Raw genomic sequence first — 70156 nt, forward strand, 5'->3', positions numbered from 1 at the left:
GCCTATTCCTCCCGGAGAGTGCAAAAAAAGGAGCCTTAAACGAGCCGATTATCCGTACGCTGACGAGGACTGGAGCTACCTCAGCGCTACTGCCGAAGAGCTCAGACAAACCGTCATTCAGCAGAACGACCAGATCCTCACGGACCAGCGGACCATCAAAGAGCTCACCGGAAAGCTCTCTGAGTGTGAGAGCGGCCTGGAGGAGCGGAGTCTATCCGAGCGCAGCCTCGGAGTGTGGGCCGGTAACCGCCGACCCATGGCCGGGGACGACGTGAGCATGTCGGTCGCGATGCAGCTGCAAACAGCGCGCGCCGTGGAAGAGCTGGAGAAGGCGATACTTCAGCTGAAAGACCGCATAGAGAAGTTAGAAGTGAGTGCGCGTAACACTACAATGCTCTACGGTGTGCGAGTTTGCATAGCGGCCGGTAGTACCCCGATCTGTCCACTAAAAAAAACAAAACAAAAACAAAAACAAAAAAACCCAAAACAAAACAGCGTAGCTGGCGCTGATTTGCAATGAGTGCTATATTATTCTATGCAATTGTAATGCTAAATTAAGTTACGGTTTTAAAAGCTGAATTGGCTTTATAGAAACAAGAATAGATACATAACTTTAAGCAGCTATTGAAACCAGAACTGTAACTATAGTTAGTCTCTCTCTCTCTCTCTCTCTCTCTCTCTCTCTCTCTCTCTATCTATCTATCTATCTATCTATCTATCTATCTATCTATCTATCTATGGCTTGCTGTTTACTAGTTCCTTTTGTGTTCTGTTAGCTTGGGGTAAAACATATGCATGAAATATGAGAGAGAGTTTTGAATTCAATAGTTTAACATTGCTTAGTGTTGTATAAATCAGCCAAGCAATTGAAGTACAGCCCTGTGAAACATAAACTGGAGTAATAAAATTAAGCAGTTAGCAAGAGTTTGCAATTATATTGCAGAACAATCTACAATTATCTAATACCTTGGCAGTAGTTGGTTGTTTTTCATCATTTCTTTGTCTTTCTCTCACCCTCGCCTCTGTCTGATTCTCTCACTTGTCTGTCTGTCTTGCTCTCTTTCTTTCTCTCCTCTGTCTCTGTGTGACTCTCTCGCTCCCTCTCTTCTATTTGTCTTTCTCTTGTCTGTCTCTTTCTTTCTCTTCTGTCTGCCTGATTTGCTCTCTCTTTGTCTCTCTGTCCTACCTGTCTGTTTCTTCTCTTTCCATCCTCCAGCTGGAGATGGTTCCTGTAGTCCTAAACCACTCGGAAACTGTGCTAGGGGCTCCCGGCCTGGGTCAGCCTGGCGGGCAGGTGGAAGACATGGGCAATGCACTGGAGCAGAAGGTGACGCTTCTGGCACAGGAGAGGAAGAACTTGCGAGAGGAGACACAAGGTCACCACCGGCACATTGACCAGGGTATCAACGCCCTGCAGGATCGCATCACCGAGCTGGAGCAGAGTGAGGAAGCGGGCCCTAGGTGCAGGGTGCAGGGAGCAGAGAGGAGGATGGGGGAGGGGGATATAGCACAAGAGATGGGGATTTGTGGAGTCTTGGAGTGGTGGAGAAACTCTTACTTATTGGCAAGATATCCCACCATGGGAAAAATCATATGCACTAGAAACTGTATTAGAGAACCCCCTTGAGTGAATACTGAAAAAACAATAGTATTGCTGATTAATGACTTAGCCATCCTCACTCATTTCAAGCTGCCATGTTCCTTGACACCCTCTTTCTCTTTTCTTCTTCTCCTCTCTCACCTGTTCTGCTCCCAGGCCTTAACAGTTACCCAATGGGCTACAAGCTCTCCTTCCCCATGCGTACTGACTACATGTATGGGCTGGTGAGACAGAACATTCCGGAGATGTATGCGTTTACGGCATGTTTGTGGCTCAAGGCGGCCGGCAACGGGATTGGCACACCGTTCTCCTACGCTGTGACAGAGCAGCCCAACGAGCTTGTCCTGCTACAGGGCGTGCACAGCCCGGCCGAGCTGCTCCTTAACGACAAGGCGAGGCACACGACCTTACTGTTAACCAATCAGATTTAACTTAACGAGTTATCCAGTTTTCCACAAGTGAAATTAGAGCATTGATAAATTACTGTATATGTGCAATCTTAAGGGTATGTGTTGCATGTCATTCTTGAGGCAACAATTCAAAGAATAGTTTAATATATGCTTCCCCTTTTTTATTCACTACGTACCTAATTATGGCTACTTGACAGGGACAACACAATCAAGCAAGCAATGCTGCACATATGCCAAATTTAACCAAAAGATTAGATCTTACCTGTTTATATTAGAAAACATTAGCATGCTAAATTAGTGTATTAGAAGAATTTGCATACTGGAACTGGTTATTGATATATGCAAATTATCTGTTGCCTGTATCATTCCCTGTAGGTGGCACAGTTGCCCCTGTCTTTCCCCCAGGGCATCTGGCAGCATGTGTGTGTGAGCTGGACTCTGCGTGATGGCATATGGAAGGCCTACCAGGGAGGCAAACTGAAGGGGCGGGGTGAGGGGCTGTCGCCATGGCATCCAATTAGAGGAGGTGGGGTCATGGTGCTGGGTCAAGAACAGGTGAGTTAAGAATAGGGGAGGGAGGGACACAGAAATGAATAATGAATCAATTAATACATACTCATTGATACTTCATCTGTTAGGACAGGCAATTAACTGCTGTGTTACTCTCTGACTCCTCTTCCCGGGGCACAGGACACCCTGGGTGGGCGCTTTGATGCCTCCCAGGCCCTGGTGGGGGAGTTGTCACTGTTCAATCTGTGGGATCGAGTGCTACCGTCAACAGAGGTAGCTGCCCTGGCGTCGTGTGGGAAGCCCACCCTGCAGGGCAGCGTGGTGCCCTGGACCGAACGGGACGTGGACATGTTCGGTGGTGCCACCAAGGAGCCAGAAGACCCCTGCTCCCGTGACGCAGGGCCCCAAGAGTGAGGCCAGCTGAGTGGGTGGAGTGTAGGTGGGTGGGGTGAGGGGTGGGATGATGGTGATCTTGCAGGGGTTGGAAGTGAAGTTGTTGAGGGAAGCTTAGAAGTGGGCTTATAAAGGACATCTACTGTGGAACTACATTCATATTCACACTGTCCATCATGTACATGTTTGTGCGTTTCTGCAGGGCAGAGATCTGTGCGTGCATGTCCACAGGAAGCGTGTGTGTGTGTGTGTGTGTGTGTGTGTGTGTGTGTGTGTGTGTTGGCCTGTGTGTACACAACTCTCTGTTCGGATTTGCCAAGCCCTATGCTGAAATTGCCTAAGTGCTTTGAAGCCGTTGTCTGTCTTGTCCATGTCCTGTGCTCTGTGTCAGTATTGTCGTCTTGTTCTTATGTTCAGTGGATAACCTCACCCCCACCAGCCTGTGCTGTGGCCCCTATCCACAGAAGAGCTCTCCTCCATCTCCACACCACTGGTCTTCTCCCTCCAACATTACTCTTCTCCCACCTCAGCACCTGTTTCCACACCTCCCTTAATAAGTTCGCCACAGGTTTTGTCGTTGTAACTGTGACTGTAGGACACTGGATGGACTTAAAGCTCTCTGTTTATTACTCACTGAACTGTTACTGAAATAAACTGAGTTTCTTATGTTCTTTCTTTTATTTAATTTATTAAAGACATATTTGTTTGACAAAATTATTTGCTTATATCATTGGTTTGTGTTAAATGGTGATGAATGTGAAGGTAAATATAAAGTAATTACTTTTTTTCAGAAAGTAAGTTGTCAGGTTTCAGTATAACCTTCCAGTTTGCAAATCCTAGATCAATATGGTATCACATACAGTACTTAGCGGTATTAGATATGCTTATTTAATATGTGGAGGGATGTCTTTATCTTTCAAAAACTCATTCATCATTTACATGTATTGCACGGAGAGAAAGCATGAGCAAGTGCCTGTCTGGGTGGACACACCCACTTTTCCTTTTCCCCTTTTTCTGTTGGTTGATGGCGATTGGTTGTTATATCATGTAATGTTGTGCTTGTTCATACACCTATGATGGACTTATGATGATGTTGTGACGTGGTTAATAACATAAAATAGGTGAAATCAACAACATTGTGCAATATTATGGCTTTTTATTTATACTTTGTGGGTGCTCTGAATGTGTCTTGAGAAGCTGCCTGCTAATGACAATCACACAAGGGGATTATACAGATTAAATGGTGTGGCCTGCAGATTGACTGACACTTTGGCTCCGCAAAGAACCTGTAGCAAAAAAACATACACACACACACACACACACACACACACACACACACACACACACACACACACACACACACACACACACACACACACACACACACACTTATCCACTCTTAGCTAGAAGATGACATCAGTCAGAGTACAGACACATTACCCACCTACCAGAAATAACATTGTAGATGCCTGGTATGCCTGATTCTCTCCACCACCTCCCCCAACCCCCACCTGCTATCTTGTTCTTTTGGGCACACTTTCTTCCAATCTCTTGGCTCCTGCCATGACCTAGATGCAGTACAGATGTACAGATGCCGATTGCTGAGGATCCCCCTTCCAGCAGAGCTCAGCTGGAAGCCTCAGCACCCCTGACCCTGCTAATGAAGGAAATACTAGAGGCAGGCATATTAAACCAAGGTATGACTGAAATGAACAGTAGCCCTGATGTCCATAAGCATGCTGGGATACCTTTAATGTTGTCAGAACAACAACTGTTCCGCCAAAATTCACAACAACATGCAGCAACATTTTTTTCTCTGCTAGCGTGATGAAGACCGTCTCTACTCTTCCTTCCTTTTGCTTGTGCCCTTTCTGTCTGCTGCAGCTGCTGAATTATAGATGTGTGTTAATCACCTCATTCAAAGCTCCTGCGAAGACCCACCACCGTTCTGTTCTCTCTCCGTCTCTCTGATTATTTCTTTCACTCATTCTCTCTCTGACTCCCTCCATCTCACTCTAATCAGGAAATGAAGTCATATGATGTATTATTTATTTGCCTTCCAGCATCTCTCACCTTCTTGCGTGTGTGTTTTCACACACACACACACACACACACACACACACACACACACACACACACACACACACACACACACACACACACACACACACTTCCACACAAGCCAGACTCCTCTCACTCTTCAGTTTGTCCTTATCTAGTTAATCTCTCCTCCTTTCCTTTTCAATTTTCTCACCTACTGCTATTTAGAGGATTTCAAATATGCATAGCATCAGCATTCAACCAACACACAACCACACATACAAGCCACACCAGTTTTCCCTTATTATGTCATGCTAGTGGTTACCAGTAATTTATAATGAATGAATTCATTATAATATTATAAAAGATTTTATTAAAGGTCTTGTTAGTTTTGTTCCTCACTGTCTTATGCACATTGTTGTTAGATATGTTGAATTATGTTCAATTATGTTTTATCATACTGCTGTAATAGTTAACAAATAATATCAACTTATTATTTAATTTAGATTCATTTATTTAGGACTGAGATCAGCCTTCAACCCCATACACATGCATACAAATACATCAAGACCCAGATTCTGCCGGTCTTTGCTGCAAATGGCTCACACTGGTGTCTTACCTGAGAGGCTTTTGTCTCCATTTTAAGTGAACTGAATGCTAAATGTTCTGAATGCTAAATGCTGAATGCTTATACGGCTTCTATAAGCTCTGTGTTAAGTAGGACAAAAGCAACCATTTCTCTCATCAGATTATTTAACTGAACAATGTACTACAAACATATATTCAAAATAAACAACAAGCATATATTCAAAAACATGTGGCTAAACAACACACATATATATATTTTAAAAACCTGGATGTACCAGTTAATTATGCAGCTCCCCCAGATTTGCCAGTCTGTGTTACTGTGACAGAGATAAACAAATTCATACCCACATCACAGAAACCCACAGTTAATACTGGAAACAAACAGCCCACAAACGGATTATGTATTTTAGCAGTGGTGTACATTTCAAGAGCTACTTGTATACATCTGTCTGCCTATTTGTCTATCTGTCTGTCAGGGATTTGGGGTTTTGTTAGGTCTCACATTTGCCATCATATCTGTGTGTGAGTTGCTTTGTGTTGCCAGACTGAGCCAGGGATATGTGGGGGGGATCAATGAGAACACCCTGCAGCAGACACATGTAGCATTGGCTCAAAATATGTAGGTCAGACAAGCCACATTTTTGAGTGTGTGTGTGTGTGTGTGTGAGAGAGAGAGAGAGAGAGAGAGAAAGAATAACTTTTAATGAAAGGTATGTACTCTAAGCAGTAGGTGAGACATTGTGAAGACGTGATGTCATGAAGCAGTTACAGAGGATCACAAAACAGCCCACAAGCTTCACAAAATAATATTGAAAAAGATCTTTGCAGTTCTAATATGAACCAATCTACACTAATTAAATCAGGAGGTTGTAGTCACAGGCAATGTGTAAATGTGTGAGTGTTGTCTTGGAATGAGGGAAATGTAGTGATTTAATAAGAACAAATGCTAAACATACAAAGAAATGTGTCAGTATCTGTGTCTCTTTAATAGGGTCCCAATGGTTAGACAGTTTTGGGTTGGGGGGGGGGGAGGGAGTGTTCTCTCAGATCACCCATCTGCAGGGAAACAAAACAAAAGAAAACAAACAAAAATACCACCAATTTATCATGTAGTAACCTAACTACAAAACAATAAGATTTTTAATATTTAAGATAGGTTTATTTCACTATTATTTTATTGGTAAATATTGGCAGCTACTTTTATTGTAGCTGTTGTTGCTTTTCCTCTTGATCAAGAAATGCTAATGGTGGGCGGGTCAATTGTCGCGGAAGTGCCGGTTGCCATGGTCAAGATGTCTCCTTAACAACATAACGTTAGCTGGTTGTGAGAGCATCAGATTTCTATTTGCTTTGCTTTGCTGACACGTAAAGTATTTCATTCTTTGTTATAAAAATCGTATGTTGTCGGACGATATACTATTCATTAAATTTGCTCCTTAAGCGTGTTTGCCACCTATTACGCTATCTATCTATCTATCTAGCTATCTATCTATCTATCTAGCTACTTGACTAGATGGCTAGCTACCTAGCTAGCTAAGTAATTAAAATTGTATTGAGTTAGCTAGATAGCTACCTAGTTAGTTCGCTAGGTTAGATAGCTAGATATGTGTTCGGAACCTGTTACAAGTAAAAGGTAAAGTAACAGTGCCTTTATTCACTGAGTAATTCAGGACTGGTTAATATTGAATTTTAGGTAGCTAGTTAGCGTTAGTGAACACTAGCTAGCTAAGCTAAGTAGCTAGATAATATTTATAGTCAGCTAGCTAGCTATTCCTTGTTATACAGTAGCTTAACTAAGCTAATTTAGCCAGCTAGCAAATTATCCAAAGTTAAGTGCTGAAATAATACAACCGGAAATGTATTCACATAATTTACATGATTAGGTAATTAACGCTAACCTAGATAACTCTAGCTAGTATTTTCAAAATACCTGTCAAAGACAATTTCGAGTTTGTGATGTTATAAAATCATTTTGCTTTTATAAACTGAGGATGACTTAGCTAGCTATCATCTGACTAATTACGTTATCTCCTGACTAGCCAGCTACATGTCTGCCGGTGCTATAGAACCAGCTACCTAAAATATGGCAGAAACGGGCGACAACAAGAAGGAGGAGGCGGACTATAAGAGATTGCACAGCTTCCCTCTGATCAGGGTAAGATTCTACAGGTTTCTTTCTTATTCGGCATTTAACGAGCAGGTTTTCTAGATAGCTGGATAGATTTTGCGTAAGGTAAAAGCATCTTGATATTGGTTTAAGGGTCATCTAGGTCTAGTTTATATTTTGGAGTTCGTCGGAGAGCTAATATTTTACTTCTTTGCACATTAAAACTTTCAAGTAGCTAAGAGTACAAACTGGGTCAGTGGAGTATTTATTGGCTATTGAAGAATGGGCTAACATGTATAACTAAGTTTGTGCTACATTGTGTGTGTGTGTGTGTGTGTGTGTGTGTGTGTGTGTGTGCGTGCGCGCGCGCGCGCGCATGCTGTTGTTCTAAGGGTTCCGTATGTATGGAGGAGTTTTGAAATATGCGTCCGTTCCCTGCTATTTAAAATAGAAATAAAAATATTTTTTGACCCGCTGAGGTAATTAATGTGGTGTGTTGATTAGGCAGCAATTTGCAATTGAATAAACGCTTTGTGTTTTCATTCAATGTGAACACAGTATCCATACAATTGCCACACACAGCTGATTGACGCACACCTGAAAATAGAGGGACGGAGTCCATCTCACTACTGGTGACTGATGTTGTGATGCAAACATGTCACAGTGTTACACGACAGCTGTCCCTCTTTTTGAAATGTCTCTATCTGTGTATTTTTCTCTGCCTCTCGGCACCCTCATTCTCTCTTCTGTCTTGCTCTGCTGTGTCTGTCAGTTTAGCTCACTCTTAGCTGTCTCACTTTAATGAGCCTGTCGCAAAGATTTTCACTCTTAGCACCTTATTCTTTAGTCTCTTTTGCTTTCTCTCCCTCATGTTTTCAGCCACACAGTGCCTGCTGTCTCTCACTTCCACAATTCTCACTCAGCATTGTTACCCTTTCAGTGGACCCTCTCAGCTGTCTGACAGTCTCAGCAGTCTTTCTTTCTCCTACAGCATACAGACATGCCAGAGGAGATGAGGGTGGAGACAATGGAGCTGTGTGTTACTGCGTGTGAAAAGTTTGCTTCCAATAATGAGGTGTGTGTTTGACATGTTTGTCCCAGGTACCATTGATGAAGGGCCAATACAAATTGTGCATGGCAACAAATTAAGTTGATGAAGTGTATACCTACAGTATGTTTAAAGTAAAGCACTTGGTGAGTAAAGCACTTGGTGAGCACTTGGTGAGTGATAAGAACAAGGGTTCTCAAACCTTTTGTTGGCGACCTCTTACAGGGGAGAAAATATCCCAAGGGCCCCTCATATTCGTTCAGCGTAATTGTTTTCTGACTGGTATATTCCTAACTCTTTCGCCTGAAAAATTTAGTTTTGCCCTTATATTCTGTGTACTTTATAATCAGATGTTGAGTTAGCTTGGCTGGCATCAGGGCTAGCACCCGAAGGCACATGATGCGTTTTGGTCTCCTGTCACTGTTCTCAATAATACCAAATTTGATATAACTGTTGTCATATTTTATTTCGTAGTTTGAACATAGTGTCACTAGATGATGTGGACTGACTAATATATTTCTCCATGATCTCCATGATTTGATAAACACTGGACTGGAATGTCTTTAGATTCAGCTAACTGCATGTGTTAAATATCCTTTATAAATAAATTTAAAAAACTTTCATATATTACCTTAATAAATAAAGGATTGTTTGATTAATTAGTCAGTTAGTGAATTATATGATAAGATTGATAGTCATTCATTCAGCTGCAGGTGTGTAATGTGCTTGTTTGTGGGTCTCTCTGTGTGTCTGTGCTTCCAGAGTGCAGCCAAGATGATAAAAGAGTCGATGGACAAGAAGTTTGGCAGCTCATGGCATGTGGTGATCGGAGAGGGCTTTGGCTTCGAGATCACACATGAGGTGAAGAACCTCCTGTACATGTTCTTTGGGGGCAGTCTGGCAGTATGTGTGTGGAAGTGCTCTTAACACTTGCACACACAAACACACCCACAGCACACACCCTTAGTGAAGCACAAACAGCTGACAAATCCGAAGATCTGAACCGCGGCACATGCTCACTCCTGCACTAGTCCTGGAGACCCCACCCCGCCCTCCTGCACAGCTCCACATTTCCCCATTTGACCACACCTTACTCACATCATGAATCCTTATCACGCCCTTCGTGAAATCAGTTGGACTTGTTACAGAGTCATGGTAGATACAGGAAAGCATGAACCTATGCAAGTGGTCCCCCCAGCTGTGTGTGTGTGTATGTATGTGCATTAGCATAGCTGTGTTTGTGGAGACCCAACATAGAAAAATGCAGTCATTTGTCTCACCCCCCACCCCCCCTTAAATTTATCAGGAGAAACACGACATTTCACGTTTTTAGTTTTTCTATCCAACAATACTGGATCTCAGTACTCAAAACCAACAATGCTGGATCTCTGTTCTGCCAGACCATCTGGGTGTTGAGTTCCATCTCTACTCTTTCTCTCATCTCTGTCGCTTTCTTACTTGTTCCTTCCCTCTTTCATCTCTCTCACTCTCCCTTTCTCTCTCCTCCCTTCTTTTCATCCTCACCCCTCACCAACTGTCTATCTCTGTTTTTCACTTTAATATCTGTTGCCTGGGAAGTACTTTTTCATAAGAAATATATATTTTTCCAGTCTCAGTATGTGAATATCTCATGTATATATTTTATAGAATATAATTGTAAATTTTGTACATTTGTGAAATTGTTAATTGTTGTATAATAAAACATCACTGATACAATCAGCTTCTTAAAATGCTTGCATCAGCCTGTTCTTTATTGTGATGTGATGTCATTTTGCATGTCTGCATCTCACATAATGTTGCTTGTAATAGTTCAACAGATAGTTCTTTTTTTTTTTTTTGTTGTTGTTGTTGGTGGTGGTACACAAAGACCACAGTTTTGATTTCCAGGGAGCACGTCCTGTAATGCCAATAAATCTTATATAAACATATACAGTTATTTGATAAATACTTATGTTGCTCTGTATAAGAGCTTCTGTCAAATGCTGTTAATGTAACTACAAATATACAAGCTGTCAGCCTTCACATGTGTGGAGGCAAGAGGCTCCCTGCTGGTCCTCTGGTGCAGATGCAGTGTGTCTGCTTCTATGCTTTTGTGACTCAGTATCATGTCTGAAGTGCGTTAGTCGCTGAGGTCCAAGCGAGACTATCACCGCCTACAGAGCAGTTTTGGAATGGTGTTTGTTTGATCAGATTTCTCAATTCCAAAAAAACGGGAACATTGTTATTGTGATTATTTTGTGCTGCCAAACCTAGAAAAAACTTAATTGACAAGAATGTTTATTCCCCCCACCCCCCACGCTCTCTCTCTCGCTGTCACTCAGAGATTTGAGAACCATAATAATGGCATTGCAGAAAGATTGTAACCTGTTGCTTGGGTGTATTTATTCTGAGTACTCTGACAGGGTTCTATCTTAATAGTATCTTTAAGCTCTGGCCTATTGTACAGGTATAAGGATTTCTACCATGGAAAGAAGAAAGCAGTGTTGTTGCTCTGGATAAGAGCATTTGCTAAATGAAAATGTAAATGATAAGAATGAGGGCTCCAAAGCCCTTTCTTTCAGTAACAGCCCTGGTCAGGATGAGTGTGTTTGTGTGTGTGTGTGTGTGTGTGTGTGTGTGTGTGTGTGTGTGTGTGTGTGTGTGTGTGTGTGTGTGTGTGTGTGTGTGTGTGTGTGTGTGTGTGTGTGTGTGTGTGTGTTTCACAGAAAGAGTATGTATTTGCGTATATGCAATGTATTTAGTGTGGAGTTCAGAGTTATAGTTGACAGATTATTGCGCAAGGAAGTGTAGCAATTGGACTGTGTGCATCTGTTTATTGAGAAGGTCAATGTCAAGTCATAGTGCCCCTTGGCACACACACACATGCACACACACATCATGTGTGCATTTTATAGATTGTATTTATTAGGAATATGTAATTAAACATTAATTCTGCTATTTAACCTTCTTGACTGGTTGTTGTGTATCACACATAACACAAACATAAACGCACACATGAACAGAAGAACTCTGACAGAGCCTGTGCTAAACTCTTCTCAAGCTCTACAAGGTTGTTGTGGTGATGCTGTCTTGTTCAGACCTATAGACACAGAAAGTCTGTGATGCACAAGCCAGCCCCTATCATTTCCTGTCCCATGTTATGTCTGGATGTCTCACTGCTTGTTCACCCAGGGAAATAGCTGTTCTTCTGTGTCACTAGTGGGCGACTTGTCTCTCTGCATACAAGGCTTCTGATCTTTCTAGAGAGGAGCTGGTCTTACTGTAGACTGTAATAATGACTGCTGATCTTTCAGCAGAATAGATGAATGATTGGTGCATCTCTAGGTTACAAGGACTGCTGGCACATGGGACTGCTGGTCTCTGTGTAGGCTTACAGGACTGCTGGTCTCTCTGTAGGCTTACAGGACAGCGGGTCTTTTCAAGCTTATGGGATGGCTAGTATCTGTAGCTTATGGAATAGTTGCATTCTTTGTGGCATGAGACCTCTGTAGGCATTCTGCAAGGGCAAAGACAATCTTCTGAGTGTGCCCTTAACACACACACAAATGCGCACACACAGAGGGTGACCAGGGGAAGAGTAAACATACATCAGATCAGCCTAACCTGGCAGTGTTCCTTTTTGTTTGACGGAAAGAGAGATAGAAGGAGAGCAAGCAGATGAATAAAGCAGTGCAGTATAGTGAAATTCTCTCTCTCCCATTCCTGTGGGGATGACAGTGAAGATCAGAGGAGCCACAGAGACAGGCAAGTACTGCCATACTGGACTACACTGCTCTGTATATTTCGGTTTTAGTTTAGCTGTAGCTCTGAGAACAGACTGGAAGCTCACGTGAGTCTGCATTACTGTATATTACTCTGCCTTGTGCTCTTCCACCAATAGATTAGTCATGGGACTCTGTGTTTTCCATCTTTCTGTGTCAGTATGAGAGTGTGTCGGCATCGCTGTTTACTGGGCGCATTTGCCATGCTGCTGTGTGCCTCGGTGGCCCTGCACCTGCTGGTGGCTCTGTTCCTCTTGTCAGCACATCACACGACCTGCGAGCTCTCTCAGTGTTTATTCACCCAGCCGCACGATGACCTCACCTCAGCCAACCGTTCACACCCGGCCCCTTCCCACATGGCTGCCGTCACCGGACGGTGGAAGCAGGAAGTGCGTGCTGGAGAGGTGAACATTACCAAACTGGAGGCTCTGTTCTCCCACGCACTGTACAACCTGCATGCCCCACCCTCTCATGACGATGACTGGCTGCTGAAAGTCCGCTCCAAAGGAAGTGAGGGGCACAATGAGGAGCAGTGGTGAGACACACACACACACACACACACACACACACACATGCACGCAAGCACAGGGCTGAGTTGTGACATGCAGAGTTGTGACATTTCTCTACATACCCCGTCACAGTGTTAAGTTGTTTTTCCCTGCAGAATTGTTACTCTGCAAGTATTGTTACCCTGCAGATATATATGCTTCTGCATTGAGTGTGAAGGTTGGCATAAAACAAGCCAAAAACCTCGCCTCACTTACCTTTGTCCTGCCCATTCAGGTTGAGTGACAGCAAGGAAGGCTATGATCCTATCCAGTGGAACACCAGTACTGAAACCCACCCACCTTGGCTGCGCTTCCACCTGGGCATCTCTCGCTGGCAGCTCTACCAGCACAGGGACGCCAACGTGGCTGTTCTCCTCCAGCAGCTGGCAATCAACCGCATCGTCAGCGCAGGTGGCCACCGCCCCCTTTACCCTGACTGCCTGAACACCCAGTAGAGCTGCAGTCCTGCAGACAGAGATTAGGGAGACATCTAGAGGTTAAAAATGACTCTTGCAGAAAGGACTCTACACACAAAAAAGACTTTTATATGTTGATCTTTTCCACAAAGAGCAAGTATATAAAGCTTTAGAAAGAGTTATATATAAAATATGAGGCTTTAAGAATAGTTTTTTCTGTTCCTTATGGGCATAGGTTAAGTCACATTTGGACAGACATATTGGCATGCTGGATATAAACAATTAGACTGAAAGCTTTGTTTCAGTTAAATTCAGTTCTGTTCATTTTAGCTCAGGCATGCTTTATTGATACAGTTATGAGAATAGCTTTTCTAAACCAGTGTTGCCAAAGCATATTTTCTATTGACAATATAAGGGCTTAACTTTGTTTACTGTGGTCTCCTTTATCACACATTCCAGTTCAGAAGACGGGGGGAACTCAGCTGAAGTTGCTGTTGACGTTCCCCAATTACGGTCAGGCTCTCTTTAAGCCAATGAAGTGAGTCTAAAATGTGACCACACAGTATACAACACATGATCACACAGCAAATGGCACATAACCACACAATGTACAATGTGAGACCTCACAGCTTACCTCAGCAACAGCTATAGCACATAAAGTGCCTTATGACTGCAAACACAGCCCCACCCACCCTATGCTCTGTTATTCAGATGTATCAGCCTGTATTTAGTGATTTGGGTTTTACTTGCTATGTACAAATATAGTAAATGTTAGTTATCTGATTTCAGTTTCCCATAAGTAGTAGCTCCTATAATTGCCACATCTACTGCCAATTTTTCATAAATCTTAATGGATTCTGATAGGCTACAAAGAATTTGAATACCTATACCCTTAGGAATTAGGAATCTCTGTGTAGGGTTATGATTAGAACTATGATAGGGGTTAATGGTGTCTCTGAGAGTTAGAGAGTTAGAGAGGGCTATCTGTTAACCCATCTGAGTTTCCACATAGTCACAAGATTGAATTATGTTTCATGATCAGTTGTGGCGAAATTGGAGACATTTGGGTGATGCTACCGAACATGGTGCTGTCCATTGGTGGTGGTGTCACTGTGCTTCAGTGGTACTGGGAGCTGTGGAAGCTTCAGGCTGCTCCGTCAGGCCTGTCCTTTTGTTTTATTGCAGGCAGGAGAGGTATGAGGAGACCAACGTGAACCTCTTCTACTTCTCGGACTTCGAGAGGCACAATGCTGAGATTGCAGCCTTCCATCTGGACAGGTGCCAGGGAGGGGTGGTGTAACCGTTCCGAGTGTTGCATAGCATTTTTGAAACTGACCATCAAAACTAAGATTGCGTGCTCTCTGTTCCTCATTCTGTCTCTCTTTTGTTCTGTTTCACCCCCTTTCCTCATCCCTTCCTTTTCTCTCTCTCTCTCTCTCTCTGCTTCCCTCTTGCACACTCTCTCTCTTGCTCTGTCTCTCTCTCCTGCTCTCTGTTGATCAACACCCTCATTACTCTTTCTTCTTCTGTTTCTATAAGGATCTTGGGTTTTAGACGCGTGCCTCCAGTTGTGGGTAGGCTGATTGACGTCATTAAGGAGATTAAAGATGTCACTACAGACCACAAACTAGCCAGAACCTTCTTCACCTCTCCAGGTTGGTTCTCTCCAGCCAGGGCAGGCAGGCTCATGATCCTCTTCAAAGAGACTTAAACATTTTTGGTGTTTTATTATTATTTTTGCTTATTTGTTTAGCAACAGTTAGGATTTCATTAGGTGACTTTTGTTAACTCAAATTCATGATGTCCTCACTATCTTGAAAAGAAAAAAATCTCTCACTGTAATGCTAATATCAGAGGTGTTTACTTTATAATTTAGAGGTTTTTTGTACAAAATAATTTTAATTATAATAATTTTATTATAATAATCTTCCTTTAGTGTTATCACTTTACCGTTATGAAATCTCTGTGTGTTTTAAGAGGTGTTGCGTCAAGTCTTTTGGTTCCTGTGTGTTTTTCACTCCCTGCTGTTGCATGTGTCAGTGGGCAACACGTGTTTCTATGGCCAATGCTCGTATTACTGCTCCACGGAGCACGCCGTATGCGGCCGTCCCCGGACCCTGGAGGGCTCCCTCGCTGCCATGCTGCCTGACCTGTCACTGTCCCCGCGCCGTACCTGGAGGAACCCGTGGAGACGCTCATACAGCCGCAGCAAGCTAGCGCTGTGTGTAGACTGTGTGTGTGTGTGTGTGTGTGTGTGTGAGTGTGTGCATCTAGAAGAGGAACAGGGGCGGCCAACTAAAGAACACTGTCTAGTGCAATCCTTTGACTTCCCTGTCCTGGCAATGAACCAATCGGATTTAAGATTACTGTCATTATCATATGAAATAATATAGCCAAGATATGAAAGAGCAATAAAAGCTTGTGCTGTGGATGTTCTCTGTGGCAGTGAGAGTTGAAGCAGGTGTGTTTGACAAGAGCAATTCACAACATGTGCTGGGCTCTCACTCTGCAGGACAGGAGGTCAACACCCATTGTATTTGATTATTGCTGACAAAAAGTACATTCAAGCATTAAGCACAATGATTGTTTACAGAGCAGTGATTGGATTATTATTTAATATATGGTGAAAATATGTAAATGGATACTGGCATATGATTACAGATGGGAGACAACTCCAACTTACTGCAATTCAGTAAAGAAGACTCCACCCTATGACCAAGGCACTCGATTGGTGGATCTCATAGATATGACCATCCTGGACTTCCTTCAGAGTAAGAGCTGGTCATCAGATCACTGAATTAAATGATATAAAAGGAGATATTCTCCTTTCACAATTAAAATGAGTTTTGCAATACTTTGATTGAACTCTCCCTTCTGTTGCGCCCTACTTCTCTGCTGTGTAATTGGCCAGGTAATATGGACAGACACCACTACGAGACATTCGAGATCTTTGGCAACAACACGTTCCTCATCCACCTGGATAATGGGAGGGCGTAAGTGTTTATGTCCGGAGCTGCAATACATGTGGTCAGGATCGCATACATTTGTCTGAACATGTTTTGTGTATGTGTTTATGTGTGTATGTGTGTGTGTGTGTGTGTGCATGCCACAGGTTTGGTCGCTACTCTAAGGACGAGCCCTCTATTCTCACGCCGCTGGTGCAGTGCTGCAGGTAAGTCTGATTGTCAGTTGGTACATTAGAGTTGCATGTTGTGTCTGTCTTAAAACAGACATGTCCTGGAAGTGCACAGTGGCTAGTGGCTGGTGGACCAATTGCTAGCCACTTGTCCATCATTCCTGAGCAAGTGGGAATGTCACAACCTCCTTTTGTCTGCCGGCTGTGGGTGTTGACATCACTACCAGTCTCCATTCTGTGATCTATGTGCAAATTTGTGTGCTAGAAATGTTTGAGGAAGTCTTCTCACATGAGCCTTTTGTTGTTGTCTACTGTTTCTTTCTTTTGTTTTTCACGTCATCTCTTTTTCTCTATCTGTCTGTTCTCCATCATTATTGTATGTCTCTGCTGTGTCCCTCAAACACACATCTCCATCTCCCTCCCACCCTCTCTGTCTCGCTCAACATCTTTTTCTCTCCTTCTTTTAATCTCCCTCTCTTTCCCTCTCCCTCTCCCCATCTCCCAGGATCCGCCGTTCGACATTATCGCGTCTGCGCCTGCTCTCTCTGCCCGAGTACCGTCTCAGTGATGTCATGCGGGCGTCGCTGTCACATGACCCGCTGGCCACCGTGGCCCCCATGCTCGCTGAGCCACACCTCTCTGCGCTGGACCGCCGACTGGACACTGTGCTCCAGGCCATCCAGCGCTGTCTGCTCCAGTACGGTGATGTCATATACAACGACATCCCCAACTATCCGGGCTAGCAGTGCGCACTGACTGCCTTAACACTATGATGACATATGGTGGTCTTGTAGACTGACTTACCCATTAACTGACTGGTTTACTGTAATGATTGTCATTACTGTAATAATGCTCAGTCATTGAGAATTGTTGACGGATTTAACACAGTTCCTGCCGGAAAATGTAACTGACACCACACAGACACCGGGAGTGTTTTTGATTGAACATAGTCAAATGTGAGTTTTCTAGTAAATGTGAATGCAATAAAGTCTGAGCAGAGCAATGTAATATTCAGCAATGAGTTTAAAGTGCACAATGATAAACTCCAGTTTATTTCCATTAATGGTGTAAACCATTGAAAACAAACACTAAATCAAATAAAAGAAAGACCAGCAGAAGAGTTGGCATGGGGAAAACAAGCTTAGGTGACTTGGCATGACAGATGGCACTTTTTATGTACAACAGTTTCACATCAACACCAATTGAGACATGGGTGGATATCCTGCCTTTTACACCCTGGTCCCTTTTTTCCATATTCTGCTAAAAGCACACAACAGCTTCTGTAACAATGCAATTATTTGTAAGGAAGATTTACATTTTGCATTGCTTAGATTGGACTGGCATCTTAATTTTTGTTTCAGAGCTGGACACAATAGTGGACACAATAGTTTACAACTAGTTGCTAATTGTTTTTGTTTGGGGGTCAGAGGTCCAAAGTTATGATTTGCAACTATCAGGTAGTATTAATAAATATATGTAAATATGAAGGACTAATTGTCCAAAATGCTAATAGGCCTACTGTTTATTTTTCATAACAAACAAGCTCGACTACGTAGTAAAATGTCAACTGTAATGACAGTGGTTTTGTTTTCCTTAAACATATGGCAGTGTAGAAAGGGAAGGAAATGTGAGGTGTTTCCATAGTCTGAAGTAACCACCCCATCTAACCATTCATGCCCACACACCGCTAGCTCACTCTGTAGTTAGCCCATGGTGAAAAGATCCAGGAGGATGTACGTAAGAGAATTTTGCTATAATAGTTTTATAATACCTTTCTATTTTCTATACTTATACCACATTTCTAAATATACCATAACTTTTATACCATTAACGGTTTATGCCATTTTTTTTCTTGTTTTTTTGAAAGCATGGGCTTCAGTGTCAAACTATTGATCATCCTGCTGGATATTTCAGGTGGGATAACTATTTTAGTCTTGGTACTACAGCAAATCTTGATATTATATTTAATACTAATGGGATGAACTCTAATAGACTGGTGTGTCATAATAGGAAATACAGAAAAATAGAGAAGGACCATAGAACAAAAGAGAGCAGTGAGATCTTTAGCTCTTCTCTCTCTGTCTCTCTGTCTCTGTCTCTGTCTCTGTCTCTGTCTGTCTCTCTCTCTCTCTCTCTCTCTCTCTCTCTCTCTCTTGCTCTCTCTAATGGTACATAGAGCATGTAGATGGCTCAGTGGTTCCCTTCTGTTTTTAGGCTTAATAAATGTACTTGTGGAATTAAAAGAAGTCCTTGACATAGAGTGGTGTGAATAAGTGTTTGGCCCTTCCTGATATCTTATTTTTTTTGCATGTTTGTCACACTTAAATGTTTCATATCATCAAACAAATTTAAATATTAGACAAAGATAACACAAATAAACACAAAATGCAGTTTTTAAATGAAGGTTTTTATTATTAAGGGGGAAAAAAATCCATACTTACATGGCTCTGTGTGAAAAGGTGATTTCCCCCTAAACCTAATAATTGGTTGGGCCACCCTTAGCAGCAACAACTGCAATCAAGCGTTTGCGATAACTGCAGTGCTGTGAATTTTGGCTCACTCATCTTTGCAGAATTGTTGTAAAACATTTAAGTGTGACAAACATGCAAAAAAAAAAGATATCAGGAAAGGGGCAAACACTTTTTCACACCACTGTACATGGTACTTTACATGTAAAACATACTTACAGTCATAATCATAATTGAAAAGAACATTTACATATTGGTGATCTCAGTAATGCTAAGACGCTGATGAATTTCCCACTTTTGGACAGATCTGAGAACATTGCTTCAGCTCTTGTAATGGTTAAGACGAGGGCACAGTTCAAGAAAGCTACTTTTAGATCAGCACAGTTTAAAGACTATTGAATCATAAAAACAAGCTGGATGAATGACGAGTGAACAGAGGAAACTCCTTGGCACTGAAAGGGACCCTGATGTTTGTCTTATATAGATTAAGATTTTAAGATTAACAGTGTACAAATCTGATGTAATATTGTCAGAAGCAACATTGTTTTATGAGGCTGGCAAAGTCTTTGGAGCCATGGAGGTGTAACTGACTGTAAATAACTGAAATTTAGGGGTGCATTTGTATCATATATGAAACTGTGGACTATTCTAAGATTACAAATGGTTTTATTTGGTTTTATGTTTATATATATATATATATATATATATATATATATATATATATATATATATATATATATATATATTAATATGCATCAGTAAGTTGTTTTTTGCTGTTTTTTTTAGTTTCAGCTTCTGTGGTTCAGAGTGTAAATGTAACATGCACTCCTCAGACCATCTGTGCTCTGCGGGAGTCAAAGGTGGAGCTGATGTGCTCTTACTCACACATCAACACCACAACAGTCTTCTGGTTCAGCCCCAAACAGAAAGCTAAATGGAGGAATGAAGAACATCCAGAGGATTTAGCATTAGACTCAGACTACGCAGGACGTGTGAGTTACACTGAGACCACGAGGTCCAGCTCAACTCTTACAATAACAGACCTGAGAGAGAGAGACTCAGGGGAATATCACCTCATGCTCTTTACAAATACAGGAGAGAAATATCACAGCTCCACAGCAGTCAATCTAACAGTTACAGGTAATAAAGGGGCTATTGTAGCAACCTGTTAAGTTACTGTTTAGTTATTTTTGTCTAATCTTTTAAGTTATAACTATTTAGATCTGCAGGTGAGAGTGGCCCCTGCCTATGGATTGCAAAAGGGTCTCACCTGCAGCACTTCCTGTACCCTCACCAGTATCCCGGAGCGTTACTACTGGTACAAGAACGGACAATATACAAACAAATTCACAGAGGGCAACAGAGTCCATTATTTATTCAGCAGTGATGAAGGCAGTTACTCCTGCTCAGTCTATGGCTTTAATGATATACTCTCCCCTCCAATGTGTGAGTGTGAATTTTTCCTCAGTATTTAGTTAATGGACACTGTGATTTTACAATTACAAACTGGTAGTCGGATGACTTAATTTGCTAAAAATCGATTTATAGGGTTAAAGTGTTGCTCCCTTCATAATCACAGACAGAAGGGGAAGAGGTTAAAGGTCAAGAAGCTGATGAAGCCTGGGAGGTCAAAGGGGGGGGGGAAATCTCACACTGACTCATGATGGTCTTAATGGAGATGTTGAGGCTTTGAAAGGGACTTTCTTCAAGAATAAAATACAGATGAAACCAAGACTACTTTCAGAATGACAGAGTGCTGCTTTAAATTATATCATTTAATGGCTTGTTATCATTTCAGGTGTTTTTAGTAAGACATGTTGGAGTGTGACATACACAGACAGAAGAGTGTGTTTTGTGGAGGGATCATCAGTGGAGCTTCCCTGCACTTACTCATATCCCAGTAATGAGAAAGTTGAACACACATTCTGGTATTATGTTCGTCCAAATGAGGATCCACAGGACCTGAGTCAGGAAGAGCAGTTTACTGGTCGAGTGGAGTATGTTGGAGATGAAGAGAAAAACTGCACTCTGAGAATCAGAGAACTGAGGAAGAGTGATTCTGGAGAATATCGCTTTAGATTCAGCGGTAAAACTAGAAGAGCAGTATTCAGTGGTAAACCAGGAGTCATTGTGAATATTACAGGTACCTGCCCATACCAGTCTAATAATAAATTATCATCATCATCAAAAACAACAACAACATTATTATTATTATTGATAATAAATGTTATTTTTGTTGTTGCTGCATACAGATCTGCAGGTGAGAGTGAGTCTCACCCCAGTATCAGAGGGACAGACAGTAACACTGAGCTGCAGCTCCACCTGCACTCTGCCCTACAACCCCACCTACATCTGGTACAAGAACGGACAGCCTGTAACCAACAAACCCACCAAACACAACAAGCTGTACCTGCAGTGCAGTGAAAATTCAGATAACTACTCCTGTGCTGTGAGAGGACATGAGGAACATCGCTCTCCTGCTGAAACCATTCATGCCAAATGTAAGTCTTACTAGAAGCAAATTCCAGTAATCCTGGCAGTAATCTACATCTAGATGAATTTGCTTTTGTGCTTTCTGGTGTTTTGGCTTTAAACATGTGCTAATGTGTCTACATTTGGATGTTCTGCTCACAATGTAAAATTGAGAGTCAGAAAAATCATAAATATATTCAGGTTTTTTTTGTCTGTTTCAATCTGATGTTGCATATGACTCCTATTATTATTATTTACATTTATATAGCACTTTTGTCATACTCAAGAACACTTTACAGACACACACACACACACACACACACACACACACACACATATATATATATATAAATAAGCTTTTACAATCACTCACATACCAATGAGAAGTGGCAGCCAATTTGCACACAGTGTACTCTCCATCAGAAACCAGGTGCAGAGGAAGGGGAGGAGGTTAAGACCAGGACAGAGCACCAACCATCACTGGACACACACACACACACACACACACACAGGTCGCATTCATACAGGACAATTTATAGTGTCCAATCAACCCAACCTCTGTGTTTTTGGACTGTGGTACATGGAAGAACAGGGAGAACATAGAAACTCCACCCAGATAGGGACTTGCCCGAGACCGCTGAGAGGCAAACGTGTTAACCAATAAGCCACTGTGCTTCTCCTGGTTTATCTCTGTAGGTCCAGAGGGGAGAACAGTGTTAAAGCATGTCACAGTGGGAGTGGCAATCTGTCTGGCTCTAATACTCCTCACAGGAGCTCTGTGGATGTGGTATGTGATCTGTTAAAAATATGTGTGATGATCTCAAAATGACTTTCACAGATATGCTTGAAAGAAGGATGTTTGTTTGTCAGGAGGAGAAACTCCAGGTCAGCTGAAGACCACAAAAGGTTTGAGAAGAAAGCAGAGGTGAGTATGTTCAAGAGCAGAGATTATGAAATCATGTCACATGATCAAAAATGACACAATTCCTGTGTCTGTTTTCTTTCTCCCTCAGTGCGACTTTGCTCCTGTGTATGATAATGTCTCAGCCTTGCCCAAGACCTCTGATCCCTCACAGAACACTTCAGATGTTCATGATGGCATTCACTACTCCAGTGTACATTTCAAACACTTCCACACACAAGCATCTCAGTTGCCTCCTTCCTGGCCTGACTTTAACGCCTCCGAAGAGCACAGTGTTCATTATGCTGCAGTGAACTTCAGCAGACATGCTGCTGCCACCCAGTGAGGATAATAGTGCATTATGCCATTCTCATAACATCTGCTGGTGGCTGTATCTTATTAGAGGTCTTTGGTAGCTCAGTCAGCTTAGTCTGAGACCTGCAGATAGATTCAAAAACACAAACCCTGCCTGTAAGGGAGAGAAAGGACACAGGACTGTGGAGAGGACAGAGCTGTAGACGCAGATATGGAACCTGGAGAGATGTTGGGATTTTCCATTCTAGATCTGTTTTGCAGCAATCAACCAATGACTTGAAAAAACAGAAAGCTATTGGTGAATTTGAGCTTATGGGCCAGAGTCATGAAGCTCGAAGGTAACTGTTGTACGCCTTACAAAATGCGGGACACGGTATATACACCTATTCATGAAGTTACCATGGAGATAATAAACACACAGCTGTCAGCTTTTCGCTGCGCTAGAGTCACCTGTACAAAAGATGAAAGCCAACACGTATATTAGTCCATTCATAAAGACCCACGCCCATATACAGACTAACCCCAGTCGTGAGGCCAAGTGTTATTTTTGCAGCTCGCTTTTCGATTATGAATCGCTAATGTCATGTGCAAATCAAGACAAAATGCAGTAGCACCATAAATAACGCAATGGTAAAACACGCTGGCAGACCACATTTATAAATAAGGAAACATGTTACCGCGGCACTATTTGATGTTAACGTCACGTTAAATAAGGCGATATGTTTTATAAATTTGGCCCAGTATGTCTCAGAGCACTAGGCACAACAGTAGTGTGTTAATGATGTGTCGATAAATTGTGAACATGTTTTAGTCGTGTGGTTGTTTTCTTCTCCCTCGTCCACGCCGTGAGGATCGCCGTGAGGAAAACTCTGATCTTGCTCATATCCTTAAGGTGATAAAATGCCAGTTTAGTAACTGAGTTGATGTGACTGCTAAAACTGAGATCAGAGTTGATTAGTTTGCCAAGATTACGAGCTAGCGCTTTAAATTTGATATTTTAAATAGCGATTTCAATTTTTAAATAGATAGGCAGCTAGTCTGTGCCTCTCATTGCTCATCCCAAATAGAATAATCTCTGTTTTATCTCTATTTTAGTGCAGATTTGGCCCATCCAGTTAATAATGTGCTCACAGTTAAGATCCACTTAGTGTAATAGTGAGTTTAAGGGAAACATAGTTGATAGGGAAGAGGGTCAAGTCAATCTAAGTATTGTCTACATAGCTTTATTGAACTTTACTATACAACTGTAATAGGACAGCCCAAAGTTTTGTAAGAAAACATCAGATCCAGTAAGGAAAAGTACAGTGATTTAGAATTGGACTGAACACACTCCTCTGTTGAGTCCCTCATTTCAACTCACGTTTGCGCTGGTCTCCTCACTCCTGCTGCTGACAGCTGTAGCTCGCCTCCTGGTGGAGAACCACAGTAATAACATCACCAGTTTCACACTGCAGTTACTACCCTCTGGAGAAAGTGAATTTAACCCTGTTGATGGCACTGTGTGACCCTATACTGTAAACATCAAAGCAAAGACTCTCTGGACTGAGCAGTAAACAGCCTACGCATTGGCAGGGTGTGCAATATCAATGTGGCTTCAGCTTTTTACCTCATCCATAGACAGACAGCAATGAGAGTCAGAAACAAACCCACAGTGACTCCAGAAGCTGCGTATGTCCCAGCTGGGTTCCCTGCATCAGGAAGGAGAGGGCAGCATGTTACACAGACGTGTGAACAGTCACAGAAGTCTTGCTGTATGATCTCATCAAACTGACATTGGAAATGGAAGTGCAGGATAGTTGTCTTAAAATCTCTTTTTTTCCTGGCTGTTCATATTCATGCTTGAAAGCGGCCCATATGTGTCAGGTATATGAAGATTTAACTATGCACTGGTGCGTGACATTTCAGTTAGTGTGGAGACGTTTGTGCACATGTATGGTGGGACTGGACTGTGGATGTAGGACCACCTGTTCTGTGTGTGTACACTTAAGAAAACATTCTTAACACATCTCACAATAGTGCATAACACATCCAGAAGGGTGGTGGCGGAGTTGTGCTGTCCCAGCTGGTTGTGAGCGGTGCAGTAGTAGTTTCAAGTTTCAAGTTTGGATTATTTGTCACGTACATAGTCATACACGGTATAAATCACAGTGAAATGGTTTTGTGAGTGCTCTGTCCAAATGTTTTCTGGCTTAGCTCGCTGGTCATTGTTATCCAAGCATCTGTCATGTTTGCTTTACATAGTTGCTTGTGCAAACCTCTGCTGGTGTAAGTCATGTGATTTTTTTTGTAGCCTGCTTCCTTTTTGTCATCATGTATTCCTATACTCTCCGTATTGGCTCTAGGACCCTGGACCGTGATTATGACTGATTTTGGATTTGCTCCTAATAAAACTCACTCTTCTTACCATGTGTGTCCACCTCGTAATTGATCCATATTACAACATGTAAAAAAAACCGAAACAAAACCCAACAATTTATTCCCCAAATACTGGCAACTATTAAATATGTCTAAAAATGCTGTAGTTGTCTTATGTCTTAGCCATATGTGACTCAGCATGAGTTGACTGTAATCTAGTAGAAGTTGCCAGTGACACAGAGTGAGTGCAGTTTAAAGTGAGGACAAGAGCAAGAGACAATGAGAACACAAACAAAACACACAGATGTAGTACTGCTGAACCAGCTAGCCAGTGCCCACAAATGTATAGAGCCCTCAACAGTGAAAGGTGCTTCCCAGCTACTTATAAACATGTAGGCAGAACCAGCAGCAAAAAACAGCAAAAACAAACAACAATCAAACAAACTTTTTATCTCATAGAAGCTGCCAGTGAGATGCTGACAGAGTGATGAGAGTTTAAAGTGAGGATCTTACAGACAGCAGGAGAGCGGAACTCCTCATATCCTCTTACAGCACAGGAGTAGCTGCCTGCATCCTCACTACTGTCATACATATACAGTCCATTAGTGTTCTGGTTAAATATAGGCTGTCCATTCCTGTACCAGATGTAGGTGGGGTTGTTGGGCAGCGTGCAGGTGGAGCTGCAGCTCAGTATGATGCTCCCTCTATATGTGTTTGACATCATAACCTTCAGATCTGCAAATAATTTTAATAAAGAAGCTTTGGTGTTAATTTTATAAATAGCATATTTTTATAGTTAACTAGTCTTATGTGATTACCTGTGACAGACAGAGATACTCCAGGATCACCAGTGTATGGACCCCAAGGACCATCAGTGTGGAATCTGAACCTGTATGTGTGAGCGTCACTCTCTCTCAGGTGAGTGATTGTCATACTACAGTCATTCTGGGAGCTCTGTCTATACTGCACTCTCCCCTCATACTCCTCTTCCTCTCTCACATCCACAGCTTCAACACCAACCTGCTGCACTTTAATAAACCAGAATGATTCTGTCACCGTTTGTCCTCCAAGGTATTTATAAGAGCAGGATAGATCAACATTTGAGCCTTTCAGAGCACACAAGTGTATATCACACCCTAAAACACCTGAAACAGATACAGTCACATTCAGGAAAAAATAAATTCGGGTAATTCATAAAATATGAATGAATATTACTAATTAATATGTTAGCTTTTAATATTAATATTTGCTTTTAAACCAAGCCAGATAAATGCAGAGGAAATCTGCATAATATTTATCCATCATGTATATATACTCACTGAACTCAATTTTAGAAACACCTGCCTATAAATATCCACCAGGACATCCCATTGTTTCAGGCAGTCTATTCCTAACAGAGCCTCTCTCTCAATATGGAGTTAGTTTACCAGTTACCTTCCTTCCTTAAAGATACAACTGATTTCCTTATTAAATGGAATGAACTTTACAACATTAGTCAAGATGATTTATTATGTACCATGGATGTATCAAGTGTGATACTAGAATTCTTAGTATAACTCACACAAGAAATTTGACAAAAAAAAAAAGTTATGTTCTGTAACAAATGTTATTTACAGATTCAAGTTCTCTGGGATAACTGGTTTCCCCAAATTGTGAATATATATATATATATATATATATATATATATATATATATATATATATATATATATTTTGAACATTATTATACATATTTCAGTAATGCTTTTTCACAGTACGAGGAGTAAATGAGGAGTGAGTTTCCTTGCTCTTATGAACACATGGCCCCTCTAACATAGCCACTGGCCCCAGCCTGGCCCCCCATTTCAAAGAGTATAGAATTGCAACTGAACCCTCCCTCTTTCTGTTTCAAAAGAGCCCCTAATCTAAAAGACCCTTTAATTTGGGTGCAGTTACCTAAACAATCTACGTCTCTTCCTTTGAAGGAAGTTGATGGTAACTTTAAATGTTTTCATTTATTTATTGATGTGAATACAATTATGAAAACTTTGTTTTATCCTCTTCCTTGAACTCTATATACACAATATAGGTAATTCACCTTTTACTACACTGTAGATATTAATTTGTTACATGGATACTGACATCAAATACTTGTGACATTTTGATGAAGTATCCAAGGGAGAGGCCTCTTTTCTGCATATAAGTGGGATGAGATGTTAGAAACACGCTGATGAAGACCTAAGGGCTGAAACGTTCGTGTCTTTGAAACTGTGTCTTCAGTCACTTAAACTATTGCATTATATAAGAGTGCTGTCCAACCACATTCACTCATTAATTTCTTCCATGGATCCATCCTGTCAGAAATATTTCTTCAAAGAGTAAAGGGAGTGGCCTGTTTAATTAATTCTTCTTAGTGTACACTCAGAGTTTTTGTATAGCCAAACTGTGGTGATGCACATGTAAAACAGCAACACAGCTGTGTCTTATAAACTTGTACCAATAAAGCACCTACAATCATAAGTACATTTATGTCCATCAGTATTCAGTATTAGTCTGACTAAGATCCGACTGTAAGACACGCTTGCTTAGTAAGTTCAGACTATGCTGCTGTGAGTGTAGATGGTACAGTGAAGGGACTGGTGTTTGCTCAGCTCTTGTAAATGGTTCTGTCCAGTTTCTTACATGTACACTATTGTAAATGTAATCAGTATCACTGCTCTGTTTCTGAGTGTATCAGTGACAGAGAGTCTGGTGAATTCTCTCATCATGAAATATCACACACTCTCATGTCAGATCTGACCAGACTGGATTGGAAGGGATCAAGTGACTGAATAATTACTAATTGAATAATATCCGTTGTATAAAAAGAATAAAACACATGTGGCATGCAAATATGTAGAGTAAAATGGATTGTGCAAATATGTCAAATATTGAATAATACTGAAGTTCAGAGTTAGTCTTGAGATTTAGTTCAAATCCAACACTTACACACTGCAGGAGAGTGCTGTCTGCTGCCATACACACTACAGGAGTAGCTGCCCTCATCAGATACACTGGTGGAGTGGAGCATAATGGAGGCATCATTTCTATATGACCTGTACTGTCCATTCCTGTACCAGTAGTGCTGAGGGGTCTTACTGAAGCTGCAGGTGGAGCTACAGGTGAGTTTCACCTCTCTCTGTCCTACAGTCTCAGGATTCACCTTCAGGTCTACACACACATCACATCATGCACATCAGAATGTTTTCTGTGTGAGAAAAACATGGTGTGCATGTGTATGGAACAGAGAAAGTGTAGATATGGATGTGTGGGAGAGAAAGAGATACATTTTGTAAGTGTCCATAAACTACCTATGGTTATACAAAATTGTTCCTACTAAGTTAACAAGTATGGTTCAGTGTGAAAATCTGAGTTCTAAAATTCAAAATTAGTTAATTATAGACTTAAATGTCTTTACTGTTAGGGACACTAATTTGTACAAACAGTAAAATCAGTTGGTCAGAGACCCAGTCACAAATGTGGTAATATTGAAAACTTTGTAATGTCCTCTTTAAAGCAGCACAGAGTTTAAAGTGCAGTGTTTTTGTTATGGGAAAGTCTGTTAAAAGTAGAAATCCACCAGAGTGACAATAATGAAGTGTGAAATATGTAAGTCCCCATGTCCCAACAATGTATAATGTGTGTATGGCAGTGTGTGTGTGTGTGTGTGTGTGTGTGTGTGTGTGTGTGTGTGTGTGTGTGAGAGAGAGAGAGTGTGTGTGTGTTCTATGTTTTAAGTTTGTTATTACCTGTAACAGTGAGAGTAACTCCAGATGAAGCAGATATCCATTAATTCCTCCATGTTCTAAATCTGAAGTTATAAACTCCAGAGTCACTTACATTCACGTTGTTCATTGTCAGTGTACAGTCATTCCACCGTGTGCTTACAGACACTCGTCCTAAGTATTGAGGGTCTTTACTCAGGTCTTGTGGTTCTCCATCAGATCTCTGGACCTGATACCACTCTCTCGCTCTGACATTGGAGGAACTAGATGTATACTTGCAGGGGATTTTTACTGTATCCATTAGGAGCACAGAGGCTCCGAGAGGAGAGAGCTACACTGTGCTGAGACTGAGTTTCTGGCAAACACACACACACATACACACACACACACAAATGTACGCACACATGCACACACACACACACACACACACACACACACACACACACACAAACGTACGCACACATACACACACACACACACACACACACACACACAAACGTACGCACACATGCACACACACACACACACACACACACACACACACACACACACACACACACACACACACACACACATAGGTGCATGAAGTTATTATAAATTGTTTGCATGAATACACATAAAACAGAGTAGAAAATAAGAAAAAAAATCTAAACTTTACCTGCCAGTAACACGAGGATTGCTGCTATAATAATATTTCTTGATGTTCAGAAAGACATGGTGACATCACTGTTCATGAAGAACCGATACTTGAAGCTCCAGTAAGTCGTGACTTTAGGCTAAATGTTTCTGATAAATGATCAGAGAAAAAGCCTTAAGAATAAGAAGAATAAGCAGCCTGTGCTACTGTCTTGTGTTCCTGAGTATAACGGCCGTGACCTCAGTCCTGCTCCTCCTCACCCATCCTACACTGGGAAGATGTTGTGATCTTGGTTACTGTCAAACAGCAAAGACACGGAAGGTGTGTTGTGCATTTAGCGCAGCGTTCTGTCATCATACCTCCCCCCTTTATCTTATAATGTCTTCCTTTTTCTGGACTCAAGATTCTTAAAAATGCAGAAAACTGCTCTCAAAAGCTCAGACTGTTGAGACTCCCGAGCTTTTTCGGTCCCCTGAATCCTTCTGATAGTCACCAGGTATTCTGATTTGATGACATCTTACTTCACCTGACTTTACACACACCGACCAATTTGATGCCATCTTAATATGTGCAGGTCCATGTTAGTATTGCCTAGGGTAGAATGTGGGCTGGTGTACGTAGATTTTAGGGTTGTACATTTTAATCAGTCAAGAATGTTGTGCAACAGTCTAGGATTCTTGGAATTGGTCCAGTTTATGACCCTGTTTGCTTATGCAGGATTTTCATTTGAAGGTAGTGACAACAGTATTTGAAGTTAATGTCATGTCAACTCCATGTACCAAACTCCTTATTCTACTATGCCAAGGTAAATACAATTTACCAATCCCCCCCTCCCCCCACACACATACACTATTCATTAGATGTCTTTTCCCAAAATGTCTGAGCAGAAAATACCACTATATGTGACTGGATATTTGTGTGCTGTAACTGTCTTTAAAAAATTGTTTAGAAACATATTTTGCTGAGCATGTCAGTAACATATGAATATGTAAAATTTTGACTGTTCATTGAAATTTCCCTTAACATGATGATAAACTATGCATGTGTTCAGCTGAATTTTTACTTAAAGTATTATTTAAATGTATTTCAATTTAAAGTATAATTTACATTTATTTAAAATATTTAAAATACTTTATTCCATTCTTTCTGTTTTTCCATAATTTGACTTGATGATTTCCTTGATAAGGCTAAAGATGTGTATGTCTTTTCTTTTTATATGTTGTCTACACAAGTGTGTGAGAAGACCTAGACATTAAATATATAACAATATCTTTAAGAAAGCCTATATGATCCTACCAGACTCATTTTGCTTTCATTGGATCATCACATTGTCTCCATCTAGTGTCCGATATCTTTAATTGATTCTAGTGTCTAGTTGATGTACTTGATTCCAGGAGCTCCACTAAGGTCTACATAGGTAAAGGTCTTTGTCACTTTTTTTTCTAAATTACTAAACAGTACAAATGCACTATAAAACTAACATTTTATTTTACTTTTTACCCATTATACATTTAAGTACGCGCCTACAACAGTACCAATCAACAACAAGTGCAATATTAGTACCAAGCAATACATTTCAAACATTAAAAACCCTGATAACATACTGTTGAATTTAAGACATAATGTATAAACCATACATTTATTTCCAAGTAGTAGCTTACTGTTCTTCCTTGTGCCAGTCTGAGACAGAGCTCATATGAAGTGCATAGATTTAACTGTATACCTAGCAATCCAATGCTACTTGATCACATACTTATTATTACTATTAGCTGCATTTATATAGCGCCTCTCTTAAACTCAAGGCCGCTTTTATAAATATCGTGTTTTTTAATTTTTTTACATTTTATTTTTACATTTTTTTACACACTCACACACCTGATGAAAAGTGGCAGCCAATTTGCACACAGCATACTCTCAACACCCTGGGGGACAGTACTGTGTGCAGGGAAAGGTAAGGAGGTTAAAACCAGGACAGAGCACCAACCATCACTGGACATACATGCACACAGTATATACACACACACACAAGACAATTTAGAGTATCCAATCAACCTAACCTCGATGTTTTTGGACCTACATTGATTTAGTCAGGAATTTTAATAAACTCTTGAAAAATGAGTATTAGATAAGATGCATAAATAGCTAATAGGTAAAGATGGGCATGGATAAATGATTAAAAAAGAATCACATTACATTTAGTCAAAGTTGCAGTTTCTGACATACTTCTGTCATGCTGGTTACAAAGGAGATGCTGACTGCATCACTGTTATGGCAGAAGCATGTATTTCAGCTTGGCATGTTTCTTAATCTTTGTGTAGTCATTGTAGTCAATTATAAAATGTAGTCATTTTATAATTTGTTACAGTAAATTACATATTGGTCTTTTAATAGCCAGTGAGAATCATCCAAATCCCTTCCACTGTAGTATACAGGCCCTACAACACCCATGTCCCTCCTGTCTGTGTGGATGCTGTGCTGATTTGCTTAAACACTGGGATTATATGTGTTTCTCAGTGTTGCTCCAGGATCCCGAGCTCCTGCATCTTGCAAATCAAATTATTTTTTTCCATCTTAGGTTAAAAGTTACACTACAGCAGCCACCAGGCCCGGTACCCTCCCCTTAAACCACCCTCTTAAAATGATTTTTTACTGCTAGTGAATTTGAAAACATGAACCAATACTGTGGGCTTGCAGCTTTAGCTAACTACTGATATAATATTAGCCCTCTTCAAACTTGGTGCTTGGCGATCTTATAAAAGAATATGGCTTGTTTGAATGATTGATGACTTCTTCTCAGGTAACAATACTGAAAAACATTTTCCAACAGAAATTCAAAGGCAAAAGTTTTTTTTTTTTAAGACAGTGTTACACTTAATTACCACTGATATAACTGTAACCCTTCATTAACGTTCTGCTCAACTCCGACTGTTCTAGAGGAAAAACATTTTGTGGCAAGGCTAAAGCCACTAGGGGACTGAGCCCTGGATAAAAAAGCCCCAGAGCTCACACTGAGGGTGTTGTGTTTCTCATGTGGAGGGTTTGGGTTTATGGATCTGGCTGTAGGTCTGAGATGGGTCATCAGCTGCTGCAGCTGCCAAAGCCCTTTGGAACATGAAGAGAAACAGCTTTTAGAAGAGCCTGTAAAATGGATTCACACCTTATTATACACTGAGTGATTAATTAGAGTAAGAATGTAATGTCAGTGTCAGTGTAATGACATGATTTGCTCACTGTTGTGGAAGTTTTGTGTCGGCTAAAGTTCACAGGAGCATACTGAACACACTCTTCCTCTGAAGAGTTAGTAGGAAGTCTGGTGGTTGACACTGAAGACCCCTTCTGGGTTTGGGAATGTTGGAAATGAAGGCTTAAGTAGTGAATGTCATTTTGGTCATCTGATGATGCTTTTCGACTGAGGTTAGTCATGGCCACAGTTGGGATACTTTCATACACATGAGCCGTATCACACTAAGAGTGGAAGAGAGAAAAAGAGAAAGAGAAAGTGAGTGAGGAACAGAGAGCAACAAAAACTGAATCATGTCCCATGATCTCTCAGAGTATCCCCTCGAACATTCTTACCTGGCCATCATCCCCAGAGTTCCTGTGCTCTTCAACTGACCTGGACTTTCTCCTCCTGCTAAGCAACCGACCAATGTAGAGTTAAAAGTAATTAAAAATAACCATTTCATTGAGAATGACATTAAGGGTATAAATAATATGTTCAAATTTCACATACCATATCCACAGAGCTCCTGTGATGAGTATTAGAGCCAGACAGACTGCCACTCCAATTGTGACTTGCTTTAACGCTGTACTCTCCTCTGGATATTCAGAGATGGTTATAACAAAACAAGGCTATATATATATATATATATATATATATATATATATATATATATATATATATATATATATATTATATAATACATGGAGAATAATGGAGAACAAATAAATGTCTACGAAAACACTAGCAGTGTAACATACATTAATTATATTGTACAATACTGCCATGGAGTAAGGGTTAAGGGTAGTGTAGCGTAATTTATATTATATTATACTGTCACATTGTCCAACCTATGCCACCAGCAACCAGCAGGGGGCCGAGGTGGTGCACTAGGAGAGCAGGGAACTCCACTTCCCAGGATTCTTTGGGCTGATTGTGCACACCTGCTGGGCTCTGGATTTAAGGCCACACAAACAGTAGCCCAGCGTCACACTTTTGTAGAGGGGTAACTAGTATGGTATTGGAGAGCGACCAAAAGAATATGTTGAATTGTTGGGAAAACCTCCCCTTTGACTAAGCAAGTTGTTTTGGTTTGTTCCCCCCCCAAGTTATATTGCATTCCTTCTCATTGCATCAGTGCTTCTTAGTGGTAGTGTGTAGGTTTACTGCTCCTGACCTGGCTTGTTGAGTTCCACTTGGGGAAGACTCAGAGATTCACCTTCATTTTGTTTTACTTCCTTTTTCACCATCCACAAATCAGTCTAGTTCCAATATATCACCTTTCTTGGTGTCTTTGCCCAGTAAACATTGTGTCCCCACTGGTGCCTCAGTTATAAACTTTTACAGTATGCAGGACTCCAGAGAATGGTGTTACCTCCTAAAACACAGGAATACTGGAATCCATCCTCACTGTCTGCTGGTTCCAGATACAGCTTGTTGTGTTTGGTGGGTTTGTTGGTTACAGGCTGTCCGTTCTTGTACCAGATGTAGGTGGGGTTGTAGGGCAGAGTGCAGGTGGAGCTGCAGCCTAGTGTTAGAGTCTGTCCCTCTGATACTGGGGTGAGACTCACTCTCACCTGCAGATCTGAATTTAAAACCATACAATATATTCATCTGAAAACAACAAATGTTTCATGTAGACATTATTTGTGACGACTTGAGTACCGCAGGACAAGGAACAGGCTGCAGAAGCATCTATTGACAGACATTTTATATACATGAATGATGAATGATAATGGCACTCACACATAGCAAACCGGTGCAGCATGAAATAAATTGATAACAGGAAGAAACATAAAAAGTTGAACAATTAACATAATCTTACACATGAACTTGTGAAGAAAAACACTTGCACTAACACCAAAGTGGGGTTCACATTGTTGGAAGCAATTTCTTGACTAATGCGTGTGTTCATGAAAGGAAACGCCAAACTTCCACTGGAGTCGGTGTAAAAGTACAAAGAGTGTGTTTATTCCAGGTTAGTAATAAATCACAACTCAGGGAAAATTCGAAAGATTAAAGTATTCCTAATTCGAAATGCATCACGGTAATAAAAGTGTGTTGCTCCCAGGACCACTGTCTTCGCTGAAAATCAAACAAAACTGCCACTGCCCAAGACACTAAAAACCAAGCAAAAAATATAATGGCATGACTTAGCAGTAATTTACATCTTAAAGTGATAGTACTCAAAAGGTTATGAACATAATCCAAAAACTAGTGCTTCGGCTCCCACAGCCAACAATGACTGACATCTCACTCTACAGAGGGGTTTGTATACATAAATATGTGACGTGAGTGAATGATAACAAGAGGGGTAGTCACAGTCAAAACAGTCAACAATCATGATTGCCATAGTACGTGGTGCGCCATACCACGTGATCTGTGGGAAGGTGAGCTTACCGTTGATTAATCTGTTCTCTGCAAAGCACTTTGGGATTTCTGACACAAAATTAAAAGTACTATATAAATAAGATTATTATTAGTATGAACAGTATTATTAATATCAACACAGAATGTGGTGTTACATGAGCTGTGGGCAGTTACCTGTGATATTTAGAATGACTCCTGGTTTACCAGAGAATTTCCCTCTTTCAGTATTAGTGCTGAATCTAAAGCGATATTCTCCAGAATCACTCTTTCTCAGGCCTCTGATTCTCAGAGTGCAGTTTTTCTCTTTATCCCCAACATATTCCACTCGACCAGTAAACTGCTCTTACAGACTCAGGTCCTGTGGATCCTCTTTAGGATGAACATAATACCAGAATGTGTGTTCAACTTTGTCATCACTGGGATATGAGTAAGTGCAGGGAAGCTCCGCTAATGATCCACAACATACACTCTTCTTGTGTATGTCACATTCCAGCAGAATGTGTATGTCACATTCCACCTGTGTGTTGCATCAGAATATTTCATTCCTTGCTAATTATTTGGGTTCCCACATTCCTATGATATAACTCAGAGTTCGGAAACCACAGTTTAACAGAGGATTACTTGTTTATATACTTACATTTTGTAGTGAAAAATGTAATTTTTATCATATATGATGTGGGCGGTGCAGAGTTTGGCTGTGGTGAGCGTCTGTGTATCAGGCAGATTAACTGAGTTGGACTGCACTCAAGCAGAATCGGTTTCCTTCCTCTTGTCTGTTCAGTTGGAGGGAATCAAACCCTTCCCCATTTAAGTATGCATATTACGACACAAATGCAGACTGTTGAATCATAAGATGAGTGCTGGGCCCTGGTAGTGGTTTCTGAAAGCTACTGGTCAGCAAAAACATTTTCACTGCATGTTACAACATTAAGAACTGCAGTACTTAAAATTCTTCTTGCTTCTTTACTGTTACTCTCTGGAACAAACAGTGTTCCTTATAAACTCTTATTTCCATGTAAGGATTTTGGTAAATTTTTACCAACTAGTCCCACCACTATGTGCAGCACTAGCATAAACAAATATAAAAGACAGCATATATTAGACAATGGAGTCATCTTGTGTTGTGGCCAGATGAAGACACTGCAATGATATAGTGTAGTTAGTAGTAGTGTCAGGCCTCTGAACTGTGCCCATTGAATTATATTAATTTTAAGTGTTCAGGGTCAAAAGGATGAGGTGGTGGACTTTTATTGCTGGTTTTAATTGTTTTGCTGTGCATGATAGACACTCATATATCAATGAAGTAACAACACCCACGGCACCAGAGAGACAGGAAAAAACAGAAAAAAGTCATTATTGAATACCATCAAAAGCACACAATAAATACAATATAAATTTATATTAATATAGCACCTTTCAATGAACCCAAGGTTACTTTACAAGTACCAGACATTGCTTTTACATGCAGGCACACACCAGGGAGCAGCAGCAGCCAACTGCACACAGCATTGTCTCATCTGGAATCCTCAGGCCCCTGGGGGACTGAATCAGGTGCAGGGAGGGGAGAGAGGGCAATACCCAGACACAGCACCGTCCACTGGGCATACAGGCACACATTCACACTAGGACAACTTTATTAGACATATACTCGCACACCAAAACTGAATCCCTTAAGTCTGAACTCTTCTTTAATCTCCATACTGATCTCTAAGAAAAATGCTGTGCACCAATCATCTTTTGGACTGCATAGGGAAAACCACCATTATTTATTATTTGTCACTGAACAGGGCTTTCATATGCCATTGCTATTCAAAGGCTTATCTTCATTGGTGTGTTTCATTGTCTTTCCTTTATGTTTGAGTGTTTAATGAATTTTGCTTTTGTTATCATTAAATGGTTTTGTTTATTGAAACAATGACTCATGCTTGCATCTTGCCCACCCTCGTCCTAAAAATATTCTAATTTTAAAATGTAAAATTTGGCACAGGGAGCTTCACATAGGATATGCTTAGGATTATAAAGAAAGTGTAACAAAAATAGATGAAGATACAATACTGGAAAAAATATCAGGATCTATTTTTAAAAATCACAAAATTGTAAAAACAATTTACACAATTTAATGTGCACTAAAAAGAATCATAACCAGTGAGGGGAAAAGCAACCCCAGAAAGAAAGTATACACAAAAGCATATTTTAGCAATGTGTATGAGAACCTGATGGTGTGATGGGGAGTCTGGATGAATTTGCGTACCTACATTATAACCCATAAGTTTGGAAGGAACAGTGGCTTCTTGAAACAAACAGGCATTTCTATCTATTTGTTCTGTGATGTGATTTTCTCACAGAGCAGTAACAGTCATCCCATAGGAGACGTTTGGTGAGAGATCTTGTGACTGTGAGGACCAGCAAGGATGTAGGCAAAGCCAGGCTAAAGTTACCTGAGCAACAGCCCTTTGCCCTCTTTGCCTGAGTGACCCCTGTGGAGGGAAAAACATTTTTAAAAATAATTGTTTTAGTTTTAGTTTTATTGTTTTTGTGGCTGCATAAATATAAGTAGCCAATAATTGCTAAAGCTTCTAAAGACTAAATAAAATGAAGAGTGCCTACCATACAAGCCTGTGGGGGCAGTGCTATGATCTGGGGTTGCTGCAGTTGGTCAGGTCTAGGTTTAGCAACGTTATGTGCCCAAAGGTTGTTCCATCAATAGATTTTTTCTTCCCTGATGGCACGGGTATATTCCAATGTGACAATGCCAGGATTCATCAGGCTCAAATTGTGAAAGAGTGGTTCAGGGAGCATGAGACATCATTTTCACACATGGATTGGCCACCACAGAGTCCAGACCTGAACCCCATTGAGAATCTTTGGGATGTGTTGGAGAAGACTTTGCACAGTGGTCCAAATCTCCCATCATCAAGATCTTGGGGAAAAATTTATGCAACCCCAGACAGAAATAAATGTGACATTGCAGAAGCTTGTGGAAACGATGCCACAGCAAATGCGTTCCGTAACCAAAGCTAAAGGCCGTCCAACAAAATATGAGAGTGTGTGACCTTTTTTTGGCCAGGCAGTGTGTGTGTGTGTGTGTGTGTGTGTGTGTGTGTGTGTATGTGTGTGTGTATATATATATATATATATATTCACACACACACACACACACACACACACACACACACACACACACACACACACACACACACACACATTTTTATATATGGAGTGTATATATATATATATATATATATATATATATATATATATATATATATATATATATATATATATATATACACACAATGGAGCTTCTTCTGTTTCATAGTCATTATGAATCCACAGAAAGGCATGGCAGGGCTTAGCATTTTCTATAACATAAAACCCTCAGGGTACTTTTGTCATCTTGGTTTTAAGAGCAGTCCTAAGCCTGAAGTGGATGAATCCATTACTGAGATAGTTACTGCACTTGTGTAATGTTTTCCATGCAGCCAATTTTATTTTATTTTATTTTTTTAATTACATTTTTTTTTTTTTTGGCTGAATGGTCACTTTCATAAACCCCTCCCAGGGTCCAGCACTCATCTTATGATGCAACAGTCTTTTTTACAATATGCACAAAAATTTGGTGGAAACGGAATGAGAGAGTTAGATTTAAATAGGGGAGGGTTTGATTCCCTTCAACTGAACAAACAGAAAATGGGAAGGAAACAAGTTCTGTTTGAATGCAGTCAGACTCCTTTAATTTGTGTGATACACACACAGACCTTCCTCACCCACACTGTGCATAGCCTACATCAAGTAAGATAAAAATGACATTTTCACCACAAAATGTAAGTATATAAACAAATAATCCTCTGTTAAACTGTGTTTTCAAAACTCTGAGTTATATCATAGGAATGTGGGAACCCAAATAATTAGCAAGGAATTAAATATTCTGATGCAACACACAGGAAAAGTTTTCTTTGTGTTTTATTTGCTGTTTTTATTCAAGGCTTGGTAGTTATCTGTCTTATTTTGGGAACTGTGGCTTTCTAGTTTTATAGATGTGGAGTCCTGGGCTGTGAATCTAGAATCCTGCTTCTGATCATCCTGTTGCATAATGCAGGTTTGATTATTATGTCTTATTGTATAATATTATTGTCATTTTCTTCACAAAAAAGTTGTGGACTTAATATATAATTAGATTAGCTTTCGATTAGCACGGAGTGTATAGTGTAAAGCTCCTTTATAAGAGATGTTTGGGAAACGTTTAGAAACAACAGAATCAATGAAGAATCATTAGGTTAGATAGAAGCCACAGAGCCAGGTCTTCATGGATGTAAACAGTCAGAAAAACCCACAGGTAAAGCCTTGAAGTCCACATATGAGTGCTTGTTCCAACAAATCATCGTGTTAATTTAATGCTTTATAAAGTGCTGTCTGTTCTGAAAAATCTTCATGGAAAGATTTCTCCCTCTTTCTTTTCCCTCAACCTTTTCCTCTTCTTTCCTCCTGCATCCCTGCTTCTTTTTCCTGTTTCAGGGTCTCAGGGTCAGATGGTCACTGTGGCATGTTTTTCTCGGGCTGTTTGTGCACTGCAGGGTTCACGGCAGACAATGTTCTGCTATTACCCATCATGCATCAAAATGGTCTTCTGGTTCATTAATTTTTTTAATATGTGATAAAAGATATTTGTTGAAACAGCAAACCACAAAAACAAATTTTTAGATAAGAACATAAGGACAGAAGCAGCCATGCTGTTAGAATCACAGCCACAGTGTTCATATACATTTACAGTCCTAGTTCAGTCCACCATTTGTCCTGTCAATGGCTGACATTTTATTATCAGTACCAATATCATCTTTTTATTCATTTTTTATTATTAAGAATGAATTTAAATTTCTCTTTCATATATGTTCCTTCATTTGTTATGTTGATTGATAATGTAATCAAGTGCTGTTTTTGGACTTAAAATGCATTTTGGTCTGCTGGGTCCTTTGTACATTCTGAGCTGTGTTGTTCCTAAATCCCTAGTCAGCTAGTTGTTAAGTTAAACATTCAAATATAAAATGAAGATGCAGACTTCAGAATTAGTTAAAGAGAATAGCTGGTCTGTCCTTTATTGAAGGTTAGCATTAACAAGCATTATTGAGGCACCCTCCGGAGAATGTCTAACAATCACACAAAGAACCCGCATTTTTATACATTGGTCAGAAGTGATTATGTATTCACCCCACCGTTTTACATGCTAGTGTTTGCATTTGCCACCATTACATCCAAACCATACAGTCAACATATGCACACTGATATTCAACACCTGCACCAGTTGTAACCCGCTACGACCACATTCCAAGAGAAGATTTCTCTTAACCTTGTCCTAAAGAGGATCATTTTTCTGTACCGTCCTAAGCCTAGCGGAGAGGCCATATATCTTACCATGAGATTCACCAAAGCCTACCCAGGATCCTTTGCTGAAGCCTGTAGAGGCCTCTACAGAAGCCTGTGCCCTATACGCAAATCATTCTGAAAGGACAAAGAACCTCTATACTCCCTTATATTTTATGGCAATAATACGTCTAATGCACCATTAGGCCTATTTTCCTTGTTAACACTCTTTTTATTACCTCAGGTGAATGAGAGAAATGTATTTTACTTCTTAAGGGTAGAAAAGTAAACATTCTGTTATGTGGAAACACAAGACACTTCTACACAAGTGTGTTAGAGATCGTGAAGCTGACATTCACTCTCAACACACATCCACAGACACACCCACCTTCTGTCTACACTCACTGTCCCTTTTAGAAGGGTCTCCTAATTTACAGGATCTTTCATCACAGTCACTGTCTGAAATATTGTACCACCATCAATTTGCCACCAGAACTGATACATAGAAGATAACACTATCTCTCTCTCTCTCTCTCTCTCTCTCTCTCTCTCTCTCTCTCTCTCTCTCTCACTCTCTCTCTCTCTCTCTCTCTCTCTCTCTCTCTCTCACACACACACACACACACACACACACACACTCTCTCTCTCTCTCTCTCTCTCTCTCTCTCACACACACACACTCTCTCTCTCTCTCTCTCTCTCTCTCTCTCTCTCACACACACACACACACACTCTCTCTCTCTCTCTCTCTCTCTCTCTCTTACAACACAGTGCGTGGTAACAAATAAGCTCTACATGCTCCTATTCTATTCATGCTCCCACATCATATTTCATATAATGCATTGTTTTAATAAGCTGGCTGGTGCATGTGAAGTCTCTATTAACATAAAGTCTCTATTAAATAAGGTGCAGAAAGCAATGAGATGATGTCTGCTGTTCCAAATATCACTCCAGACATGATTAGACATCTGTAACTGTATCTTTTTTCAGCCCTGCAGGTGACGATGACCACTGACCTCTTAAAGTGGAGTGGAGAGACAGTATCACTCATGAGTAGCACTTCCTGCAGACTGAATTCTAACCCATATTTTGTCAGCTTGTACAAAAATGCAGAATACCTAAAGACATTATACTGGAATCAGCCTCTTGTCCTTGTCAGTGCTGATGCAGGCAGCTACTCTTGCTCTGTTGGTGGCATCCGCTCCACTGTAGCATGTGTGTGTGATTTCACCACATTATGAAACTCTTCATTTATTTCAGTCTGTAGAATTCATTACGCCTCTCACAGTAATGCTTACACTTTCACTTTGGCTTCGGCAGGTGTGTCTCAGGAGGACTGCTGGAATGTGACATACACAAGAAGAGTGTATGTTGTGGATCATTAGTGGAGCTTCCCTGCACTTACTCATATCCCAGTGATGACAAAGTTGAACACACATTCTGGTATTATGTTCATCCTAAAGAGGATCCACAGGACCTGAGTCTGGAAGAGCAGTTTACTGGTCGAGTGGAATATGTTGGGGATAAAGAGAAAAACTGCACTCTGAGAATCAGAGGCCTGAGAAAGAGTGATTCTGGAGAATATCGCTTTAGATTCAGCACTAATACTGAAAGAGGGAAATTCTCTGGTAAACCAGGAGTCATTCTAAATATCACAGGTAACTGCCCACAGCTCATGTAACACCACATTCTGTGTTGATATTAATAGTACTGTTCATACTAATAATAATCTTATTTATATAGCACTTTTAATTAAACCCTAACGTGCTTTACAGAGAACAGTTTAATCAAAGCTTACATGATAATGTAATGGTATGCTCCCCTTCCCACACATCACGTGGTACGGCCCGCCACGTGCTGTGGGAATTGTGTTTGTTAACTGTGACTGCCCCCTTGTTTGTAGCTATGCCCCCCTTATCCTTCATCCACACATTATTACACGTCACATATGTATGTATATAAACCCGTCTGTAGAGTAAGATGTCGGTCATGGTTGGTGTTAGTGCTAGTGTTTGGCTTCACAAATTCATGTGTAGGTTTATGTTCATTGTCATTTTATGCTTGTGTTTATGTATCTGTTATTGTTCATCGTTTATTTCCCGCTGCACTTGTTTGCTATGTTTGAATGCCATTATCGTTTATCATTCGTGTTTCATGTATATAAAATGTCTGTCTATGTTGAGAGACTCTTCTGCATCCTGCTCCTTGCCCTGTGGCACTCGGGTCATCACAGATAATGTCTACATTAAACCTTTGTTGTTTTCAGCTGAGCATAGTGTATAATTCAGCACATCATGAGACACATTCTGTAATTTTTTTTAAATCAAATCTGCAGGTAAGAGTGAGTCCCACCCCAGTATCAGAGGGACAGTCTCTAACAGCGGCTGCAGCTCCACCTGCACTCTGCCCATCAACCCCACCTACATCTGGTACAAGAACGGACAGCCTGTAACCAACAAACCCAAGAAACACAACAAAATCTACCTAGGGTTGGCAGACAGTGAGGATGGACTCCAGTATTCCTGTGCTTTAGGAGGTAACACAGTTCTGTGGAGTCCTGCATAACTGCTAATTTACATGAACTGCTCATTTAAATGCTGTAAAAGTTCATGTGCACTTCATTAATCCCCTGGAAATATTTGCTGAATATTTAATTTTTAAAACAGTTCTACTGTAAAAACCACATTTTTTTCACAGCCAAATAGCATTGTTAGAGTAATGTATTGGCAACATATTAAATTCTTGATTTATGTCTTTTTAAAAATTTATTTAATTATTACTTTCCTGAAAGAGGGCTGTTATCCAGGGAAATGGCTAAATTATTATATATTTTGAACTGCTATGTTGCAATTGCAATATATCTAAAGTATCAGTATATTTTGAAATAGCCAGAAATAAGAATTCTAAGCTTTGATCAGCTATACTAATTTTAATTAATGTATTTATGACTAATAATTCAATCTCAACTCATGAAAGTCACCAATTTGATATGCGATTCTTTCTCATCAAACAAACATTATAATATCTCTCTGGGCTCACAGACGTAATAACCAAGGTATGTTTATTGAAATAGCAGAGATAAGAAAAACATACACAACAATCATTGACTAAAATTCTACTAATGACCAGGAGTGTCTAGTTCACTAGAATCATTATAATCATTATAAAGTCTAAAAATATAAACAAGCTAAATTTAACACAAACAATTCATGGTGGATACAGGATACAGCTGAGCTTAATAATAAAGAGAATTAGGGAAACAAAGTAAATAGATTGGTTTAAGTGTGATGGAAAATATTATTCGATCATGTATTATCATGTGATTAATATGTAATGATTCATATATAATCATATTAATCCTTCCATCATATAATCCTATATGAATAGTTTAGTCTGCATACTCTGTCTCTGTATATTGTGTGAACAAATGACTGTTGGAATGTTGCTTTATGACCTGCAGGGGTGGTAAAGAGGCATTAGGCTTTTGTTGTCTTGCAAATGGTGCCTGTCCTTTGAAGTGTTCTGGCATATGCAGGAATGTTCATCGCCATATGGAGCAGGGAATGCGTAAACAAGATCACAGAGCACCCCTCCCTGGGGAGGGGGTTGAAGTTTAGATATAAGGAGCAGAGTCAGTCTACCCCTTTAGAGCTTTTGCTTCAGAGCATTAGCTCTCACACAGCTGTGTTTTGTATGTCCTATTTCTTTATTAAATTACTCTTTTAATCACATCTGACTTGCTGTTTATTCAAATTTCCACCACAGTAACCTATGGGAGTAATCAAACGGGTAATCTACTTATCAATCAAGACCAACAAAGGAAACTTATTAATCAACAAATTGGTAATAAAAGTATGTCTACAGTCTAATAGCAGGAACAGAGGAGAAAACCATTGCAAAAAGTGAAGTGAAGAACTAATTAGGAGTTATGAGGCACAGGTGAAGAGAAAGAGTTAACTCATCTAATTTGATTACTAAACACTAAAGCTAATATTCATTGCAGCTGGCAATATATATGGGAAACATATGAAGTCTGGAAATGGATGAGTGCGTTCCCGTGGATCGTCCAGACAGCGCAGAGAGTGTAATGGAGCATCTATTTCACTTTGGGCATCAGGTCACTGTGCCAGATTTTAAATTCAATCTTTCATCCAACTGCCCGAATGGCAGTGAGAATAGCATCTTTTCTGTGAAATTGTATGATGACTTTTAAAAGGTTTGCTGTTCCTTGTAGTCCTTGGCATCCGGTGATGGTGAGGAGATTGTAGCGATGAGCAGAAGGAGGCAGACGCATGTGCAGAGAAGAGCGAGATTTCATAGGGGCAAATCCAAAATCAGGGTTGCTCAGGCAGTCCAGGGTCATAGAGCCGACATGGAGAGTACTGGGATACATTACAAAACAAAAACACACGAAGGCAAACTAAGAAAGCAGGCTAGGAACTAAGGCTAGGAAACACAAAGACACGGAGCACAAAGAAACAACCATGACGATATGCATTCAAACAGTCCAAACAATGAACAGCTGCGACCATGGCACACAACAGGGTTTAAATACATGAAATTCACAAAACTAGAAATGAGGGACAGGTGTAAGCAATCAAACGAGGTGAGGACAAAACAAAACTATGGAACGGAACTAAAGACAAGACAGGGAAAACATGGAACACGTAGGATGGAAGGGACTGATCGTGACAGAGACCAGGGACTGAGTCTCTGACTGAGGAATTGGAGTCACATAGGCCTTCACGGGCAGACCTTTTCCAAAATTAGAATGTGTTCTTTACTGGCAGTGTTTTAAAATTCCTTGGTCAGACAGGTGTGTTTAATGATCAGTCAATTCCAACGAATGCACACTAACAAAAGGAAATTAGTAAGATAATAACAAAAGAAACATGAACATCAAACTAAAATATGGTAAACACAGACAACCTAGTATTTCTAGCCTCTTAGCGAGAGGTTATTGACTTGTTTAAGAAATTAAACAAGGGGGGTTCAGTCGCAGTTCACACACTGGACCAGTCCCAACTAGACTGCTTGACTTGACAGAGGGGGTTGAATTTGTCAGTTATGTCTTGGAAGAAATCATGCATATTCCATAACCTCTGTTCACAACTGGGGGGAAAGAATTTAGGAGATATAGGAATACAGGAATACAGAGGATCCATTCACAAATCAATTGTAAAGAAAATTAAGAAATAAAGGAATTTAAAAATAATAATAATAATAAAGAAAATGACATATTCCTACCCATTTCTACCTCCTGATATTACAATGAGCGTAGAGCATTTGGATAATCAGTTTAATTATTTTCCTGGTTTCTAGATTTTACAAACTACTAACTTTAATATATTGTCTAATTGGTTTATAAAGGATTTCTGGTAAACACAACTAAGAGTGAGTAACAATGTGTTTATGACATGCATAAGGTAAGCAACATACAGATGAGGTAATATGAGTGAATAATACAAATGAATGAGGGATATGTAATGAACAGAATAATGTGACAACAGGTAATTATAAAATAACTGGAGCACATGGAGATTATAATAAAATCGACACACATTATTGGTTGATTATTTGACACCATAGTAGATTAAATGGTAAGTTATTACTTTGGGAATCTGTGGGATGAGAAAAGTTACTCTCTCATAAATGGAATTTATGGTCTCAGATTCTTACAATATACCCAGGGTGGTAAGAGTGTTTCACCTTACCATCCATGAGTTTATGACCCTTAAGAAGAGGGGGTTGAGGGTCAGGAGCTAGGCCATCTTGATAGCTTGGCCATTTATGGCTTTGTTGCTCCTTAAGGCACCAATGTGTCCCATGTCTGGTTTGTGGCCTGACGATGGAAGAGAGCCCCTGTTTTGACCAGGTCAGAATTTCATCACGGGAACCGTTTTTGATCTATCTTCACTACACACCATACACATGGTCGTCACGTATGACTGCCTCATGCCGTCACATAAGCCAGTAGCTTTAGGTTTCCCCTGGCTTAGCACACAAGACCCACATATATCCTCGGCACAAAATGTCATAATTCAGCGGGCCCCCTCCTGTGCCACTCACTGTTAAATTCAATGTTTTTGCTCAATATTGATGAAAAATTCTAAGACAAGAATCTTGATGTATGTGATAGAATTCGCAACACCATATCTTCCATTTTTTTAAGACCACACGATCCACTTCTCAAATACACCCTTTGCTGGTATGCGTGTTTAGAAACGAAGACTGAGGAAATGCATTCCTCATCTAATCAGTGATAAGGACTTACACACAGTAGCCTTCATCAGATCAACCTGCTTGTTGAAAACCTTCTCCAAACATGGAATAATAATCTGGCTGCAAATCAGCAAGTTTGACACAACTTCCTGGAGAACTTCGTCACAGCTACAGGGTCTGCAGTGCAGAACTTTCTACTTTGCATAATAAAAGGAACTTTTAATGCATAATTACTTCTAGAACACTGCTCTGCTCCGTTCAGCTATGGCCTTAAATAACAGCTTAGACCAGTGTGCTCCAAGCCTGCAGGGTGTATCCAACTGTCATTTGAACCAGAATGTGCAAAACGAGAACTGTAAGGAATCAAAGTGAAAACGAGGAAGCCCCTACGGGGACACCACACCAGACTGGAGTCTGAGGAGTGGGATATTCCCAGCAAGCTTGAACTCAACTGTGGGGATTCCTATTTACACCAAATAATGGGAACCTAGAACACCCCCACTGACACTTACACTAGCTGCCTATTCATTCTCATGTCCAATATCAAATATTTCTACTAGTTATTTAAGGCCTTGTATGTTTTGGCTCATTCTCATTTATCTACCCTCCTTCCTCCGCATTCCCCTCAATGTATTCAGCTCTTCTAACTCCTTTTTTTCTGTTCTTCTTCTAGGCTCCCACAGATGGGTGATGGGCCTTTCAGTGTAGCGGAACTCTGGAACAGTGTTCCTGCTCACCTACAGCTGAGAACCCTCCTCTTTTAGACTGCCTTCTCAATGACACTACAGCTTAGTGAATCCATATTTTATATTCACAATTATTTTTGTTGATCTATTATTATCATCTAATAAGATCTATTATTATTATTATTATTATTATTATTATTATTATTATTATTATTATTATTATATAATTGCTGAGATTTTTTACTGTACATCCACTTATTGTGTTTTTTTTTTTTATACTTCTGTTTCTAATCTTATTTAATCATTTTGGACGGGACCTTTGGGTCTCTTTAAAGGTGATAAATAAAAAATCTATTATTATTACTATTATTAAAATCAATGGCTCTCTGAGGGAGTTCTTCTACTGAATTCAATTAAAAAGTGTTTGTATAGCACTTTTTACACTGTGTTGTCACAAAGCCGCTTTACAGAAATCATTTATACACAGAATCTAGATCCAGGCCTTTAATGAGCAATCAACTGTGACAGTGGCAAAGAAAAAAGAGAAAGAGGAAGAAACATTGAGAAGGAAAACTTGTACTCATCTGCTCCACCCTGGTTACTAATAATATATCATGACCTTTTAAATGACTAACTTTAAATTTATGTTTCACAGTTGGCCCCTTCTTTGCATCCTGTCTACTAGCAACCTGCCCTGTTCCTTTGTTTTGTTTAATTTTCTGGTTTTTGTCCCATATGCTTCTTTGTTATCATTTGCTTGGTGTCAGAAACGCCCAGACACAGGTAGGTTTGGCTCCAAATGCAGAACCCTTTATTTTGATCACTATACAGGTAGGGGCTGAATAAGGAGTTGATAGAATTGGATATCATGGAGATAGTCAGTAACCAGGAGATCACGATGTAGGGAGCAGTCAATCCAAAGCAGGGTCAGAACCAGTAAGCAGAGCCTAGAGAGCCGAAGGGCTAGGCACGAGTTGTAGTCTGGAGAGGAAGCAGAGCTAGAAGAATCAACAGGGGAAGAGAATGCTCGGTATGCATGCTAGGATGGCAATACCTCACCAAGTGGTATGGAAGAACAGGAGTCTTAAAAAGGGAACAGATAGAGGTGTAGCCCATTAGTATTCAGGGGAAGGTGATCTAGGCCTGGGTGCACAGTTAGTTAGGCCCCTCGTTTGGTTTTCCCTGATGTTCTCACCTGATTCTTGTTTACGCCTTGTTAGCTCATGTATTTAAACCCAGTGTTTTCCTCCTTATGTTGCTAATCATTTGTAATTGTCTTATCCCCGTTGTGGTGTTTTTATTTAGCATCTGACATTTGTTCTAGCCTGTGTTCCATGTTTATATCTTTTAACCTGTTTATCCTTTTGGTTTTCATGTTTCCTGGAACTATTCGTGTTGGCTCTGTGACCCTTGACCGTTATAATGACACTGATTTTGGATGCGTCAGGAATAAATCTTGCTCTTCTCAGCCTTTGTGTCTGCTTCTCTATTGCGTTACATTATGACTGTACTCACCTCAGATCCTTGTTTCAGCAAAAATGTATCATGCGTCCTATAGCTTTAGCATAAGATTACAAATATGACATGTTTGAACATATGAAATGTTTGCATATTTATATACTATTATTTATCATAAATTAAAATGATTAGATATGCAAATTGTAAAATTGCATAATGTTTTTTGCACTTCTGGTAACTAAACTCACACAGGAAAGGGAAGGAAACTAGAATTACATAATTAATGATTACATTAGAAAATATTCTACATTCACCCAAACCCCCGACACACTCTTCCCCACTCACATACACCAAGTCAGAAAAGGGTAAGAAGCAGCCACAACAGAAGGTAAGTACATTCATCTGTATTATAATTTATAATTAATCCAGTGTGATTTACATAAACGTCTAAAGAGTAGAAGGCAACCCCCCCCCAAAAAAAACCCACATTGAGAATCTTAAAGAATTCGTAACCTAAATGTCAAATGGCCTGACGTGGACGTAGGCGCAGAGCTTCTTTGCTGGGCTAAAGAGTTTGAAGAAATCTCTCCCTCAATCTCTCACTCTTTGTCTTCCTGTCTTTCTTTTCTCTCTCTCTCCCCCCCTCTCTCATTTTTCAGTTCTCAGGAAATATTTCGGTCACATTTTTTGTGCCACATTTCTATGGTGTACAATATCATTGGTGTAGCCTCATTACAATATCTATCTGATTGTCATGTGTAACTTACTGGCTTGTATGACCATAATCTTTGTGTTACCGTGAGCTCATGTGAAGCTCAGCTCTTTAGACAGAATTGTGTCATGTAAATTCTTTTTACATGTAAAAGTTCTTACAACCAGCAATATTTTTTATTTATCGCTGACACGGAACTCATCCAACAGTTCATCCAATGCTGTGCACATTTGCTAGTTCATAACCTAAATTAGGTTAGCTGATCAGGAAATCTCAGATAGAGCAGGCTCTTTTACCAATAAGGAACCTTTTACGATGGTTACACTTATTCTCAGAATTTACTGTAGAGGATTTTCTTCCTGTCCACACTAAGAAATGCCTACTCTTATATTTCTTTTAATAACTTCAGCGTTACTTGGTGTAGAGCTTCATGGTAAATTGCGTTTTGCCGATGAGACCTTGGCCAATCCAGCAAGTGATGGTGTTCCTCTCATGGGCTTCTGTAACGTTGAGCGGTAAGGAGGCGGACGCATTAGCAGAGAAGAGCGAGAATTATTCAGGGCAAATCCAAAATCAGTCGCTAAGGCAATCCAGTGTCAAAGAGCCGACACGGGGAGTACGAGGATACACGACTAAAAAAAACAAACACACGGAGGCACGAAAGCAAACGGGGAAGCAGGTTATGGAAACACAAAATCTAGGAAATACGGAGTACAAACTAACACAACCATACAAAATCGACATTCACTCATTCAAATGAACCACGAACACTGGCATCCAGACAGGGTGTAAATACGCGAACTTAACGAGGGACAGGTGTGGAAAATCAAACGAGCGGCGGAGAAAAAGAAACTATGGCATGGAACTAAAAAACACAAGACAGGCAAAACACAGAACACGGAAGATTGAAGGGACTGATGGTGACAGCTTCAGTACTTTTTTAAACTTTTGGCGACAATCATGTTCTGAATAAGTAAAGCATCGCACGGACATTTTATTCTGTAATATGTTAGCAATTCAGTTCTCTTTTTTTGCAGACATTTAGATAATCTGTTCAAACTGTGTATGGAAATATGTAGCATTTTAACACACAAATTAAAATATACACTTGAAATATTTAAAGACAGATTATTCTGATTTTTGATTCTATTACGTTTACTCAGTGTTTGGTGTGCAGCCTTGTTACGATTGATACAAAAGTGGTTATACATTGAAATGTGCATGTATGTAGGGAAAATATAGATGAAGGTCTCACTGAAGAGATTTCAGTTGTCACTGGTGGTCATTTCAGCAACAACTTACCCAGGTGCTTTTAGTTCGTGCCCTGTTATCATGTATTCAGTGTGATGTTGATGATCTATGGCTAAATGCAGTGGATTGCATGGCTAGACCAGGCCAAAAGTAGACTTCTGATACTTAAAGGCAGAGAAAAATGTGCAAATTAATATGTATAATGAATATATTGACTCGGGATTTCAGTATTTGTTATTGATTGTATATTCTTCTTTTCTGAACTACAATATATTGAACTGTGTGAAGAAATGGTAAAATACAGTAAACCGGCAGAAGAATAGTGTGGCTTTTGTGATTTGTTTCTCATGTATTTTCATGTATTGTTGTGCACTCTTTGTGCACTTGTGCAAAGGACATAGATTATAGAAAACTGTGGGCTTGACATAGAGAAACACAGAAGATCTAAAACTGACAAACACAGAAGATCTAAAACTGACAAACACAGAAGATCTAAAACTGCTTTCTGTTTTTCTCTGTCTTGTAGCTCCATCCTCCCCAAATAGTTTTTTCTATTTGTAACACATAAATTGTTACTCCAGGCAGGTGTCAGAGATATGAAATGGGGAGAAGGGAGGGTGTGTGTGTGTGTTTGTGTGTGTGTGTGTGTGTGTGTGTGTGTGTGTGTGCGTGTGCGTGTGCGTGTGCGTGTGTGCATGCAAGGCAAAATCATAGAAGGGATGGAGAGGCTTCCACACTGAGAGTACAAGAGAGCAGCCAACAGTAGCGCATTAAAGTGTACGTTTCTGTATAAAGGGTCAGAAATGCTCATTTTAGACATTTATGTTGAAAAGTAAAGCAGCTGAATAAAACTCTAAGGCATATCACATGAAAATGTGTAGACAGTTTTCTTACATTTGGCTTGAAGCTGTATTTTGAATGGACAGATATTTGTGACATAATGTTTTGTCATAAAATCTTTTATGAACATATTCTGACTGTGTTTTCAATAAAAAATCATTTTATTTGTAGTTTGACCGTGTTTTTAGCCTGTTTTGGTTAGAAACAGCTTTTTGGCCCCTCGGCAGTGAGCTATGATGACATTTTATTGTAAAAGCTCAGCTTGTTTAAAATATGTACAAAACATGATGGGTTTCTTCACACACAAATTTATTAAGTATAGTCATTTCTGCATATAGGAAAACAGCCAGAAATGGCATGCTTGCCAATTTTTATACTTTAATATATTTAATAAGTTTAACACACCTTAAACCTTCGTTCACACCTGTTTCTGGTATCGATTGTTGGTATGAAGCAGAGGGATAAATAAATACAGAATCAAAACCCCATTAAAATAACTTCTTTGCAGTACAAAAGACTGTTTTACAAGCTGCTTCAGAGTAATAACCCTGATAACTGAGTATAACTTTCTTCTTAATAATTATTAAAAAACCGCTAGCCAAACCCTCACCTTTAAGTGGATAAATGATTCCGAATTTGCAATGAATATGAATTATGCATTAAAATTAATTCATTTGTTCTTTTTTTTTTTTAATTTATACCGTCAGATCAGATGGAAGTATGGATTTTAAATGTGGAATTCTCTCCCTGAGCATCCTGCTGTTAATTCCAGGTAGGATCACTTTGACTTCACTCAGTTGTGAGTAGTTTAAAAGTAGCATAATGAGTACAATAACTAGAATAACAATTTAAGAATACAAATGCTCAGAATCGTAATGCAGGCAGAAGACACAAGGATACAGCTAACAAACACGTTACATTTAGACATTACATCTACAATGACCAACCACGCCGCACACCCTGACGTGAGTTTAAATACACACAGACGAAACGAGGTGTAGGTGTGTGCAGGCGTGGCCACAAACGAAAGTCCTCCTACTGCACGTGGCCGGCCGAACCACGTGACTCGCGGGAGGTGAGCGTTCCGTGACACTTTTATTTATCATAAATTAAAAATGATTAGATATTGTAAAATGTAAATGTATTGCAAATTGTTAAATGTAAAATTGTGTAATGTTTATGGCACTTCTGGTAACTAAACTCACACAGAAAAGGGAAGGAAACTAGAATTGCATCATTAACGATTATATTAGAAGATATTCTAGACATTAACCCAAACCCCCGACACACTATTCCCCACTCACATACACCAAGTCAGAAAAGGGTAAGAAGCATCCACAACAGAATGTAATTCTCTATTATAATTTATAATTAATCCAGTGTGATTTACATAAATGTCTAAAGAGTAGAAGGCAAAACAAAACCCAAAAAACCCACATTGAGAATCTCAAAGAATTCGTAACCTAAATGTCAAATGGCCTGACGTGTACGCAGGCGCAGAGCTTCTTTGCTGGGCTAAAGAGTTTGAAGAAATCTCTCCCTCAATCTCTCACTCTCTTTGTCTTCCTGTCTTTCTTTTCTCTCTCTCTCTCCCCCTCTCTCATTTTTCAGCTCTCAGGAAACATTTCGGTCATATTTTCTGTGCCACATTTCTATGATGTACAATATCATTGGTGTAGCCTCATTACAATATCTATCTGATTGTCATGTGTAACTTACTGGCTTGTATGACCATAATCTTTGTGTTACCGTGAGCTCATGTGAAGCTCAGCTCTTTAGACAGAATTGTGTCATGTAAATTCTTTTGACATGTAAGACAGTTTTCTTACAACCAGCAATATTTTTATTTATCGCTGACACGGAACTCATCCAACATGCTGTGCACATTTGCTAGTTCATACCCTAAATTAGGTTAGCTGATCAGGAAATCTCAGATAGAGCAGGCTCTTTTACCAATAAGGAACCTTTTACGTTGGTTACACTTATTCTCAGAATTTACTGTAGAGTATGCTCTTCCTGTCCACAGGAAGGAATTCTCTCCCTGAGCATCCTGCTGTTAATTCCAGGTAGGATCACTTTGACTTCACTCAGTTGTGAGTAGTTTAAAAGTAGCATAAAGAGTACAATAACTAGAATAACAATTTAAGAATACAAATGCTCAGAATCGTAATGCAGGCAGAAGACACTTTGCAGTGTCAGACTGGATAAACTGAACTTATATAGGTGAACACATGAGGGATAACTAGACACAGGGGAGGTTAGGGTTAGGGTTAGGTTTAGGGTTGGTTAGGGTTAGGTTTAGGTTAGGTTTAAGCTTAATCAAGTGATCTGGAATGAACTAGGGGCTTGTGGGTAGTGTAGTATGCATTGGGCTGAGTCCGAGTGGAAGGCGTTACATAAACATCTTTATAACTGACAAGAAATGAAAGAAAGACTCTTTATAGACACATGAGAGCAACAATAAACATAGTGGCCGTTCCCAGGATTTAGAACAAGGATGAACGAGATGGAGATGCAGGCAAAACACCCACTGAATGTCTCATCAGTCACCAAATCTGCTTATGTGACACTGATCCCATTAAAGTACCATAAAATACAGACTGGTATAGCACACAGTGTGTGCATCACCAACCACCAGCCACATGAACACTGTGATCAAAAAATAATAATGTGCAGCATCATTAATTGTTGAAAACTCATAGTGAACTGACCTTCAGTGATGAAGATAAGTTTGGTTACACCAGTGAGCAAAAAGAGAAGCGATTTTGCAGAACCAGAAGGGGCAGATTGACTGGGTTTTTTGCTCTTAGAATTCAATATAAGATTTATATTTTGTAGCATGGTCAGATATTTGTGTTTCTGGGGTTTCAGTTTCTCTGGGTGGCACTTTCAGTGTGGCATGCACTTCTCAGACCATCTGTGCTCTGCGGGAGTCAAAGGTGGAGCTGATGTGCTCTTACTCACACATCGACACCACAACAGTCTTCTGGTTCAGCCCCAAACAGAAAGCTAAATGGAGGAATGAAGAACATCCAGAGGATTTAGCATTAGACTCAGACTACGCAGGACGTGTGAATTACACTGAGACCACGAGGTCCAGCTCAACTCTTACAATAACAGACCTGAGAGAGAGAGACTCAGGGGAATATCACCTCATGCTCTTTACAAATACAGGAGAGAAATATCACAGCTCCACAGCAGTCAATCTAACAGTTACAGGTAATAAAGGGGCTATTGTAGCAACCTGTTAAGTTACTGTTTAGTTATTTTTGTCTAATCTTTTAAGTTATAACTATTTAGATCTGCAGGTGAGAGTGGCCCCTGCCTATGGATTGCAAAAGGGTCTCACCTGCAGCACTTCCTGTACCCTCACCAGTATCCCGGAGCGTTACTACTGGTACAAGAACGGACAATATACAAACAAATTCACAGAGGGCAACAGAGTCCATTATTTATCCAGCAGTGATGAAGGCAGTTACTCCTGCTCAGTCCATGGCTTTAATGATATACTCTCCCCTCCAGTGTGTGAGTGTGAATTTCTCCTCAGTATTTAGTTAATGGACACTGTGATTTTACAATTACAAACTGGTAGTCGGATGACTTAATTTGCTAAAAATTGATTTATAGGGTTAAAGTGTTGCTCCCTTCATAATCACAGGCAGAAGGGGAAGAGGTTAAAGGTCAAGAAGCTGATGAAGCCTGGGAGGTCAAAGGGGGGAAATCTCACACTGACTCATGATGGTGTTAATAAAGGCATTGAGGCTTTGAAAGGGACTTTCTTCAAGAATAAAATACAGATGAAACCAAGACTTTCATAATGACAGAGTGCTGCTTTAAATTATATCATTTAATGGCTTGTTATCATTTCAGGTGTTTTTAGTAAGACATGTTGGAGTGTGACATACACAGACAGAAGAGTGTGTTCTGTGGAGGGATCATCAGTGGAGCTTCCCTGCACTTACTCATATCCAATTGATGAGAAAGTTGAACACACATTCTGGTATTATGTTCGTCCAAATGAGGATCCACAGGACCTGAGTCAGGAAGAGCAGTTTACTGGTCGAGTGGAGTATGTTGGAGATGAAGAGAAAAACTGCACTCTGAGAATCAGAGAACTGAGAAAGAGTGATTCTGGAGAATATCGCTTTAGATTCAGCACTAGTACTGAAAGAGGGAAATTCTCTGGTAAACCAGGAGTCATTGTGAATGTTACAGGTACCTGCTCACACCAGCTGTTACAGGTTTAACATCACATTACAGTTACAAACACTACATAAATGATTAAACAAAGATGAAATAAAAAGTCCATATCAAACATTTGATGTTTTCAGATGGATATATTGTATTATTAAGTAGCTCAAGAAACACATTCTGTAAGTTTTTATATACAGATCTGCAGGTGAAAGTGAGTCCCACCCCAAGATCAGAGGGACAGACGGTAACACTGGGCTGCAGCACCATCTGCACTTTGCCCAACAACCCCACCTACATCTGGTACAAGAACAGACAGCCTGTAACCAACAAACCCACCAAACACAACAAACTCTACCTGGAGTTGGCAGAGGGTGAGGGTGGACTCCAGTATTCCTGTGCTTTAGGAGGTAACACAATTCTGTAGAGTCCAGCATGCTGTGAAAGTTTATAACTCTTCATTAACCTTGAAATATACGTTACTAAAATTGATTCATAGCTCCACAGTAATTTAAAAATGTTCCACAATGATATAACTAAGCTATTTCAGAATAATGTAATAGATGTATCTGGTTGGGCAAGACTCCCCTTCCATCCTCAAGCACCTTCACCTTCTCCTGAAGTAGTTTTCCACATCCCTCTCACTGTCCCTGTAGTCTAGTCGGGAAAGCAGTGAGCTCTATTCCTCCACCCCTTCACTTTGAATCCCATCTCAGTTGTTTGGTTTTCTTTTTAATGATCTTTTACGACCTTTTCCACTCCCCTTCCTTGCTCCACTCTACATGTGCAGTTTGGTCTGTCCACACTCGACCATCACGGATGCAACATGTCAGGGTTACTCTATCAGCCTGCTGCCCCCTTACAAAATCATTAAAACGTGTTTTTTTTTTTTGTGGGTTTTTTTTTGTGATTCACTGTGAGCTGATATATCCAAAGACAAAATCAATTATCAATATATTTTGTTAAATGTTATATAATCTTGCCTTGTTAAAATACATTGTGTGGCTACTGCTTTATCTCTGTAGGTCCAGAGGAGAGTACAGTGTCAAAGCATGTCACAGTGGGAGTGGCAGTCTGTCTGGCTCTAATACTCATCACAGGAGCTCTGTGGATGTGGTGTGTCAAGATTAATATGTGAACATAAAAAAATGCCTGAAAATGACTGTCAATTTAATGCTGACTGTTACACAGTTTAAACTCTGTTTGTTGTGTGTGTCTCAGGAAGAGAAACTACAGCTCAGCTACAGACCACAGGAGTTCTGGGGAGAGTGGACAACAGGTAGGTCTGTTTGGGTTGAGGGATAGGAAGATCATGTGACATGATCACATATAATGTAATTCTCATACTGATCTCCTCTCTCTCTCATTCTGCCCCCCCCAGGTTTTTTCTGGTCCTGTATATGATGATGTCTCAGCCCTGACCATGGCCTTTGACCCAAAAAGGAAAACATCTTCAGGTGCTCAATATGATGTTGACTACTCCAGTGTTTATTTTCCACGTTCCCACACACAGAAAGCATCTCCATGCACCACCAGCAGACTTCCTCCTCATACTTCAGAAGACAGTGTTCCGTATGCTACTGTAAACTTTAGCAGACACACTGCTGCATCCCAGTGAGTCAGTCATGCTATTGCAGATTTTAAAGCATGTAGATCATTACATTTAACTGATTGAAAACATAGTGTATTAAGTCATTTTACAGGTTCACGGTTGGATCATCTCTTCATGTTCCAATCCATGTGTTGCTTTAAAAACCAGTACTAGTACATTAAAATCTAACCTAAAATAGACTGGAAGCCAGTGTACTGAAGCTAGAATGAGTGTGATGTGCTGTCTCATGTGTTTTGCTGTTAGCAATCTGGTGGTTGTCTTCTGGACAAACTGTAACTTATCAATTGTCTTTTTTTTGGCAAACTAGTAAACAGTAAGTTACAATAGTCAACTGATAAGAAAACAAAAGCCTGCATCAGATTCTTAGAGTCATGTAGACTAACATGGTCTAACAAAAGCATTGCTTCTCTGTACCGCGTGGTGGCCCGATTGGCGCAGAGCGAGGGGCAGGACGCACAGATTCCAGCGACTGGCACATACATTTATTTACATATAAATATAGAACGATAGCGGCACTCACAAACATTACAAACGATAAACACAAACATGAAACGGTCAACAATAAACACATGCGACAAACACGAATACGTTTATCAATGACGAAAGGAACATCAAGTCAAAACGTTACACCCACAATGACCAACAATCGTGCACACCACGACGAAGGTTTAAATACATAAACAAAACAAGGTGCAGGTGTGGCCACTAACAACCTCCCACTTCACGTTCCGGGCCAACCCACGTGACTCGCGGGAGAAGAGCGTTCCGTGACATTCTCAAGTATAACTATAGAGTTTGAGTAATATTGTCATTGTGCACTTTAAAATTGAATTCAGAGAGTTTGCAAAGATTCCTCACTACTTGTATACCCTGTGGGGTCAAATTTCCCAATTCTTCAATCATTTTATCGCTATTAGCATTTCACCCACCAAGAATAATTTAATTTTATTCTTCATTGAGTTTCAGGAAATGTCAATAATGTTTTGGAAAGTATACGACCAACTGAAGGCTGAACGCTATCTTTAATAAGGCTTTTCTTACTGAAAAACAAGGCAACTAGAAAGAGGAAGGCAGATGAATCCCAAGAGCTGGGTAACCTTGCTGAGTGGTTGAAGGATGGATGCATCTTGAGTCTTTGGAGAAAAGAGATCTGAGAGGCAGCTCTACCCGAAATAGCAGCCTAATCTTTTGCCAAAACACTGTACAATGAGCACAGTAGAACCTGTGAGCTGCTCTTTGCCTGGTAAGAGGTGGCCTAGCAGTCTTAGCCACACTTCACCTTTATGCTCCATGTACAATACCTTTTTATTTGATATAATTTGATTTCATTGAGATTTTAAGAGATGTCTGCTATGCTACTGTGAATGTAAACAATACACAAAAGAGCGAACTTGTTGAAACGTATTATTAAAGGCCCAAAGTACACTGATAGCCGCTAACATACATTTAAGAAAAGACCATAAGTGAACACACCTCAGCAAATATTATTGTCACGGTTGGTCCCTCCTAGCGTCCATGTTTCTATTGTTTCCCTGTCTTGGTTATTGTTTTACTTCCTAGTTTCGTTTCCGTTCCTTAAGTTTGGTTTTCTCCGCTCCTAGTCTGTTTTTCGGTGCCTGTCTTTAGTTTCACCTGTTCCTCATTTCCAGTCGTTTTTCTTTTCGCTGTTCATGACTTACCCCTGTGTCTGGTTTAGTGTTTATTAGTTCATGTATTTAAACCCTGTCTCGTTTCCGATCTCTTGGCTGTTCGCTGAAAGCTCGTATTTGTATTGGCTGTCTAGTCTGTTCATTGTTTATCGGCGCCTCCGTGTATGTTTCTGTAAGTGTACATGAAAGTCCGTTTGTGATTCTAGCCGTTTGTTTTTCCTTACCTCCGTGTGTTACTTCCTACCTTGTTTGATATCGTGAACTTTTGTTTCTATTTATCATGTATTCTCGGATTCTCTGTGTTGGCTCTATGACTATGGACTACTACGACTCTGGATTTGCCCTTAAAAAATCTCGCTCTTCTCTGCACATGCGTCCGCCTACTTACCGCTCACAGTTACAATTCTATAAGTGATCGTTGAAATGGCACTTAATTCTAAATTCTGGACTGCAATTTATTACAAGGTTAAACATATTATTTATTTCTAGGGAATTTTGAGTTTCACAAGACGTTTCTCTGCAGGCTCAAAATGAGGGCTAGAATCAAATTACAGGGAGCCTAATTTTAATGCATTTTATGAATTGTTGGTATCTAGTTGATGATTTCAAAGAAGCATATCAAAGCTTACTGTTAGCTTGCGCTGGTAAATACACTGACACAGTTTATCAGAGGCCAATGACAGTAAGTTAGAAATGTTATTTCAGGTAAAATAAAAGGATTATAATTCAGGAACACTTACTACTTTATAGTAAACCAGGGGAAATTTCCCACCTTCCTTATTATTCTCCAGATTCACTCTTTCTAAGACTTTTTTCCATTGTGCCAGAGTGCAGCTTCTCTCTTTATCCTCAACATACCCCACTCAACCAACAAACTACTCAGACTCAGCTCCTGTGGCTCCCTCACAGGCCAATGGTAATACCAGAAGGCTTTAGTGACTGTGAGATCACTGGGATATGTGGTTTGTTGGACATTTCTTTCTTATTTAACTGTGTTACTCTATGCACATGATGGTGAACTAGAATATTCTACTTGAACCCATAAGTGACTACTTGGGTGTTGAACATTACAGAGATTGTCAACAGAAACTGCTGTACCATTGTGTTGTGCATTCACACTTACATAGTCCTGTGTACTGTGCTGCTGTACTGTTGTGTTTTGGACCAGGACAGCATCTCATTCCAGAAATGACAATGTAAACCTGATTGGCACAAGCTGCGTGTGTGTGTGTGTGTGTGTGTATATGGAGAGTGTCATAATCAGTCAAGAGCTCTGTCTTCCTGTCACTTGGTGATGTAATCCCCCCACCAACATACACACAAAACACACATTAAATGTCTATGCATTAAAGCACATTAATTGTATTTGCATTAACAATACCCCACAAAAGAAATCAAAACCTTGCATAATTTTATACACAAGTTGCCTTTTGTTTAACCTTAAATGCTGAACAAATAAAATGAGTGCAAAAAGACATATAAAGTGTAAACACATTTATGCACTTAAGCAGCAATTATAAATACATTTATGACTGCTGATTGTTTTACAAATGCAATAGGTAACCTAATGGGGGGAAATCATAAAATGTGTTTTGTTAAATGGCTACAGGGAGGAAAATGTTTTGTTCTGTAGCACAGGGAGGGCATAAAGTAAACAATAACATCAGGAACAAGAAAAATATTTGATTTAGTGAAGTTACTGTTTAAATTTGCATTCTGTTTTAGTATATGGCTTTGCTTTTGTTCATGTGTCTGAGAATTATAGGTTTTTAGGCATCCTGACTCATTATAATACCCGATAACTCAAAACATCAAAACTCTGCCCTTAAAGGAGACAGATTACAATTTGCTTGAATGTAATATAGCTAGATTCACACTGTTAGTGAGACTCCTTTAAGTCTATGGTGAGTCTAGTCGGACGTGTTTCTCTGGTGTCTCTGTAAGATCTCTGTAAGATCTGCTGCAAGGGCTCCTCTCAGCAGGGATTGATGCTGAAAGGAGTCATCATAGAAAAATACAAATATACAAATCCACTACTGCCCTGGATCACCCCCCCCCCCCCACACACACACACACAGAGTGCAGTAATTGGAAACTTACTCTGAAGTAAGTGTCATAAGTTGCAGTAAGGTCATGGTTGCAGGATTCAAGGTGGCATATGTATCAAAGTGAGAACCTGTATCAGGCTGAAAAGTAAATAAACAATCTGAGAAAACAGCCTTAGCTCTCATACTCGCAAATGCACACACACACTTATGACACAGTTGTCATTTAACACTGATTCATCCATTACATACATTTCTGTCATGGACCCTGCCTACACAGGTTTGTAACACACACACTCACACTCATGCACACAGTGCAGGAACCTTTGACCTGAGGCAGGTTTGTAGCTGAGCTGTAGTTTCTCTTACTGAGACACACACAACAAACAGAGTTTAAACTGTGTAACAGTCAGCATTAAATTGACAGTCATTTTCAGGCATTTTTTTATGTTCACATATTAATCTTGACACACCACATCCACAGAGCTCCTGTGATGAGTATTAGAGCCAGACAGACTGCCACTCCCACTGTGACATGCTTTGACATTGTACTCTCCTCTGGACCTACAGAGATAAAGCAGGAGCCACACAATGTATTTTAACAAGGCAAGATTATATAACATTTAACAAAATATATTGATAATTGACTTTGTCTTTGGATATATCAGCTCACAGTGAATCACAAAAAAACCCCACAAAAAACCAACCAAACAAAAAAAACACGTTTTAATGATTTTGTAAGGGGGCAGCAGGCTGATAGAGTAACCCTGACATGTTGCGTCCGTGATGGTCGAGTGTGGACAGACCAAACTGCACATGTAGAGTGGAGCAAGGAAGGGGAGTGGAAAAGGTCGTAAAAGATCATTAAAAAGAAAACCAAACAACTGAGATGGGATTCAAAGTGAAGGGGTGGAGGAATAGAGCTCACTGCTTTCCCAACTAGACTACAGGGACAGTGAGAGGGATGTGGAAAACTACTTCAGGAGAAGGTGAAGGTGCTTGAGGATGGAAGGGGAGTCATGCCCAACCAGATACATCTATTACATTATTCTGAAATAGCTTAGTTATATCATTGTGGAACATTTTTAAATTACTGTGGAGCTATGAATCAATTTTAGTAACGTATATTTCAAGGTTAATGAAGAGTTATAAACTTTCACAGCATGCTGGACTCTACAGAATTGTGTTACCTCCTAAAGCACAGGAATACTGGAGTCCACCCTCACCCTCTGCCAACTCCAGGTAGAGTTTGTTGTGTTTGGTGGGTTTGTTGGTTACAGGCTGTCTGTTCTTGTACCAGATGTAGGTGGGGTTGTTGGGCAAAGTGCAGATGGTGCTGCAGCCCAGTGTTACCGTCTGTCCCTCTGATCTTGGGGTGGGACTCACTTTCACCTGCAGATCTGTATATAAAAACTTACAGAATGTGTTTCTTGAGCTACTTAATAATACAATATATCCATCTGAAAACATCAAATGTTTGATATGGACTTTTTATTTCATCTTTGTTTAATCATTTATGTAGTGTTTGTAACTGTAATGTGATGTTAAACCTGTAACAGCTGGTGTGAGCAGGTACCTGTAACATTCACAATGACTCCTGGTTTACCAGAGAATTTCCCTCTTTCAGTACTAGTGCTGAATCTAAAGCGATATTCTCCAGAATCACTCTTTCTCAGTTCTCTGATTCTCAGAGTGCAGTTTTTCTCTGCATCTCCAACATACTCCACTCGACCAGTAAACTCCTCTTCCTGACTCAGATCCTGTGGATCCTCATTTGGACGAACATAATACCAGAATGTGTGTTCAACTTTCTCATCACTGGGATATGAGTAAGTGCAGGGAAGCTCCACTGATGATCCCTCTACAGCACACATTCTTCTGTCTGTGTATGTTACACTCCAACATGTCTTACTAAAAACACCTGAAATGATAACAAGCCATTAAATGATATAATTTAAAGCAGCACTCTGTCATTATGATTGTCGATGTGTGAGTATGAGAACATCAGGTGCACCTTCGACTCCTGCAGAGCACAGATGGTTTGAGGAGTGCATGCCACACTGAAAGTGCCACCCAGAGAAACTGAAACCCCAGAAACACAAATATCTGACCCTGCTACAAAATATAAATCTTATATTGAATTCTAAGAGCAAAAAACCCAGTCAATCTGCCCCTTCTGGTTCTGCAAAATCGCTTCTCTTTTTGCTCACTGGTGTAACCAAAATTATCTTCATCACTGAAGGTCAGTTCACTATGAGTTTTCAACAATTAATGATGCTGCACATTATTAATTTTTGATCACAGTGTTCATGTGGCTGGTGGTTGGTGATGCACACACTGTGTGCTATACCAGTCTGTATTTTATGGTACTTTAATGGGATCAGTGTCACATAAGCAGATTTGGTGACTGATGAGACATTCAGTGGGTGTTTTGCCTGCATCTCCATCTCGTTCATCCTTGTTCTAAATCCTGGGAACGGCCACTATGTTTATTGTTGCTCTCATGTGTCTATAAAGAGTCTTTCTTTCATTTCTTGTCAGTTATAAAGATGTTTATGTAACGCCTTCCACTCGGACTCAGCCCAATGCATACTACACTACCCACAAGCCCCTAGTTCATTCCAGATCACTTGATTAAGCTTAAACCTAACCTAAACCTAACCCTAACCAACCCTAAACCTAACCCTAACCCTAACCTCCCCTGTGTCTAGTTATCCCTCATGTGTTCACCTATATAAGTTCAGTTTATCCAGTCTGACACTGCAAAGTGTCTTCTGCCTGCATTACGATTCTGAGCATTTGTATTCTTAAATTGTTATTCTAGTTATTGTACTCTTTATGCTACTTTTAAACTACTCACAACTGAGTGAAGTCAAAGTGATCCTACCTGGAATTAACAGCAGGATGCTCAGGGAGAGAATTCCACATTTAAAATCCATACTTCCATCTGATCTGACGGTATAAATTTAAAAAAAAATGAACAAATGAATTAATTTTAATGCATAATTCATATTCATTGCAAATTCGGAATCATTTATCCACTTAAAGGTGAGGGTTTGGCTAGCGGTTTTTTAATAATTATTAAGAAGAAAGTTATACTCAGTTATCAGGGTTATTACTCTGAAGCAGCTTGTAAAACAGTCTTTTGTACTGCAAAGAAGTTATTTTAATGGGGTTTTGATTCTGTATTTATTTATCCCTCTGCTTCATACCAACAATCGATACCAGAAACAGAACGAAGGTTTAAGGTGTGTTAAACTTATTAAATATATTAAAGTATAAAAATTGGCAAGCATGCCATTTCTGGCTGTTTTCCTATATGCAGAAATGACTATACTTAATAAATTTGTGTGTGAAGAAACCCATCATGTTTTGTACATATTTTAAACAAGCTGAGCTTTTACAATAAAATGTCATCATAGCTCACTGCCGAGGGGCCAAAAAGCTGTTTCTAACCAAAACAGGCTAAAAACACGGTCAAACTACAAATAAAATGATTTTTTATTGAAAACACAGTCAGAATATGTTCATAAAAGATTTTATGACAAAACATTATGTCACAAATATCTGTCCATTCAAAATACAGCTTCAAGCCAAATGTAAGAAAACTGTCTACACATTTTCATGTGATATGCCTTAGAGTTTTATTCAGCTGCTTTACTTTTCAACATAAATGTCTAAAATGAGCATTTCTGACCCTTTATACAGAAACGTACACTTTAATGCGCTACTGTTGGCTGCTCTCCTGTACTCTCAGTGTGGAAGCCTCTCCATCCCTTCTATGATTTTGCCTTGCATGCACACACGCACACGCACACGCACACGCACACGCACACGCACACACACACACACACACACACACACACACACACACACACACACACACACCCTCCCTTCTCCCCATTTCATATCTCTGACACCTGCCTGGAGTAACAATTTATGTGTTACAAATAGAAAAAACTATTTGGGGAGGATGGAGCTACAAGACAGAGAAAAACAGAAAGCAGTTTTAGATCTTCTGTGTTTGTCAGTTTTAGATCTTCTGTGTTTCTCTATGTCAAGCCCACAGTTTTCTATAATCTATGTCCTTTGCACAAGTGCACAAAGAGTGCACAGCAATACATGAAAATACATGAGAAACATTTCTTAGTGTGGACAGGAAGAGCATACTCTACAGTAAATTCTGAGAATAAGTGTAACCAACGTAAAAGGTTCCTTATTGGTAAAAGAGCCTGCTCTATCTGAGATTTCCTGATCAGCTAACCTAATTTAGGGTATGAACTAGCAAATGTGCACAGCATGTTGGATGAGTTCCGTGTCAGCGATAAATAAAAATATTGCTGGTTGTAAGAAAACTGTCTTACATGTCAAAAGAATTTACATGACACAATTCTGTCTAAAGAGCTGAGCTTCACATGAGCTCACGGTAACACAAAGATTATGGTCATACAAGCCAGTAAGTTACACATGACAATCAGATAGATATTGTAATGAGGCTACACCAATGATATTGTACATCATAGAAATGTGGCACAGAAAATATGACCGAAATGTTTCCTGAGAGCTGAAAAATGAGAGAGGGGGAGAGAGAGAGAGAAAAGAAAGACAGGAAGACAAAGAGAGTGAGAGATTGAGGGAGAGATTTCTTCAAACTCTTTAGCCCAGCAAAGAAGCTCTGCGCCTGCGTACACGTCAGGCCATTTGACATTTAGGTTACGAATTCTTTGAGATTCTCAATGTGGGTTTTTTGGGTTTTGTTTTGCCTTCTACTCTTTAGACATTTATGTAAATCACACTGGATTAATTATAAATTATAATAGAGAATTACATTCTGTTGTGGATGCTTCTTACCCTTTTCTGACTTGGTGTATGTGAGTGGGGAATAGTGTGTCGGGGGTTTGGGTTAATGTCTAGAATATCTTCTAATATAATCGTTAATGATGCAATTCTAGTTTCCTTCCCTTTTCTGTGTGAGTTTAGTTACCAGAAGTGCCATAAACATTACACAATTTTACATTTAACAATTTGCAATACATTTACATTTTACAATATCTAATCATTTTTAATTTATGATAAATAAAAGTGTCACGGAACGCTCACCTCCCGCGAGTCACGTGGTTCGGCCGGCCACGTGCAGTAGGAGGACTTTCGTTTGTGGCCACGCCTGCACACACCTACACCTCGTTTCGTCTGTGTGTATTTAAACTCACGTCAGGGTGTGCGGCGTGGTTGGTCATTGTAGATGTAATGTCTAAATGTAACGTGTTTGTTAGCTGTATCCTTGTGTATCGTGTTCGTTAAACGTCAATCGTTTCTTGTTCATGTTGTCGTTTGTTATTAAATGTTCGTCCCTGTCGAGGAAGTTACTTAGAGCAAGTGTGGGTGTCTGTTAGGAGTGTGTGTGTGTGTGAGACTCTAAGGAGACACATTAAACAGTATTACCAAGCAGATGCTGCACTGTTCTCATTTAAAGAGGTTTTTAAATGGTGTCATCCTTCCTCATCTAGTTTCTGTTTGCATGAGAGTATGTTTGGAGTATACTCTTACAATGGAGACACAGTGACATCATGATAGGAGTATACTTTCACACTGGACACACAGTGATATCATATATGTTTTAAGCATACATAAACCCACGTATTGTGCAGTTTGTACACAAACAATTACGGACCAATCAATGAGGTGTTCACATGAATGATCCTGACCAATCAGTGCAGGGTTCTTATCACTGATTCTGACCAATCAGCCATGTTTCATTGTTATTCAAAAAAAAAGAAAGAAAAAAAAACAGGTCAAGATTTCACACTCCTCTACAGGAACCCAGGATTTAGCACAGGAATTTAGACACAAGCACCCCCCCCCAACCCACACACACACACACACATGCACAAATGAAGTCAAACATATAAACACACTCCCTAAACCAACACACACAGAAAGAAAAAGAAAACACACAGATGAAAAGGCTCCAACACACACACACATACATGCATTAATGAAAACACGTGTGCACACTCACACACAACATATATATGAATATGTGTGTGTGTGTGTGTGTGTGTGTATAAAATCCATCATGAGTATGTGTGTGGGAGGCTGGCATGTCTTTATAGTGAGCCAAGCTCAAGGCTAACCTTCTGTTCTCATCTCAACTGCTGCAGGTGTCTAAAGCAGAAAAGCCAGGCTTTCCTCTCTGTGGAGAGGCCTTGCATCCTCCAGGGATTCCCTACTAGGACACCCAAACCCAGACACGCCCCAGCAGAGGCCTACCAAAGTGGGTGATGTGCACACAGTTCATGTTCAGTATTCTAGTCCAGTATGTTTCTTAAACATTGCTTTGTGGGCATGTACTCATATAGTCTGCTGTAATATGCAACAGAAGCGTCCAGATTTGACCTCATTGACTTTGTGTTGTCAAGAATTTGGCTCAATATAGCTGCATCCCAAACAGCTCCCAGTTAAACAAATAGTGCACTACATAAGCTGTAAAAGCAATTAGCTCATGCCCTACACAGGGCACTCTGTTTAGCCGGACAGACATATCAGATGTGTGTGTGCGTACGTGTGTGTCGCGTTCTAACAGGGAGTTTAGGAAAACAAGTGAAGTTGTTTCTAGACTGTACTGAAAAACACAGTAAAACCTTCAGAATTAGTAAGATGCCCAAATATGATGAAATAACTGTGACGAGTCCAAGCCGACAAACTCAAAGGCTGTGAGTGGAGCTCTCAGACAGAAGAGCAGAGGGCTAAATACAAAAGAGAAGACAAACTCAACCCTCAAATCTTTACATTACCAATGTAATAGCCTTAAGAAAAGGCAGACTGCAAGAGAGCAGTCCAATACACACATATGCACACAAACCCTCACACACAAGGTATAAATATGCATACACTGAGATCCAATTATTTCTTCCCTGAGGTGTGCTCTCCTAGTTGACATGAGAGAGGACCTACTAGATTGTGGACTAGAGGACATTTCAGAGTCGGCACTACAGGACGTATTAGAGGATATTTCAGAGTAGGCACTATAGGACATAGTGGAGTATGTATTAGATCATATGAGAAAGTGTTTTAGGGCATGCACTGCAGAACACAGTAGAGGACATACACTACAGTATATAAAAAGACATTGTAGACCATGCCCTACAGGACATATTAGAGGACATTTCAGAGTATGACCTACAGGACGTATGTAACATTGTGGTAGTGAGAAGTCAATATCTGTTTCCTGAGTCTGCCAGCACAGACAAACTTAAAGTGAATAAAGTCAGTTTGCTTCATTAATTACTCGCATACTGTTACAAAGTGTAACGGTCCCCCTCCTCAGTGTCCGTGTAGTTTGGGCCACCACGTGGTTCTTGTTTATTTACGTATTCTCATAGAATATGATGTACAGAGACATCTAAGAAATTATAATGCATTAATATATGTATTTAGTATATTTCTGAAGAAAGAACATGTAAAGGTGTAATTCTATATAAAAAGACTCAATACACGATGTAATAACTATATATAGAAGTAAGTTGGGTTAAAAAGATCCAGTAACCGGAGCCTACTTTTTATTGTTTGTTTTGTTTATCACATGTGTAACCAGCAGAGAAAAAAACGTGTTCAAATTTAGTAATACATGAGAAAGTATTACACAGCCACTAAATCAAATTATATGTAATTTCAACAAGCATCACTACACCAGTACACTGGGGATGAAGTACATCACTGTCACATTTCCTGTCCTGTGGGCTAAAGGCTACACAGTGACGTATGAATAAATGATGCATTACCTGCAGTACACACTGGGTAGGCTACTGGCATTTCTGACAGGTTTACAGCATCACTGCATTTTTAAGCAAAATTGAGAGACTAAAAGGATGGTCACAGTTCCAAAGAATATGTGTTTTAACCCGCTATAAAAGATTACTTTCAGAAATATCGATTCCTGACACAATTAATTAATTCTTTGGGGGTTTCTCTGTCTCTATGAATTCAACATAAACTCTGTTGTCATGAAATGCTCTGACTTCACTTGCTGTGACTCATTGTGCTGTGTTGCTTTCTAGTGTTCAGTACAGTTTCCTGAGTCCACTGTCGCCCCGCTGTGGCTGATTAAGGTCTTTATATTGCTTGTTTTACTACTTACTTCAAAAACAGTTTACAAAAGAAAATCTGGAAACAACAAACTCTGGATTTTATATTTCATTTATATTTTATATTTCATCTCCTATTTCTTCAAATTAAGTGGCTACAATAGAAAAAGTGGTTTCAAACTTTATTTACTCACCATAGTGAACATAACATAAAATAAAAATTCTTGTATCTTCACCTAAATGTTCACTACAGCAGCTCTGCATGTTTGACTGATACGAGTTGGGCATGTGGTTAACACTAAAGTTTTACAAATGTCACACTGCATTCTCCCCTCTCATCTATATGGCTGCTGAGCTCCTGTTTGATGATATTTGACCTAAATATACTCACAGCTTCTGCTATAGGAAAGTCTGGACTACGAGCTCTGGGCAGCCATGACAACCAAAGATATAATTTATGGTCAATCTGTAGAAGAAATACCCAGAATTCCATTACCAGTCAGTCTGATCAAACTCAAACCTGACCTCAGGGACTTTGACAGGAGTGATAGATGTGGCATCTGGTGTAACAGATGATGCAGGACACAGGAAAGGCCAAGCCTGATACCAGGGCAGACTAGTACATCTTTAACTTATCAGTAAACAAACAAACAAAGCAAATGAGTAGAAAAACAAAAAGGAAAAAAGGTTTCTCACACTTGAATGAGTTTTGTGATCTTGAGAACAGAAAAAGGAAGAGGTTATAAGCTAGAAGGGGGAGGTGTGATGAACAAATGCTCTGCTAAATGCACAACACACCTTCCGTGTCTTTGCTGTTTGACAGTAAGCAAGATCACAACATCTTCCAAGTGTAGGATGGGTGAGGAGGAGCAGGACTGAGGTCACGCCCGTTATACTCGGGAAGACAAGAAAGTAGCAGAGACCTTCATGTAAGGCTTAAATTTAGCATTTAGCCTAAAGTTATTACTTACTGAAGCTGGAAGTTTCACTTCTGTGTGACCAGTGTGAAC

General features: G+C 40.0%; 7 protein-coding genes and 2 long non-coding RNA genes across 17 annotated transcripts in view; 7 read left to right on the plus strand and 2 right to left on the minus strand.

Annotated features, from left to right (window-relative positions):
* Positions 1-4047, plus strand: part of nptxrb (neuronal pentraxin receptor b) — a 4693-nt gene extending 646 nt beyond the window's left edge. Inside the window, exons 1-5 of one of the 2 annotated variants that reach the window (XM_027016622.3) lie at positions 1-370; positions 1217-1400; positions 1757-1992; positions 2386-2565; positions 2701-4047. The exon at positions 1-370 is cut by the window's left edge and continues 646 nt beyond it. In XM_027016622.3, the coding sequence (XP_026872423.2) occupies positions 1-370; positions 1217-1400; positions 1757-1992; positions 2386-2565; positions 2701-2934 (1204 nt within the window). In that variant the 3' untranslated portion in view covers positions 2935-4047. Of the gene's footprint in view, positions 371-1216; positions 1443-1756; positions 1993-2385; positions 2566-2700 lie in introns of both variants that reach the window. The other variant, XM_027016621.3, reaches the window with a different exon arrangement.
* A 2749-nt stretch (positions 4048-6796) lies between these two features.
* dnal4b (dynein, axonemal, light chain 4b) lies at positions 6797-10437 on the plus strand. Of its 3 annotated transcripts, none has more exons than XM_027016599.3 (4): positions 6797-6906; positions 7581-7696; positions 8640-8723; positions 9459-10437. In XM_027016599.3, the coding sequence occupies exons 2-4, from the start codon at positions 7625-7627 to the stop codon at positions 9621-9623; spliced, it is 321 nt and encodes a 106-aa protein (XP_026872400.1). In that variant the 5' UTR covers positions 6797-6906; positions 7581-7624; the 3' UTR covers positions 9624-10437. The 3 variants fall into 3 exon arrangements, with proteins under 3 accessions (XP_026872400.1, XP_026872401.1, XP_081562523.1); XM_027016600.3 differs by having other exon boundaries at positions 6808-6906; positions 7585-7696; XM_081706397.1 differs by lacking the exon at positions 6797-6906 and adding an exon at positions 6913-7174.
* A 1099-nt stretch (positions 10438-11536) lies between these two features.
* fam20cl (family with sequence similarity 20 member C, like) lies at positions 11537-17894 on the plus strand. Its single transcript, XM_027016598.3, has 10 exons — positions 11537-12992; positions 13241-13416; positions 13881-13959; positions 14607-14699; positions 14961-15076; positions 15462-15642; positions 16083-16192; positions 16333-16414; positions 16534-16593; positions 17063-17894. Exons 1-10 carry the CDS (start codon positions 12619-12621, stop codon positions 17298-17300), a joined length of 1509 nt encoding a protein of 502 aa, XP_026872399.3. The 5' UTR covers positions 11537-12618; the 3' UTR covers positions 17301-17894.
* A 336-nt stretch (positions 17895-18230) lies between these two features.
* LOC113581481 (uncharacterized) lies at positions 18231-25141 on the plus strand. 3 transcript variants are annotated; one of them, XM_035521082.2, is made up of 9 exons: positions 18231-18290; positions 18425-18471; positions 19812-20165; positions 20247-20471; positions 20824-21168; positions 21278-21526; positions 22194-22284; positions 22368-22422; positions 22511-25141. In XM_035521082.2, exons 1-9 carry the CDS (start codon positions 18268-18270, stop codon positions 22742-22744), a joined length of 1623 nt encoding a protein of 540 aa, XP_035376975.1. In that variant the 5' UTR covers positions 18231-18267; the 3' UTR covers positions 22745-25141. The 3 variants fall into 3 exon arrangements, with proteins under 3 accessions (XP_035376975.1, XP_081562522.1, XP_081562521.1); XM_081706396.1 differs by lacking the exon at positions 22194-22284 and having other exon boundaries at positions 22336-22422; positions 22511-22648; XM_081706395.1 differs by lacking the exon at positions 18231-18290 and having other exon boundaries at positions 18308-18471; positions 19859-20165; positions 22511-25139.
* A 7883-nt stretch (positions 25142-33024) lies between these two features.
* Positions 33025-35492, minus strand: LOC118240458 (uncharacterized). Its single transcript, XR_004775430.2, has 4 exons — positions 35213-35492; positions 34044-34253; positions 33182-33266; positions 33025-33082 (listed from the first exon to the last, which is right to left on the minus strand). It is a non-coding gene; the product is annotated as an uncharacterized LOC118240458 (long non-coding RNA).
* A 3293-nt stretch (positions 35493-38785) lies between these two features.
* LOC113569134 (uncharacterized) lies at positions 38786-44089 on the plus strand. Its single transcript, XR_014119606.1, has 4 exons — positions 38786-38862; positions 39068-39137; positions 41717-42054; positions 42732-44089. It is a non-coding gene; the product is annotated as an uncharacterized LOC113569134 (long non-coding RNA).
* Positions 44090-49071: 4982 nt separating this feature from the next.
* On the plus strand, positions 49072-59733 carry LOC113569143 (uncharacterized). The gene is made up of 11 exons (XM_081706303.1): positions 49072-49150; positions 52273-52337; positions 54437-54784; positions 54866-55090; positions 55193-55318; positions 55436-55780; positions 55957-56166; positions 56782-56872; positions 56978-57035; positions 57138-57213; positions 58421-59733. The coding sequence occupies exons 2-11, from the start codon at positions 52286-52288 to the stop codon at positions 58426-58428; spliced, it is 1539 nt and encodes a 512-aa protein (XP_081562429.1). The 5' UTR covers positions 49072-49150; positions 52273-52285; the 3' UTR covers positions 58429-59733.
* A 1194-nt stretch (positions 59734-60927) lies between these two features.
* On the minus strand, positions 60928-64759 carry LOC118240481 (sialoadhesin-like). The gene is made up of 6 exons (XM_081706551.1): positions 63950-64759; positions 62639-62983; positions 62253-62462; positions 61536-61626; positions 61364-61430; positions 60928-61008 (listed from the first exon to the last, which is right to left on the minus strand). Exons 1-6 carry the CDS (start codon positions 63999-64001, stop codon positions 60928-60930), a joined length of 846 nt encoding a protein of 281 aa, XP_081562677.1. The 5' UTR covers positions 64002-64759.
* Positions 64760-69950: 5191 nt separating this feature from the next.
* LOC118240429 (B-cell receptor CD22-like) overlaps positions 69951-70156 on the plus strand; it is an 18874-nt gene continuing 18668 nt past the window's right edge. For 3 of the 4 annotated variants that reach the window (XM_035520759.2, XM_081706294.1, XM_081706296.1), the window contains exon 1: positions 70088-70156. This exon is cut by the window's right edge and continues 71 nt beyond it. The gene's annotated coding sequence lies outside the window, so the exon portion shown is untranslated. The other variant, XM_081706295.1, reaches the window with a different exon arrangement.

The sequence above is a fragment of the Electrophorus electricus genome, chromosome 23 (assembly GCF_041902795.1).
Source record: "Electrophorus electricus isolate QZ-2024a chromosome 23, ASM4190279v1, whole genome shotgun sequence".
Classification (NCBI taxonomy): domain Eukaryota; kingdom Metazoa; phylum Chordata; class Actinopteri; order Gymnotiformes; family Gymnotidae; genus Electrophorus; species Electrophorus electricus.

Excerpts from the sequence above, each read along its gene's own strand:
- LOC113581481 (XM_035521082.2), top strand. The coding sequence starts at position 18,268 with ATGGTGAAAAGATCCAGGAGGAT. Across the intron at positions 18,291-18,424 it reads GTGAAAAGATCCAGGAGGAT|CATGGGCTTCAGTGTCAAAC; the intron begins GTACGTAAGAGA and ends TTTTTTTGAAAG. Across the intron at positions 21,527-22,193 it reads TGAAACCATTCATGCCAAAT|GTCCAGAGGGGAGAACAGTG; the intron begins GTAAGTCTTACT and ends TTATCTCTGTAG.
- LOC113569143 (XM_081706303.1), top strand. The coding sequence starts at position 52,286 with ATGGATTTTAAATGTGGAATTCTCTCCCTGAGCATCCTGCTGTTAATT. Across the intron at positions 54,785-54,865 it reads AGTCAATCTAACAGTTACAG|ATCTGCAGGTGAGAGTGGCC; the intron begins GTAATAAAGGGG and ends ATAACTATTTAG. Across the intron at positions 56,167-56,781 it reads GTATTCCTGTGCTTTAGGAG|GTCCAGAGGAGAGTACAGTG; the intron begins GTAACACAATTC and ends TTATCTCTGTAG.
- fam20cl (XM_027016598.3), top strand. The coding sequence starts at position 12,619 with ATGAGAGTGTGTCGGCATCGCTGTTTACTGGGCGCATTTGCCATGCTG. Across the intron at positions 12,993-13,240 it reads GGGCACAATGAGGAGCAGTG|GTTGAGTGACAGCAAGGAAG; the intron begins GTGAGACACACA and ends CTGCCCATTCAG. Across the intron at positions 13,960-14,606 it reads GCTCTCTTTAAGCCAATGAA|GCAGGAGAGGTATGAGGAGA; the intron begins GTGAGTCTAAAA and ends GTTTTATTGCAG.
- dnal4b (XM_027016599.3), top strand. The coding sequence starts at position 7,625 with ATGGCAGAAACGGGCGACAACAAGAAGGAGGAGGCGGACTATAAGAGA. Across the intron at positions 7,697-8,639 it reads ACAGCTTCCCTCTGATCAGG|CATACAGACATGCCAGAGGA; the intron begins GTAAGATTCTAC and ends TTTCTCCTACAG. Across the intron at positions 8,724-9,458 it reads AGTTTGCTTCCAATAATGAG|AGTGCAGCCAAGATGATAAA; the intron begins GTGTGTGTTTGA and ends CTGTGCTTCCAG.
- LOC118240481 (XM_081706551.1), bottom strand. The coding sequence starts at position 64,001 with ATGGATTTTAAATGTGGAATTCTCTCCCTGAGCATCCTGCTGTTAATT. Across the intron at positions 62,984-63,949 it reads CATCCTGCTGTTAATTCCAG|GTGTTTTTAGTAAGACATGT; the intron begins GTAGGATCACTT and ends TTATCATTTCAG. Across the intron at positions 61,009-61,363 it reads CCTGCACTGTGTGCATGAGT|CATCAATCCCTGCTGAGAGG; the intron begins GTGAGTGTGTGT and ends GACTCCTTTCAG.